Source organism: Mercenaria mercenaria, chromosome 14, assembly GCF_021730395.1.
Source record: "Mercenaria mercenaria strain notata chromosome 14, MADL_Memer_1, whole genome shotgun sequence".
NCBI classification, from domain to species: domain Eukaryota; kingdom Metazoa; phylum Mollusca; class Bivalvia; order Venerida; family Veneridae; genus Mercenaria; species Mercenaria mercenaria.
The window spans coordinates 19712111-19782056 of record NC_069374.1 but is presented as its reverse complement, the minus strand read 5'-3'; the positions used below and the strand labels follow the sequence as shown (position 1 = coordinate 19782056).

Here is a 69946-nt window from a genome sequence, read left to right as displayed (position 1 = left end):
TATAAAATATTTTCACTCGTGTGAAAAATCGATGGGTCTAATTTTCCCATAATTATGTCGGACGTAAATTTCTAGCGCTTTGTGTTAATTCTCTACTACAAGAAAGAGTGCTACAAAAAGATGTGCAAGAAAAAATATTAGTTATGTGTTTACGAATCGGATGGCAAGACTCATTACCGCCCAATGTGCAGGTGCCCTCGGGACGGATATTTCTATCCGATTCGTAAAAAACATGACAGATGTTATTAATCCAGTGTAATGTTTAAGTGAATTTATATAAATTTTTGACTATTTTGTTAACGAAATTACTATCCTTGACTTTGAAGTTGACGTTAGTATCGTAAACTTTTAAAAATCCCGTAAATAGCTAGACAGCTTCTTATAAAAAACTCATGTTTGTAAAAACAATAGTAAGACAATTACAAAACAATATTGTAATAACCGAGGAATTATTTTCAGAGTTATGAGAGAAGGGACTCTTAGTTTCAAACATTTTTTCTTTTTTTTTTCTTCATTTAAGAGTCTCATTGAGACTTTATGAATGAACATAATTATCTTTTTATTATTAGAAGAAAATTGGCATTCTTATATGCTGGCCTTTGTAATAATGGGATGTTAACGCTAAATACGGAGAAAACAAAAATGAAAATCGCATAATGGCAGGTTCAAGTAGTTCCTATGAGTTTTTCGTCTTTCCCCTTTGCTTGCTATTTAGTGAGGAAAATAATTTGAATTTCTGGAAACCCGGATTTAAAGGCTTTGCGATCGTTGTAAATCCGTTTCAGTATCGTTTGTGGGAAAGGGGTCGAATAAACCAAGTGCAAAACTGAAGTTTGGAATCCGGGACTTAACGGACAACATTTGTGAAGTGTTATTTTCCTTTCAACGTGGGTGGCAAAAAGTGTCTTTTGATAAATGAAAAATATAAGTAATACAGTCGTCCGTAGATCGAAACATTGATTAAAATTGCTCCTGTAAATAAATATAATAAAAAAAAAAGTGTCAGAGAGGACAGAGTACGTAGTATCGTTGTTCTACCATTGATTTCATTACTGCTAATATTTGTCTATGCAAGTATCACACATATTGCACGATAATGTTCTTATCGGATATAAAAATATATCAAAATGTACAGGAGTGCAAATCAGGAGAAACGCTCTTGACATCACATTTTTTATAATATTTTAACGAAATTACAGTCTTCCTGTGGTAAAGGTGTTCTTACACGGCACTACATTCTCCGAAGTTTGAAATAAGTTTCATCAATAAAATAAGACAGAATGTGAGCACTAACTGCTCATAAATTATAGACTCGTAAATATCTGAAAGACTGAAGGCGAGGAACAAACTTAGATTAGAATAAAGCAATATATTTTAAAGCGATTAGAGAAAGTAGGATTGTTTGGTTTTGAAAAACATACACTTCTCTAAATTATCCGTTACTTGCCCTGACATTTTAGATTTATAGGCTATGACTGACATTCAAGACACTACAGTAATTTAATATTCAGTTTTTATCCCCCACGTTTAAATGTTCTTTTTTTCTTTTTTTGGAATTTAACGTCGCACCGACACATGATAGGGTCATAATTATGGCGACTTTCCAGCTTTAATGGTGGAGGAAGACCCCAGGTGCCTCTCCATGCATTATTTCATCACGAGCGGACACCTGGGTAGAACCACTGACCTTCCGTAAGCCAGCTGAATGGCTTCCTCACATGAAGAATTCAACGCCCCGAGTGAGGCTCGAACCCACATCGATGAGGGGCAAGTGATTTGAAGTCAGCGACCTTAACCACTCGGCCGGGGAGGCCCCTACGTTTAAATATTCACAGTTTAAGCTGAAACTTTATGTAGATTATCATTTTTCTTCATAAACATTTAATATACCACAGGCGCACTTTTTGACATTTGTCACTCCTGAGAATACCATGCTTTCTGCCATACAAGCCAACAGGTTTGATTTCATGTTTTGACGTGCGATTATGTAGGAGTCTGGAGTAAAAAACTGATAGAGGAAATAAATGAAAACAAAACAAACACACAAACAAAAAAAAAATGCAAAAAAAAAAAACAACAAAACATAAATATGAAGAGAATAATGTTTATAATAATTACAACAAGAAAAACATGAAACGATCTTTAAAATAATAGTACCTGTTAAAGCTTTTGGCCTTTCTCCTGTATACCCGTTAGGAAGTTTTTGTTAAGTTAATATAATAGTACTGATTTTTGCCATTTCGTTGTTTCGTTCTTTCTAGGTCATACATCGACGAGTGTCGTTATGACGCCCCGCCAAATATCGCCCCACCGGACGTCGTTATGGCGCTCCGACAACCGTCGGCCCGCCGAATGTTGTTCTTGCGAACGTCGCCTGCCGAATGTCGCCCCGCCAAACGTCGCCCAGCCAGATGTCGCCCCGCAAACACAAGATCTCTATATGAAAGGTCAATGTCACAGTTGAATCAGAGTGTTGAGAGAAAAGCTTCTAACATAAATCAATCTCACTAAGACAAGCATTTAGTATTTTCCCAATGTATGACAACAACAATTTGACGGTAGATAAAAGCACGCACACATCTATCTTTATTTTATACCAAAATCTTGTACTTCAAAAGTTTCGCCTAGTAACATTTTGTTAGTATTAGAGACTAACAAATATCTCATTTCATCACTGTTAAATGTAACTAACTTTTATCTCCAATTTAATTACAGAAATAATGTCATCAGAATGCGAAAAGACGACGTTGGACGGGCGGACATTCGGTGAGGCGACTTTGGGCGATTGACGGTTCGATATTCGGCGGGACAACATCCGGCGGAACAACATTTGGCGGGGTGAGGTCTGTCGAGTGCCTTAACACCGTTCGACGGGGCGACATTCGGCAAGGCCAAGTTCGGCGGAGCGACTTTGGGAGGGGCCTCGTTTTTCGATGCGCCATAACGAAGTTTGTCGTTGTTTTGCTGCGACAAAATGAAATAACGAAATGGCAAAAATCAGCCACCATATATAGTCAAGTTCACGAAAAGTGAGACTACTACAGAACTATTATTTATTGAATCGATATATCATTGGTTTATTATGAGAAAATTATGTCGCGACGAGAAAGCCAATCCGCTTAGCTTAGTATGAAGAGCGCAGATTTATAGATCACGTGGTCATGAGTTCGATCCCTGACGATTTGATAAAAGACATTCTGTCTGAAATCATTCACCCTCCGTCTCTGACTTAATTGTGGAAGTAGGCAGTTACTTGCGGAGAACAGGTTTGTACTTGTTAAGAATCCAGAAACACTGATTATGTTAACTGCCCGCCGTTACATAACTTAAATACTGTTAAAAAACAAACAAACATGTCGCGACCAAGAGATAATTATTTCGTGTGAATTCTGCAATTTTTGACACTGCTTTCATGGAAGGCAACATCTCTGTTGAATATATCCCTTCTGTGCATGCTTAGGGATTAGATAAGAATTTTATATAGGACATGATTCATGTAAGTATGAACATCACATGACGCTATGATTAATAAATTTTCTATGTTTATCTTTCTATATAGAAAAGTTAAGTTTTTATCCTTCGGTAAATCTGTCATTTGTAAGCCTTTATAATTTACATGTCTTAAGGGATAACATTGCGCAAATAAAAAATTAATATTGAATTTGAGATAAGGTTATCTTCGCTCATATACTCTGCACAAAGGATTGCACACTTGCATATTTTGTTGTTTAAGAGTTATCCACAGAAAAAAAGCAATATAGATAAAACCTACGATTTATTGTGGCATTCATTAGGTGGCGAAGACCCTTCACGAGTTGTTATTTGCTAAACTCTTCATAAGTTTTGTGTCTACACAAATATTACAAAATGTTTATAATATATAATATGCGTTTCGAAGAATTACTATAGATGAAACAAACTTGTTATTACACTCTACGACTACAAAAGGAAGAGGTAACTGCTTTCCCATCATTAATTTTTCAACAAGGCTTACGCGGGCGTAAAAAGTCGCCCCGACTTCATCTCAGTGTTGTTACATTTTCTGGTCCTTCGGGATCATTGATTTCAACTCATTTAGATTTGAAGATTGAATACTGCTTAAGCCGGTGCTGGGGGGCGTGGGCAGTGTTGTATTTTCCATTACTGCTCATGAACAGACTTAATCAAACCGAGTCTGCAATTTTCACTGTTTGCCTTGTTCTCGGTGCTTCCGAGGAATCTACTATCCATATTTTATTTACAGTGTAACTCAATATTTTTAAAGATGTTTAACTCTGTCCCTTCTATTTCAGAGGTAATTCACTTTAAATAGCAAGTCATCACTTATCAAATGAATAATTTTCATTTCTGTACAATAAATCAATAGTACGAGGATCATCCAATAAGTTCTGATAATGGTCCCATATCTTTTTCATCTTATATCGCAAAGTAATAAAACATGGCACGCATGGCCATTAATTATTAGGCTATTAATTGACACCGAATACGTGCATGTGCGTCATATGACGTCATCACGTTGTGACGACATTGAGACGTCGCTTTGGCGTCATGGCCGCGTTTAGTCAAGCTGGACAGCGTGCGTACATAAAAATTGAGTTTTTGAGAGGGAAAAACAGGAAAGAAAATCCATGAAAATTTATCAGAAGCTTGTGATGGATCGGCGGAGTCATATAGTACAGTTGATAAGTGGATAAGGCGTTTTGCCGAAGGACATTTTGACATTTCTGATGACCCCCGCAAAGGACGACCGATCGAGGCTTCATATAAGATTCATGTTGAAAAAGTAAAAAAAAACAACATCTGGATGAAGATATACGTTATACATGTAGGAGTTAGCTAAGGGTGTTGGAATTGCTCATGTCTCAGTTCATACGATATTAACGAGGCATTTGAAAATGCGGCTGGTTTCCGCTTAGTGGGTCCCTCATCACTTGAATGGGGACCAAATAACTAACAGGGTAATAGTTGCAGAAAAACACTTAAAGCGGTATGAAGATGAAGGTGATAGGTTCCTAAACCGTATTGTTGCAATAGATGATACGTGGTTATTAAGCTATGAACCTGAATTGAAATCGCAATCTTCCGAATGGCACACTCCTGGGTCACCAAGGTCTGCAAAATTCCGACGAAAACAGGGAAATCTGAAACAGCTGGCAATAATGGCATATGATAATAGTGGTGTATTGGTCACAGACTATGTTCCCCTTGGACAAACAGGTGGACGTATTATGCAAAATTTTTGCAAAAGAAATTGAGGCCAGCTGTACGAAAAAAGCGACCCGCATCCTTAAATAAATAAGGCCAAGTGTAATTCTTTTAGTTTGTAAGTACAATACCTGTGACCTTTCTCGTGTTGGTTTTAACTAAGAAATAATGTTATTGTGCTTTATCACCCTGTCTTTTCACCAGATCCAGTTTTTGTCTGGGAGCAGATATACATCTAAAACTGCTCTTGGTTAAGCTATTTTAGTGCCTTAATAGAGTAACTCATGAAAGTTATAGATATGAGACGTTGGTAATTTGGTATATCTTATTGAATGCCATTCCTTTAAGTGTTTTTATTTTGATTGGCTACGTGATTGTTTACATGTTTCCTAATAAACTGATTAGTAGTTAAATGAAAAAGTGACCGAGTATTGCAGTGGCCTACCGGTGAATTTTCTTTTTGCATGTACATAAAACTTAGAATGTATTATTTTGGAAAAAAATAAACATTTGAAAGCAAACATTTGCTAATCTGTCTTTAGATGCAATTCGCTGCACCTGCAACATGTAACAATTTAACAATGACAGAATGGAAGCAAAAACAATAGCTTTGTGTGTGTATGTGTGTGTGTGTGTGTGTGTGTGTGTGTGTGTGTTCGGGTTTAACGTCTTTCTCAACAATTTTTCAGTCATATGAACGACGGTGTCTACTTGTAGCAGTGACCACAATGCCCAACTTTATAGTGCTGCCTCACTGGAATGTCACGCCGTAGACACATAACATGATACACCACCCAGTCACATTATACTGACACCGGGCTGACCAGTCCTAGTACTTTCCTTTAAATGCTGAGCGCCAAGCGAGGAAGCTACTAGTACCATTTTTTACGTCTTTGGTATGACACGGCCAGGGATCGAACCCACGACCTCCTGCACTCGAAGCGGACGCTCTACCACTAGGCTACCGAGGCGGTATAATAGCTTTTTGTAATCGACATGATTTGTGTATTTACACAAGACACAATGTCACATGTATGCACAAATCTATTTTCTAGATTTGATATCTGGCGCTTTCCACTTCCTGTCCCATAATTGAAGATTTGTACTTAGGAAAACTGGGAATTATTTGCGTTTGTTAATACTTATTAATACTCAACGAGTTCTTGTCAAATGAGAAGGTGCGGTCGTGACTTTAATAGACTCGATTTTAATTGCTTTGGGTTTTACGGCGCACCAACACAACACAGGAAATATTACGCCAAACAGGATTAAAGTTTCACATCTCATTTATATCGAAATATAAATATTAGGTATGGAATCAGAATCATATCTCTGCCCTGTTAAAATCACATAGATAAAACCAAACCAAGTGTTCAAACCGTATTAGTCACCTCTTACGATCATTCAATGGAAGTGTAAAGATGTAGCTCTAACTGTTTTATACAGAAGTTGACCCAGGACAAACAAGCTGGGCTCCGATCTACGACCTCGGGATTGAGGGTTTTTGATGTACTTTAAGTCAATGACTTCAAACATGGCCCGAAATACAGATGCGTATACTCATTTCTGCTCAACCCCGGGCCAGAGGGCGTGGACGGTAGCATGCATTTCCACTACCGTCCATGAACAGGCTCAATCAAACCGAGCCTGCAACATTTTCGTTTTTGTCGTGTTGGGCGACCTGTGAAGTTTCCACTTTTCTCTATTTTACATGCATATTACCTCAGGTAGTATTGTTAAATTAAATGTTATTACTTTGAGTGAGAAATATTTAGCAAAATTATCTCTGTCTAAGTGAAAATTTTATGCAAGGCCCCGACATTGTGAATTTCATTTACTCAAATAATAAATCAGCAGATCTACAGGAGAAGTTACACTTTGTATAGGTAAAATAGATATCTCGCTATAGGTGGCAGATAAAACTATGCTCTAGGTACGAGTGATTTATGACTTGAAAAAACAGATATCAAATTTTAGAGAACAGTTGTCATTTTTATAAATTTATTCTCATAGTCTGAAGTTATAGTGGTATGTTTAGGACACGTACATATTACTACTTTTTTTTTTAATGAATCTCTTACGCTCAAGCGCATGGCATCTTATCGTGATCACACGACATCTTATATCCAGAGAACGACGTCTTATTTCGAGCCAATGACATGTCGATCGCATGACATGTAACCTCGAGTGCACGACATGTGATGTAAAAGCTCGACCTCTTTTCTCGAGCACACGGCATCTACAATCTAAGTGAAAACTTTTTTTTTTTCAGTATCATAATTAAATAATGAAAAAAATGTCATGTCAGTGTAATTGGCTTTTTTATTTATATTAAAAACTTGCAAAAGAATGGTAAAACGTTTTTTATCATAAAAGTACAGTCATGCATAGCTATTGAAATATAACACAACAGGATAAAATCAGATTATTGAGTTTCACCTCTACAGAAAATGCCAAAACTGATGATAATAAATATGAATGAACAGGGAAGGTAAATCACATATATATCAAAGTACCTCTCTTAGATTAGATTTAAGTTGCTTTAAACTGCAATGCGAACAATCTACGCACTTTTAAAATTAAATCGGTGAATGTAACGTGACATTCCACTAGATACATGTATAAATACAATAATCAAATTTACAATGATTTTGCAAAAAGCAAACAAAATTATCACAAAATTTACATTTCACGATTAAATAATTATTATTAACGAAATTTTAAGGTAGTACATAAATATTACGAAATGAAATAATCTTTAAAAATTGAAAAGATAAAGAACGTTTTGAAATAAAGGGATGTAAAATACAAAAATGCCTAAAATTTTTTCCTTTTCATGTTATTGCAATAAAATAACAAGGTAACCCTTACATTTGGCGCATAATCTCTTTGTTTTTATATAGAAAAGTACTTGTTGAAATGATAAAAAAAAAATATAAGGAAACGAATTAAAAAATTGCACGAATATGCGCAAGAAAATCTGAAGTTTCTTTACGTGCCAGATACTCCTTTCAAAACATGTAAGCTACATGCAGGCGTTAAATGGTCCTTTTAGCCGAATATGGTTGATAGATTAATTCAGCAATAATATCATGATATTCAAGTAAGTGTAAATTCTGCAAGTTTGTCAGTGTACTGTTACATTTTATATGTATTAGGCCGGCTACGTGTTTTACCTTTCGCAGTGACGAGATATGTCAATGTTGTTTTAACGCGTGTCAATAGGTAAGGGGTTAGTTGACACATTTTACCGATATATGATCACGTTTAAGAAAAAAGATACATGTGGTATTAAATGAACAGTTTTCATTTTTCTTATGTTATATTTGTTAAACATTTGAAGTATGTTTTTTTTTTGTTTTTTTTTTTTAATTCATCATCAACAATAATGACTCACATGCTATATATATTAATAAACTGGATAATATTATGTATTACCAGTGTAAAGATATAATTTGTTTTCAAATTGAGCTTGATATTATAGTCTTTGTTTTCGTGATTAAAAGTAAAACTATTACTTTTAATATTATTGCATTTAAGTTATTAAAAGTGTATTTGATAAAAGTAAAATTCAATAAAGATACATTAATTAGTTTTTAAGACATTTGCGATAAACGCGGTTGCAGTCATTCGTTAAGTGTATAAATAGCAAACCTTACCTGGATTTCGCGATGATTTGCCGCGGTCCATCGAAATTCAGCGCGACCCGCTGAGATTTTTCATCGTGAGTCGCCGTGGACACTTTATCTATAACAGATCACTGGGTCGTATAAAATCATTGCGAATTATCACAGTCTGTAGTAGTGATTTAACGTAAAAAATCATCGCGATTTTCCACTCAGGGTAAATATTTGTGCCGTTGGTAACGCGGAAAAAGCAAAATCCGCGAGCCAGGGACTGTAACGCGGTTTACAGTATACCTGCATGCGCGCCTCGAGAGATATCCGGTATGGCAAAGTCCACTCCAGCCAAATACTGCATACCAGATCGGGCTACGGTTATATTAATCTCTTGTATGATAGCATGTCATTTTTGTTTTTCATATTTAAGTAAAGATGATTAAAAATCTTTCTGGATAAATTTCTTCATCATTTTAAGCACAATGTTTGGTTGCAAGTATTACTTTATTTTGATTAAGGGAAATATTACTTGTTCTGTGGCCTTGTGAATTTTGTGAAATGCAATTCTTGCCAACAAGTCGCTGCTTCAGAGTTCAAGGAATGGAATAACTATTCTTTAATCAAAGTTATTAAACCATGATAAGATGTAAGTAAAATTTAATTTTAAACGATCAGTTAAGGTTAAGTAATGTGCTCGAAATTCACTTCTTTTTATGACCTCCAGTAAGTTCATATTTAAATGGTATGAATGTAAATGAGGAAAGCATATCTAATTGATATTTTTATACGAAGGTGATATCTTAAAAAAATGAACATGATATAAGCTAGGTTAAAAACATTTCATGAAGCTATTTTTGTATGGTGGAATTAATGGTATGAAAGCTATCTTTCTCAATCTGTCATAGAGGCCAGTCTTTATATCATACTTAACTTTTAAATAAAGAAATTAAGCCAACGCAGCTTTATTTCTGAACTGTTATACATGTTTCAAAAAGATATTTTATGTATTTAAGAAGTATGGTATCACTTTAAAAACATTGTTGATTGCAATCTGTTGAAATATATACTTTAAGGATGTACGATGGTCTTTTATCAGGATATCCGCCATTTTGAAAATTGTTATTCCTTTCTAAGACATTTATGTCGAAAGGAAATGCAAATTCATCAAAATAACGTAGGCAAATAATGTACCATTTAACCAACTTCTTGCAAATTCTTTTTCACCCTTACTTTTTGCCGGTATTTGATTTAATCTGATGAAAAATGCACAATGGAAAGGGGTTGTAAATTTCAAATATCTATTTAAGCAGATCAGGTTTTGTTCTGATATTTCCCACGTCTGATAAATAAATATATATGTAATAAGCTACATTTTGAAATAAAACTTTTCAACATAGCACATTATATTTTTGAGATGGTATTTATTAAAACAAAAAGAACTTAACATATAAAAAGCATCATATTTTTAAAGTTATTTTTCTAAATATATCTTTTAATTGCACGGTTACCCCGTTTCTTCTTTCCCATTTAAAGCATTGCCATGTATCACTAAAGCATATTAAAACATTTTTCCATTGAAAAAGTGGGTGCGATGACAGGGTATAATAAATCTTAACTATAGGAAACATTTGATAATGCATGCTTATATGGTCCGTAAGAAAATAATAGTATTATTTTTTTTGCAAATTGAATGCCTTCGGCGATGGGATAAATGAACGGGTGGGAGTTATTTATGCCCAATCACAGAGTATTGCTGAGAAGAAGGCTGCAGTATTGGTGATGCTTTTGAGACACGGCTTAGATGGTAAAACATTTTTTTTTGTCTGAATGTCGTCTCCGAAGACCAGATACCTTCATATAATGACTATATTTTTTTTTTTACTAATTATCCAAGTTCTTAGAATTTGTCAGAATGAATTGTATGTTTGATATATTGATAATGTTACACATAAGCACAGATAGTGCTTGACTCCTTTTTCATTGTGTCATTGCTATAGTTATTGTTGAATTGCTGTTAATGATAGGATTTCGGTCATGTGTGGCCGATTTGGTTTCATTATGTTGATAGCTTGATCACTTATTATGTCATACACAATAATTAAAGGGAACCAGATATTTGTTAGAGCAAGTACCCGTTGTGAAATACTATGTACAGATTTGGACCAATCAGAAACAAGTTCTATAAATGGCACCAATCTAAGCTCACTTCTACGGTGGTGTAAATAAGTAGATGGATGACAGAGAGATCATTCGGTATCAAGCGATCGAAGATGACATATCGATTCAACTAATAATCTATCCCAGTACCTTGATAAGGAAGTTATTGCAACTACACTGTCAGGGCAGATAAATTATTAAAAAGAAAACGTTTGGAGTTCATAGACTAAAGAAGAGTCTCAGAATTTCAACAAGATTTCGAGCTATAGGGCCAGCGCATAGGAATTTTACCTTAAGGGTACTTGAATGCTACAGACGGTAGCAAATATAGGCTGAGCATCGGAAAGCTGAGGCAGAGACATAGGTTTTGGTGATCTACTGAGAAAGTAGGAGAGTTCCAGCTTATAGAGAAGGTTCAGCGTTATTGGCGAAATACAACCCAGGCATCAGGGTTATACTATATGGTAGTTAAATGTTATAAGTGATAGCATATAGGCGCTGAGCATCCAGGACTCGGGGCAATCCTATTGAGTTGCAGCTTTAACTAAGAGAACATAGAATGATCATCTATGCAACAGGACTCGTACGTTGATGTTCAAAGACATTGTCTGAATGGAACTTCGACACAAAGACCAGTCAAGTATAGTATCTCCAGCCTAAAGGAGTTTAAGCTGCTGATTTTGTTTAAGTGAAGGTTGATAGTTGAAACATTGAGTGATTTTTGCCTGATCCTCAAAATTAACTAGCTCTTAATTAGAATCATTTACTAATCATTAGTACATGAATCATTTAGGCAAGGCAGCCAGAGGAAAATCTTATGTATGAGATATATGGTCTCACCAGCTATACGTTTTTACAAAGGACATTCTATTTCGTTTGTCAGCTAGTCTTAGACATAGTCACCTTAGCGACTTGACCCATTTCATTGTTCAAGATACTAAAGTCGTATGCACTTCCCTGGGTCATATAACTTGTATACTGACAGAATTAACTTTTTCATCCGAGTAACAAACGAATTTTAATGGTTTTTCCCAGTGAGGTTTGCTGTAAAGAGATTGCACTGTTTATATTTGAATAATGTGTTTCAAACATCTATCTAATTGTTTGATGTGTTTAGTCAAAACGACACAGTTCAGTGCACACTTTGGCCTTCCATCGTTAATGATGGAGGAACAACCACTCAATACATTAATTAAAGACCCACCACGACCTAGTGACCTACTTTTTTCACCCACAAAATCTTCATGAAAACCATTCTTAAAATACAGGTAATATACAGCTATACTACAAGTCTTTAGGTGGACAATTTAGGCCTTTCCTGAATAAATGTGTTTTGACAATTTCATTTGCAAACATATTCAGTCAATCTCTTTTCAGCAAAGTTTCAAAAATATAGATGAATAACTATCTTACACTGTAAAAACAAAATGTGATTGAAATTTAACTAAATACACTGATTTCTGTACATATTGCTACAGTAATTCAATAAAATGTTAAGACATTACACACATTGTCTTTGCCTTATATATGTCACTGTCAATTTGTAACTAGATACTTGTTATTTCTCATTTTCTTCTTGCAAAGCATGTATAATTACTATCATGGAAATGCAAAAGAATACAGTGATTTTGTGGCTCCTCTTTAACACACGGGAACCATCGTTTGAGTTCCTCATATGCCTCTAGAGACGACAAAACACATAGAAGTGAGTTGCAAGTTAGTTAAATGCAGCGATCATAACTACTCAAACACGAAAGACTATTCGTCTTAGATGGTAGCAAAGTAAGTTTTTATGGACCCCTCTGCGACTTATAAGTCCAAAGTGACCAAAACCAACACTTACATCAACTATGTACAGCAAAACAATACGAAACATGACGAATTGCAACCACATTGCATTTAAAACGAAACGATCATCTCCACACAGCTTAACTGTTCAATTTATTACTATATTTCAATTATACCTTCAGGATAGCTGGGTTCTTTCTGGTAGCTCTGTTGATAGTCGTCGTCACGTACGGCCTACACTGTATAAATGAAGTGCGCAAACGTGTTTGCGGAAACACAGGACCGCGAGAGGTATTGATGAAAAGTGCACAGCGTCCACGACCTGCTTCTGGTGAAGAGGGAGTTGTCAATTACAATTCATCTACCAAATATCAAGATGCTGAACACTAATCATATGTTATTGACTAGGAAAATACATTGTTACAATGAAGGAAAATGCCCATTCATGAAATGTTTTATTTTGAGAACAGTTTTAATTAAATACTTGTGCTGACCTTCAGTGATATGTTTATGTGTTGTTTTTATCATTTAATCATATATGTTGGATATTTGTACGATCAGAAAATATTGCATGTTGTGCAGATATTCTTTTGTAACATTTTACTAACTGCTTTTACTAACAGGAGGTGGACAATTAAGATGAATTAAGCTATAATCTTGACTGTATGTTTAAATTATATGTGTTTTCATAAAAAATATATTCAGGCAAACTTGAATAACTTATTTCAAACAGTATGTTGCCTTACTTCTCAATTATTTAATTGCAAGAAAGGAAAATCAACAACAACACTTTTGGTTTCTTTAAAGGCATTTATTTTCCCATGTTATAGGTAAAAATAAATATGGGGTGTCACTGAATTATTGAACAATATTTAGCAGTTATGTTCTCATATTTACATATAGACAGAAAGTAATCCAAAATAAATTTTCAAAACGAAACAAAGTCTTCTAGTTTACATTAAAACTATGAATTTAGGCATTATTGAACTTTATTACATATATGACAAAATAAATGAAAGTGTCTTAGTTTGACAATTTCAAAGTCAGTTTGGCTAGAAAACAATAAAAAAGATGGTGGTATATACATGTAGTATAAGGGACATATAAACAATAGTTTGATTACGGATTTATTCGCTTGTGGTAGGTTTACTATGCTGCATAACACTATGTACTTGCGCGCTTCATGCAATACAGGCCTGGTAGAAACCACATAGAGTAAGGCTGAATACCATATTATGAGTTTTATTACTTTATAGACATTGAAACTTTTGATACTGTAATACATAACAAAAAACTCTAAAACAATTACATTTCAAAGGTCCTAAAATGTTTTAAGTCAATATCTTTATATGTAAAGTAATTGATAGGCGTTCATATTATAGTTCATTGTCGAGGTCAGCGACTTGTTTATGCTTTAAACAATAGAAAGGTATGTTATTAAGGTTATGTTCCAAAATCAGTATTGTTCAGTAATGTTATATTGGATAAAGATTAATATTAGAAACGCAAAACTGTATCGCCCTCAAAGCCGTGTTTGTACAAGTTAGCATAAACATATAACGTGGATGTGGGTTTGATATCCCTTACAGACAAAAATGGTCTGTGGTGAATGTATGCGGTGAATGGTCGGTGAATGATTGGTTAATAGAAAGTAAAAGAGGTTTGGATCATTAACTTTTCATTAAATTTCATTAACTTTTCACATGCAAATGAGGTCTGTGGTGAATGAGCTGCGAACAGTCTGTTGTGAATGAGCTGCGAACATTCTGCGATGAAATTGATCTGCGAACTGTCTGCGGTGAATAAGCTGCGAGCTGCATGTCAACAGAAAGTGTTCGTCTTGTAGTTTCAGAAGAGCATTGTTATTTTAAGAAAATATATATGTATTTTATGTGCCATAAAATTATTTATGTGCCGGACGACGAATATTAACTCGGCCCGCAGACTCTTACTGTCCGGCCGCAATTTAACTATGTACATATAATTAGCTTGGGATACTTGTAGCAACCAATCAGCGTTTAGTTTAACATTAATTCGGACGAGAAAGGATCTACAATATTTTCCTTTTAATTTTCACTAATTAGTGTACTTTCTCGAAACATAACTTGGAGATATTTTGTGGAAATAGAATTTAAAGGTGATTATCGTTGATATGTCAACGTATTTATTGATAGACGCTGTCTACATTTCATAAACAAAGACAGTTTTACTTGTAAATAAAGGAAGTAGGTCAACAAGGGAAGCGGTCAGAATTCCTTTGTCTTTACGGTTAATCAAAACATGGTGAAAAAGATTCTATTATACGGACATTCTTTCGTTTCACATCTCAAGTCATTTATACAAAACGAACAAGAAATGTCGTACTCGTTTAATTTAGAGCCAGCACATTTTATGGTGCAGTTTTCTGCATTCCCAGGATGTACCGCTAATAAACGAGTTTAGAATGTGTTCAGGATTTTCAACCGGATATCATTATTCTTATAATCGGTACATGTGACATTTATGACAATAACACAACCCCAGAAAGTGTCTCTGAACAAATATGTAGCCTGGTGGAACACATCCTATCTATTTACAATGTGAAAAAGGTGATAGTATTTCAAACTCTTCATAGGATAGAGGCTACAGTTCCGATCAAATATCCAGTGGACTGTTTTTGGTTCAACAATCGTGTAGATGCTACCTACCGCCTACTGAACGAGGATCTTCCGAAACAGTACGCAAAACTTTGGAGACTGAAGGGCTTTTGGTCAGACGAAAGCAAACTGACAGCATACGCAGCTGACGGCATCCATTTATCTACCATGGGAAACAGGAAACTGAACAATAATGTTCGAGCAGCTATCATCACTGGGGCAAAAGACCTGTACTATTTCAGATACGTATACTTATTGACTTTTCTTAATAACATAAGATTCCTTTCATTGGTCACAATTGTAAGAAAGGCCACACTTTCATATTCGTTAAACAAACATAGTAATGATATCAGATCAAATGTTTACATCATTGATACACTTAATACTAATTCTCGTTAAATAAATTAAATTTAAGCTCATATAAAGTTTTTCTTGCGTCTTAATACAAAGCATCGGAAATTATCAACATATTTAGTTACATGGACTAGCACCAGTATGCACTACACTCTACCAAACATGGATTATAATACGATGATCCAGGTGTCTACTGATGTTCCGTATTTAATCTAAAATTTGAACTTTTTCTCAAAGGCATATAAATCAGATTGTTATATATATGTATTATACATTATATGATCGTTGGAATGATGACCCAGATATTTGTCTGATGTCCCATTCAATTTGTTATGCTTGATGATCCAGATTTATGCTACAAATCCGATGTTCCAAGCTTTGTACTAAACAGTGTCATTATAACGGTTTTCATAATCTGCAGATTCAGACACAGCATGATGACCAAGCTAGTATCTGATGTACCATATGCCAAGTCTGATATACCAGATTTTTCATATAAACAACTTACAACTGTTATAGCCATAACAGGCGTTTATAGCTTAAACGCTATACTAATGTATTTTGTTATATATAAGTTTGCTTTATTTGGCGGCACAGCCATAGAGAAGGTATTTATGAAAACTGAGATCCAGTCACTAGACTAACGTACCACACAATGGAAGTCAGACGACCCAGTTATATATTATTAAAGTTGTGTACCGGTATGGGTGTTATAAATCCTATACACAGTGGTATTAAACCATTTGTTACTGATATCATAGCATACAAATCTTCAAGGTACTTAGCATATATATATATACATGTATATATAAAAGTAAATGTAAACATACAGAATTACGTACACATAAACGTGTAACAATGGTTTAGTTATGTAACGTTCCGTCTTAGACATTTGGATTATATGATTGTATATAAAGTATAAAATTGTACAAGTAGCAAACTTACATTCGTCGGCTCAATAGTTTATATCTAGTTAATCAATGCGTGCTTACATACCACCATTTATAACTTTTTCCACGTATTTGTAGATGGCCCCCAGAAAGCAGCAAGGCAAATCACCTGTGAAACCAAACACTAGCACGGTAGAGGCATGTGACAAAGTCGGGAAAGTAAAAAATGGTCGCGTCAGCAAACAATGTACTAGTAAACAAACGTCAGCAAAACTTAAAGACACTTACAAACAATCACTTCCGAAATTAAACCGTACTGCATCTAAGAACAATAATCGTAGGCGTTTACCGCCAACAAGACGGAGGCATAAAACGAACACTATACAAGAATCCTCTGAGGATGAAGATACTTTCGACCCGGAGATGATTATTGAAGATGCAATCCCAACAGACAGTGAAAACTCTTCAGACTCAGATGAAGAAACTCTGGGAGACATTGTATCTGAGCACCCACAAGTTCTTACAAATAAGGGTGGGTATGGTGGCACTCCCTTTGGAACACCCATTTCAAATCCAATTTCTATTCAAATTGACAAAAAGTTAAGGAAGAAAATATGGAACCACTCATTTATCGAAATGGCTGAACTTCTACCATCAAATCAAACCAACAATCAGCCTTTGAACCAATTTACATTTCAAGTGGCTAATAAAAATATAAATATTGCCCCTACAGCTAGGTCAAAAAAGGTCAACTCCATTGAGGCATGGACTTCAGCCTTTCTCAGGTTCGTTGCCTTGTATTCAGAAAAATATACACAGGAAACAGCATCTCTGATGAAATATGCCGAGATAGTTCGTGACATAGCATCACGCCGCCCTGACCTTGCATGGCAATCTTATGACAATCAATTTTGCATGTTAAAATCACAGTCTAACATGCCATGGGACTTCATGCACTATGAACTGTGGTTACGTGCTTGTACAGACCCTATCCAACCCCAAACACAGTCTTCACAACGGCCCTTTCGGTCAGAGTCATTTCCAGCCCAATAGCGCTGGAACAAATCCCCCAAAACAGCGCAGTCACCAAAATTGTGGCCAAATACATGCTGGCCCTATAACAGGCATGGGGAATGCCGAATTCCAAACTGCACATTGCCCCACATCTGTGGTTTCTGCAAAGGGTCTCACTACTCCGGCCTTTGCTCCTTCCGAAACAGAGAGCATGCAGCTCAGCCCCTCCTCGGTCAATCACACAGAAAGCAGCCCAACGCCCCCAACAGGCAAACCTTTGCAAAAATCTTCCAACGCCAATTAAAATAAACTCCCTTCAAAATTTCCTCCATGGTTATTTTGACCAAACATATATTATAAAAGGATTCAAACACGGTTTCCAAGGTGTTCGGTCTGAATTTGAATCTAGAAACTTGAAATCTTGTTACATTCTACCAGATGTAGTAACTAAAAAAATTCAAAAGGAACTTTCCCACAATAGAATAGCAGGCCCATTTAAAGAACGACCAATCCCCAATTTAATAGTCAGTCCCATAGGAATTGTCAACAAGAAAACCCCTGGTCAATACCGTCTCATCCACCATTTAAGTTTTCCAGAAGGCTCCTCAGTCAATGACTCAATAGACCCAAAAATGGCTACAGTTTCCTACACATCTTTTGATGATGCAGGCAACCTCTATCTAAAAATTGGTCCTGGAGCGCTTTTCAGCAAGACAGATATTGCAGACGCTTAAAGGCTTGTTCCAGTCCATCCTGATGATTATAATCTTTAAGGTTTCAAATTGAACGGGCAATACTATTATGACAGATGTCTCCCAATGGGAGCATCAAGCAGTTGTTCTATTTTTGAACGATTTAGTACAGGTCTCGAATGGATAGCCAGGGAAAAGTTATATATCACTTTCATATTACACATTCTGGATGATTTCTTAATAATGGGACCTCCACATTCCAACCAATGTAAGCTACATTTGGATAACTTCCTTTCAATGTGTGATCTGTAGGTGTACCTATCAGAAGAAAAATCTCAGCAGCCATGCACGGTTATCACTTTTATGGGAATTGAACTCGATTCGGTCAATATGGTAGCAGCAAGGTTACCTAAGGATAATCTAGGCTACAGGTTTTGTTGTCAGCACAAGTAAAACGTAGAAAAACACATTAAAAGAATTGAAAAGCTTGCTGGGCCTTTTGAATTTTTGCTGCAATGTAGTAACTCCAGGCAGGTGTTTCCTACGCAGGTTAACAGATCTGACTAAAAAGGTAGCTAGCCCGAACCATCGTATCACTCTAAATTCTGAGAGTAGAAAAGACATCAAATCTTGGCTTATATTCATTGAGCACTTTAATGGAAAAATCTCCTTCTTGATGGCAAGTGGGTTACCGATCAACAATTGCATATCTTTACGGATGCATCGGGTTCATTAGGTTTCGGGTGTATTTTTGGGAAAAGTTGGTTTTACGGCACCTGGCCGGAACCTATTAAAGAGATGCCTATAACCTTTAAAGAATTGTTCCCCATTATTGTAGCCCTTGAAAAATGGGGTTTGTTTTAAAAAAACAAGTGTCTGGTTTTACATTCTGATAATGAGGCTGTAGTACATATCTTAAACAAACAATCTTCAAAAAACCAAGCTTTAATGCATCTTGTTAGACGTTTTGTTCTACTTTGCATGCGTTTTAACATTTTGATTAAAGCTAAACATATCCTTGGTAAATTAAATCATTTACCCGATCTATCGTCACGTTTACAGATCGTACAGTTCAAAGCTGCAGCACCACATATGGACAAAGATCCCACAGACGTGGAGTCAATAGTTTTAGATCTGTGTTAGATCATACAGTACTAGACCTGTTAAACAGTTCCTTATCATTGGCCACATAACAATCATACCAGAATGCTTTTCAACATTTCTGTGAGTTTTCTACCCAAACTTATCCAGGCAAACGCATCCTCCCAATAACAGAACATAAATTACCCCAGTACATAGCCTTCTGTCATAAACAAGGTTACCGCACCTCAACCATTCGTTCAAAATTGTCCGGTCTAGCGTATCTGCATAAGATAAACAACGCTCAAAACCCTGTCGATACCTTCCTAATTTCAAAATTAATGTACGCCCTGAGAACAAAAACTTCTTCGACAAACTGCCGACGTCCGATTACTTTGCAAATCCTTCTCTCCCTTGTAAGATCGTTAAAAGAAGTTGTAAAGTCATCTTATGATAGACAAATGTTTAAGACTATTTTCGTAGTGTCGTTTTTTTTTTTTTGGTCTACTCAGAATTTGGGAGATAACTCTTACTAGGACAGGTTCTCATAACGTCATACAGATAGAAAATCTGGTCCTGCACCAGAAAAACAAAATGTTTCACAAGGCCACATGCCAAAATATAAACATTTCAATGGTAAACCTTCCAATATCACCCTTCAGTCAAACAAAAACTACCGACTTTGTCCGGTTATTGCTCTTGATAGATTCCTTCGCAAAAGATCCTCAAAACAAGGCCAACTGTTTTATCGAAAACATGGCCGTCCCCTGTACAGTGTAACGCTACGCACTGTTTTGAGGGATTGTGTGGAAAAAATAGGCTTAGACCCCTTACAATATACATCACACTCATTCAGGATAGGCGGAGCAACCCACGCCTTTAAATGCCAGTACTCCCCCTTACAACTGCAACAGTTAGACCGTTGGAATTCAAACGCTTATAAACTTTATATCAGGCCAGAAGATTCACAGAAATGTTGAGCGTCATTATTGCCAATAACGGTATATGAAGGGATGTGTCACCATACACCTATTTCTATTTTATTTGAAATTTTGACTGGCTAAGGCAGCAAAATATCATTCATGTACCATGTATGAACTGGAAACATATATGTATACATACAGAACAATGGACATGGTTGTACATAGCTTTGTTTGCAATCCTGATTGACTGAGGCAACAGGATACCATGATCTTGTCTTGTTGAATAACATTGTTTGATTATTCAGGGAAATTTTATTTTATGTTTTACTTAACTGAAATCCTGATTGTAGCGACAGATCTCGGTACATGATGTAAATTTATTGAATCAATGTTTTACTATTTTGTGCAATTTAATTTTAAGCCTGACGGGCTACAGCAACAAGACAAAATAACAGTGATGAGTTCTGTTGATAGGACAGTTTACATTTATAGGTGCTCAAGTTTTACACATATGTTGTGTTGTACCTCACTTAAAACACTGGAACTGAAATATAATCACAAGGTGTACGAACACCTATATGTAGCTTTTTTGTTAATTCTGATTGGTTGAGGCAACAGGAACTATAACACATACTTGACAATCCTGTTTATAGATGACTTTAATTCCTGATTGGCTTAGGCAACAGGAACTTTAACACACACTGTACAATCCTGTTTACAGAGGACTTTATATCCTGATTGGCTTAGGCAACAGGACATGATTTTATTGTTTTATTTCGCTAGTCAATGTATATACACTAGTCATTTATTACTATTTTTACTTTGTGTTGTTAAGACGAAATTTAAATAACTAGTCGCATTACCTTAACAGATGTACATACCTCTAAATACATTTCAAATACTTTTCCCAGAATGGTACATCATATTATTTCTGAGTATGTTTTATTAAGTATATCCTCGCCTCTCACTAAATGCTCATTCTTGTCTGGCCGTCTGTGGGTTGTTTCCCTACTATGAAACCACCCACGCTGTGGCGTATTTTCATGGCCAGATATGTCTAAAATTCTATTTGTATAACTCGATTTTTATTTCACTCTGTTTCATTACATCTCTTACGGCTTAATAAAGCCCAAATATCAATCTATACCTAGTCTTGTGTTGAATTTTACCCATACTAGCTTCTAATGAGCATTTGGTTGTTGTCACGGATAATATGAATGTATTTTATGTGCCATAAAATTATTTATGTGCCGGACGACGAATATTAACTCGGCCCGCAGACTCTTACTGTCCGGCCGCAAGTTAACTATGTACATATAATTAGCTTGGGATACTTATAGCAACCAGTCAGCGTTTAGTTTAACATTAATTCGGACGAGAAAGGATCTGCAATATTTTTCTTTTACCCACCCAACCTCACCATATTTTTTAATTAAAATCAGAAATGTTTGTAACTTTTTATTTGTCTTGACATTTTATTTTGTTTGTCACTTACTGGCGTATTGTCTAAAATTCTATTTGTATAACTCGATTTTTATTTCACTCTGTTTCATTACATCTCTTACGGCTTAATAAAGCCCAAATATCAATCTATACCTAGTCTTGTGTTGAATTTTACCCATACTAGCTTCTAATGAGCATTTGGTGGTTGTCACGGATAACATAAATAGCTAATAATATTTAGCGCAGCGATATTGTTATACTGTGATGCATCCCTGCATAATGAGCGTCAATCATTAAAAAAGCAACATTTAAAGTTATGGTAGCCAGAACTAGAAAATATATAGTTGATGGATGAATAGATGGACAAACAATGAACAATCACAAAAGCTCATCCTGGCACTTTGTGGCAGATGATTTGATAAGCTAGTGGATTAGCTTGACATCTCTATATATTTACATGTACAAGAATTCAAAGTCATGAAAACTGATGACAAAAGTAAGTCTGCATCTGTTTAGAATTACATAATTCAAATAAAATGAAAATAAATCATAAGTTTCTTTTGACATTCCTTGTGTATATCATAGGCAATTAAAAGACACTTACTGTTGCTGATACCATGCTATTAACATAAATCTGCTGTGCTCAGCATGGTCCAGAATATCAAACTATACCAACCATTTTGCCGCCAAAACTGGTGCAGTTATTTTATTCAGAATCATGAATTTCAAGTTTCTCCGGTGAATTGAACGTGAATTAATGATACAATATAATTTTTTTATAAAGTCCTGCGGTGTATAAGAAGCGAACACTATAGTCTGCGGTGAACAGAATGTTAAAAAGGAAGTGGTCCGGATGCGTGAACTGCTGCTGTGAATAGCGCTATTAACTTACTATTAGCTTTCCATTCACCGGAGAAGGCTTGTTCTGTAAGGGATCTGACAGAATTGTTCTATTTTTGTCCTATTGTATTCTATAAACTTTAACATAACGTTATATAAATTCATACAACATTAAAAAGAAATAGATAACATAAAATCATCTGTCGGGTATCGTAACATTATTTTACAAATGTAAGTATACAATATTTTATTGAATACACAACCAATGGGTTGTTTGCACGTGCAAGTTATCTAAGAAATAATTGTATGTAATGCTCGGCTCGGAAAATTTGTGCTTGCAATTGTCACTAAAGACTGACTCCAGGAATCCACCGACACAGCTAGTGATACTACATATAACACAATAGCATTGCTGGAGTATTAAACCCAAGCCACCTGGTTGATACATGTAAGCCAGCGTGCTCTATAATGCCATTCTAAATAGCTATAAGAGGTAGTTGTTCTATTCTAGATAAGGTTAAGCAAGCCGTGTGATTTTCCTTAATCAACACCTTAAACAAAAGATGAGTCTATCAATTGAAAGCTCAAGCGTCTCAATCAAAATACACAAGGATCAATTCCTTTTTATCATTTTTGTATCCATGCCTTAATAAAGCAATCTTCTTTAGGTTTTTTTTTTTATTCCTAAATTGCGTTTTATGGTCATGCTTGTATATCTGCTTAGGTTTTATCTGTACTAAATAACTTGATTTCTATGTGGATGTCTAAGTATTTACTTGTTTGTGTTATATTTCACCAAGATTGTATTTTATTGTCTGCGTTTGTAATAGACCACATGTATATATAATACAACCGATTTGTACAAATAGTGGAGCAGCTTAGTGAGAAAATCTTAGAAAATACTTCACTTGATGATACAAGCATGAAATTTACACTAAAGGTTAATCACATTGCCTTGATTCAAAAATGATCGAGGGCCACCTACAAATTTTCCATTTTTACAAGATGGCCGCCAAATGTTAAAATGGCTGCCAGAATTGAGGCATTTTTTTCGTATAATTAGGATCTGTAAGTTTCTAAAGTATCATATTTGTTTGGATTTAACATGTTTTTCCCTGTAAATTTGTCTTCGTATGCTTTTAGTTTTATTTTTAATGCTGCTTTTTATAAATACCGACCTATTTAAGATGGTCACCAGCTTTAGAATGGCCGCCAGACTTTTAAATAATGTTCTTATCACGACCAAGTTTGAGTTTTCTACTTTCCATGCTATAACCATCAACAATTGGATATTGGTGCCAGATAAACCTGAAAGCATATGTTATGATTTTGTCCTGAAAGACACTAAATTACGGTTTTTATGGACTTCTCTTTTTTCAGTCTTTTCTCTGCTCTATCCTCCATTTCTTGCTTTGTTTCACTGAGAAATAGTCTCAAAACCATAGTAAAACTGAACCATTGCTAATCAGCTGAAACAAAATATTTAATAACTCATAATTAAATGATATGTGTAATGATTCTATAAAATGAATAACAAGCACTACCAGGGAAAACTTGTTTAGTTTATTGTCATGCAACTCGGCATGGGGTTCAGTGACAACTTAAAACACTTGTATGAAGTCTCCAAAATACTCCTTGGTTTGCCACTATAATAGTTAAAGTGTCGTATCTGAAAAGACATAATGTGCCATCTCATGAAAGACGAGCCAAGGAGAATGGTGCTTCAGTCCTCAGGATGATGTATGGATTGCAAGGGAGTTATAAATGAACGACCTAATTGTAGGAATAACATCAACAAACCAAGTCGTATCCCATACAGCAAAATGCTAAAATATATATTGAAGGTGGAAAAAGGGTAGTCCCTCGACGGCCTTCAAATTATTATAGTACGAGGGGCGTTCAATATGTAATGTTAATGTAGTTCCGTAACCGCTTGTTATTTTTAGATGCGGTTTTCGGCACATTATAGAGCGATGTTTTGGGAACACAATGCTCTATCAATTATAAAAATCGGTAGATTCAAAGTAAAAATATAGTCATTTTAGTGAGGTGTACTCGGGTATACTGGACAATTTTATGTTCAAAATATTTAGATTGTAATATGCGATTCCTTGATTCTACTATTCAACAACTAGAACTATAGTTCAATTTTCAGTTTAAACAGATAAAACAAATCATAATCTTCATAAAAACATATCAAAACTAAAATAAAAAAGTTTATAACAGTATTAAATTGAGTGGGTATACTTTTACTCGAAAAATGATAAGCTGAGCACAATAAGCCTCTGCAATTTAGTCAGGGACGATAATAATCATTACAAAAATTCTTGTATTTTAAGTCGATACTAGTATCTTTATTCTCGATTGCGAAACTAGTTCTTAAAACTTTGATTAATTACTCTCAACACCCATTCCAAATGGAATCAACCTCGAGTTTAGATATTTTTAGTTGTGTTGTAAAATTAAAAATGCAATAAATAGTTTAAAACAAACGCAAACACATCACAATTTGCTGTACCTCGTAGAAAAAATGATAGAATTCTGTGATTTTACAAGTTATTCTATTTTTCTGAGACTCTAGATGCCCAGGACAAATCTAAATTATAATTATGGTCCAGTGTACCTGAGTACACCTCACTCAAATGATTATATTTTTACTTTGAACCTGCCGATTTTTATCATTTAATAGCATTATGTTCCCAATAAATTGCTTTATAATGTGTCGAAAGCCGCATCTAAAAATAACCAACGGTAATGGAACTACATACGGAGTAACATTACATATTGAACGCCAGTCGTATATACTTTGTACTAACATACCATTTGTAAGTTTGAGTAACTGTGCTTTTGTTTGTGTTCTATATTAAACATTTGGTAATGTCGAAAAGAGTTTAAAAGTAGACCTTCTAAATAATGGAATAGCTTTCTTAGATGCGATGAAAATAAAGCTGAACTATTTAGTTTTCTTGCGGATAAAACAAGACCTATCCGTAATGGTGATGAATATCCCCATACAGCAGCTTATTTTTAGACGAACAGAAGTATAGAAAATATGATGCATAGCATTTGTATATTGTAAAATGAGAAGTGTCATAGATGCACAAAAATATTGTGCAAAACTGTATTAGATCTTCAAATTTCATTGCTATGCCTTGAAAAGAAGAATGTAGGTCAAAATCAAGGTCACTGAAACTGTACAAGTAGTGTAAATTTTATAGCAATATCGCAAAAAGAAAAAAGAAGAATGTTAGTAAGATTGGTCATGGTCACGTTCAAGGGATCATGTAACCTGCTTTTAAATCTTGTCCTTTTGCAATTTCTGTGAAAAGAAGCCCCCTCTCTAAAGTCAAGTTTGTTTAGTTCTGCTCATTGTTTTCTTGTTTAGGGCACAGCTATTATTTATCTGGGGACCATGTGCCGCTTTCCATGGAATTGCACTTTTTGCATCATTGAAGGTTCCGTGTGCCGTATGAATACGTCTGCGGATGTATCGAAATTACATTCTGGTACTTATAACATCTTGAGTTCTGCTCATACCGGGGCTAGAGGGCGTGTACGGTAGCTTGCACTTCCACTACCGTCCATAAACAGGCCCAATCAGACCAAGCCTGCAACATTTTCGTTTATGTTATGTTGGGCGACCTGTGGTTTTTCACTATTTTTTTACTAAGGGTCTTCAACTTGTTATACTTAACAGCATATGAAATATGCTAGAAAATTATTGATGTTTTTCCTTTTCATATGTAACTTCATATTTGAAACTAGTAAAGGACCATAACTTAGTGAAAAATCATTCAAATGGGACGTTCTTCGCAAATGCATAACTACACTTGGTACCGATGATAATAATAACAAGGTCAAAATCTGTCATACAATGACTGAGAAGAAGCGCAGACAAATTTGTTTCCATATACGGTGTAAAGGTAATTCAAATGGAACATGTTTGGCGCATGCACAACTTCACTTGGTACCAATGATAATTACAAGGTTTGATATAAGTCTCGCTTATAATGACCATATAATAGCACGGACATTTTGTTTCCCATGTAGGCCTACATACAAAGAAATAATTGAAAAGGGTCATTATAAGCGAAAAATCATTTAAATGGAGCCCGCTTCGCACATGTACAACTAGGCTTGGTACTGATAATAATCACAAGGTTTGATTGAAATCTTGCAAATCATTCCTAAGAAATAGCACAGATGCTCTGAAGAAAAAACACACATGAAACGACCAATTTTTTAGGAAGGTCAGGTCTGAGACCAACAACTGTAACCATGCAGCAACTGCCACCTCCATCAAACTGGGGATGGCTGAAGCAGACCAATGTATGGATCCCTAATTGGGCGGAATAGCTGAATGCTTCCAGGAGATTCAAAATTGTAGCTGCAAAAGGACTTCCTGTACTAGACATTACAAGTGCCACCGCTCAGGTCTGTTATGCACAGCAATTTGTTCTTGCAACTGTCAAGAAAATGACTAAATGCAGCATATGCTTCGGTTAAAACACGATTTCCGATGTGTATAGTTTCATGGGTACATATAGTAAATCAATTGTGGTAGTTTCTTAAGGTGTGCATTATAAGTAAATATTGCTCTTGATTGTGCATGTGCTCATGCTGCCCTATTTATTTGTACCCCTTGTCACCTCATGGTTTATAAGACGCATTTTCTTACTATGTTGATTAAATATTTTATTGCATTGGATGTAATCTAAATGTAACGTATATAAAACTTGTATTGTTTGTTGAGCTTCAGATTTAACCATTGTTCGAAATAAAAATAAGTTATAGAAACTAAGTGTTGAGATGTCTACACCCATGTGCGTAGTCATACAAAATTGATTACAAATTACAAGACTATGCATTCTACAGATCTATTCTTAAGTGAAACGAAAGTGTATAAATACAAAAAGCGATCGTTTTAATGTATTACATTCTTACCTCAATAAAGTATTGAAGGGTACATGAAATGGCGGCCATTTTGTTTTTGTGGCGGCCATCTTGTAAATGTCATCATTTTAAGTGGCCCTTGATCTTATGTTAAAGTGTATGTCAGTAGTTACTATCCTGTAATGATGCTTGTATCATCAACTGAAGTATATTTGCAATATCCCGCTCCACCAGAAAGTAAAAGATAATAGAAAGAAAGATTTCGAAATCATGAATGTTCAAGCCTTAAAATAAATAAATAATAAAAAACATGACATAATACATTTTAGAAAAAAGACTTAATTGACTTTGGTAATAGGATACGGAATATTATATATTTTGACATAATCTGTCACGATTTGTAAAAAAAATGCGGGTTTCGTCACTTTAAAGGCATACCTTTCATTGAAGGAAAATACAGAAAAGTGTATTGTCACGCTATAGGAGTACGACTCGCAAAAAAACTTCATTTAAGAGTAAACAAGTTGGTAATTTATCATATTTTTTTAATAAAAGGACACACACACTACAATTTTTGTACATTTCAATCTTTAATGCAGACTTATCCAAAAGATAAAATGGTCTCTAAACATTTAAAATGTAATTGTTAAAATAGAAGACTTATTGACGTATCCGTCTTTCTCGAGCAATCTGTTTTAGTATAAATGATGATTCATTATAATTGTGAAAATACACATACATATTCCTAAGAAACATTTGTTTTTATACATTTTGCAATTTCTTTATCTAGGCTAATACTTTTTCTTCTTAGGTAATATGATATGCAAAACTCTGAGTTTGAAAGAATATTAAAAAGTTCCTTGCCTTCTTGATAAACAGTTTAGACCTCATCATTTTTTCACTGATTAATTCTATGATAGTTTTACCAAGTTAGGCGAGAAACGCCTAAGATAAAGTTTTAGAGGTATTTTTGATTCAGAATTATGTTTTGCTGATTTTGTCATTCGCGTCTCTTTTCACCAACGCACGAATTAGTTTGTCTTCTTAAAAATGAGAAAATTCAAATATTTTAAGGACAATGTCATTTTCTCGTTTCATGAATTTTCCTGAATTTTCGATAAATTTGTATATCTCAGCTTACTTATCCAAAATAACATATAAAATGCAGTTCATAGGGTTCCTCCTAAATTAACTGTATTTTATTATTTTTTAAAAATACCAAAGATACCAAATATTTAAAAATACCAAAGATACCAAATATTATAAAAATCTTTTTATAGTATTTTCAAATTTATTTTGTATTTATTGCAGCTGCTAACAAAAAAAGAAAAAAAAAAAAAAAAAAACTGAACAGTTTTACCAAATTTGTTTTTGTAGTAAAAGACGAGATCAAAATTACATCGTTACATTTTATGTGTAAATTTTTAACACTTTACATGCCCAAAGAGCACAAAATATTGTATCTGGTTCAACACGTGCATATATACTCAAAAACCTACCTTCCCTTCCTACCTATCAACCGACCGACCGGCCTACATACCTATCCTCCCACACACCTAGGTTATTGAAATTTACATGTTTACACGTAATTTTAGTTTACTGGTTTTCAGTATAGACTTATGATTATACTTTTGTTGGGTTCATAGCACATTTTTTAGACTTTAAGATAGGTTTGTTCTTGGACATATACATCGTTCATCTTGCAATTGCCTGAAAAGGTATTTTACTGATAGACCCGCCCTCCTGAGTTAATGGAAAAGTACTACCTACAAGAATACACAACAACACAAAGAAAATCAGTTGGCACAATATAGAGCTACCAAGCAATTTAAAGCAGACTGGAATTCAGTTGAGTCATTTGGATGGTATTCGTGTTTACATTAAAAACAGCCGGGTTATCAAATATCAGGATGTAGATGAATCGAGGAAGGCTCCTTCTTTAAGATGGATTTAAACACCTCAACCAATGTGAAAACAATATGCATCTGTGTATTGCTGTATCTGTTCATTTTCAAAATGCAGATTCTGACTTAAACCGTCATGGTCTGTGGACCAAGGCCAAAACATTTGAAAGCCGTCACCCAGAAATTAGGCAAAAGGTTGAGCTATACCATGACGTTATACTATTATTCAGGAAACTTTTAAGGGCGGATGTCGGTCTAAGCAACATGTCAGTAAAATTCAATGACAATTTTAAAAACGTTGGTGTCTAAGAAATACAATAATTAGCATTGCATAGGGATAACGCTGATTTGAATGGTGAAAAAGAAATTGATGTGACATTTCTTATCATACATTTTATCTTTTAATGCCTGAAATAATCAATAATTTAATTTTGGTTGTCAAATAATGCTACGCTATGTCTTATATACCGAATAAAATGTAAAAAGTAGGTGTTGATGTACCCAATCCACCACATTCGTACATATACTTACGCGGGAAAGAACTAAAGAACTTCTAACCCTTTATAAATGAACAGAACCATCATGTTTACAATAAAGAAAACAAAATGAATGAATAATTACCTAAAAAATCTGATACCTTTGCACCTTAATGTCAGTTTGCCAAACCTATGTATCGTGTTTCATTTCTGGGCGATTTGCATACTGACAGACCTATTCTTTGCCAGTGGAGTAGAAATGATCAAAATATTGCAAAAAATAAAGCTGAAATGACCGCAACATTTACAAAGAAGTTCCCTATGGAAGCAGATCCAGCAATATCAGTCTTTATTCAAGATGACAGCTATTTCAAATTAATCCGAAATTATTATACATATGAGTTAATGCCACCAATGTTTTCATATTTTGATGACTTTAATTGTTTTCTATGCTAGCTTAGGGGTCTTTTTATTAGTCATTATGTACGTAGTAATTTTAAAAAATCACCCAAAATTTAAGTTTGTTAAACTACCAACAAAATAGGTTATTTAGTTACACAGACTATTCAAATTAAAACTGCCACCATTTTCCAAATATCTGCCTTAAATTCGATCAAACATATACATATGAAAGAGGTATAGCTCATTTAAAAATCAAGCTATAACAGAAATCACTTTTTATTGATTTAAACACGTTACAGAGGATTTTACCGCTAAATCGGTTACACCTACACATATTGATGAGCTACTACTGTTCAAATATTTGGTATTATAAAACAAATCAAATAAGTTTTCAAGGGATTGAAGTTTGATTATTCATATAAAACTTATAAAGATACTGTCATGTCATTTTCAAACTGGCCGCCAGAAATAAGTTTTCAAACATACATATGGATAAGATCTAAGTAATTATTTCTGTAATATAAATCATCTGATTTTGTTGAAGTAATTTCATTTGAAAACTACGTTACCAATATGAGCTACTTCTCCTGTTTTAATCACGATGGTGACATTTTCAAAATGCACACCGTAAATGGCATTACAATAATATTTTTTAATGCTGTTAAATTCTTTTAAAACTAAACATGTTACTCTAAATTTTCATTCAAAGAATTTTGAATGTAGCTACAAAATAATATTAATTTGTATCAGAATGGCTGTCAGAAAGATGTTACATAATATACAGTGTATCCTAGTAAAATAACAAGGAATGGAGAATCGAACATATTTCTTTTAAAAGTCCTATCAGATCACACAAACGGAAATGAGAATAGTTCTGAAGTTACAAAGCAATTTATGATACAAATACATTTATGTATTGAACGTTTTATCTGTTTTGTTTGAAATAGAAATTTTCAGATATATCACAATGCCACGTCGCTTCTACCTCTTGATATTAATTATTTTCAGCTATTCTTGTGGTGTTGAATTTGAAATTAGATTATTTTCAAAAGTTACAAGAAATATAACATACAATAAGGGAATATATATTACCAATATCTGCTTTTAATAAGTACCTAGAAGGAAAGAAATGTTGACGAAAATGCAGTAGAAATCAATGTCGGCGCATGTAGTTGTCTATTCTCTTATAATAAGATTATGTGCATATTACAGGCATTGTTTGCAATTTCAATTTGGTTAGATTTAAGCATGATCAAGACGATTATGCAAGTAGAAGTTTAACAGGTTAGTTTTTAAATTAATACAAGTGTTAAATTCATGATAGTCTTCTTAATTATTCAGAATTACTGGTTAATTATATTCATCCAAACCTGACATCAACACTGAAAGTGCTTTACTTAAGGTATTGGACCCGTAAAAAAAAATCTCCTTTTTGAAGTGTATTCAATTCCTACCATAAACATACTTTTACTGCAATTATCGGGGGGGGGGGGGGGGGGGGGGGGGGGGGGCGTAGGTTCAAGCCCCACTGGGACCAAATTTTTTTTCATATTTTCCTTTTTTTTCTAGTAAGTTTTTACTTCTTTCAAGACTTATTATGGATGTTTTGTACAGAAGTGGAAAATTTTCATTTTATAAGTGATTTCTTGCTGTTCAAAGTGAATTTACCTCTGAATCAGGAAGGGTACAGTTAGACATCTTTAAAAATACTGAGTAACATGAGGTAAAAGGTCTCAATTTTGCCTTCATTCTTTAGATTACATATTGTGAAAGAAATGCAGGTAGGTTTTACTTCTGCCCCAACTTTATTTTTGAATGAAGTGAGCAAAATTCAAAACAGATCCACAGGATTCGACCTTAATGTTTGAATGTTGGAATTAGAATTCTGTCTCATTAAATCTGTTTACTTGAGGCATCCTAGAAAAAAATGATATTTACAGTTTTATCTTGTGTTTTATAATTGTTTAATTATAGTTTGATGTTTCTTTTATCAAAATTAATGCTGTAATGAATTCTCTGCAAATGTTTGAGATAGTGACCCTCACATCGAAATTTGTCTCTACTTGAGCTTGAGGAAATACCATATATTATACAAAATCTACAAAAAAAAAGGCACGGTAAAAGTTGTTTAAAATTTGCAACACAGTGCGAAACATGGTCAACTCTAAGAATATGCCAAACAAATGCCATTTTTTAAACACTGCTATTAGGGGCCCAATACCTTAATTCGTATTCAGCCCCGCGATAACAAAGGTTTCTACAAGTAGTATTATTTATTACTCCTGCATTTAAAACGTTCTAATTTTCTGGGTGTGTTTTTCCAGAGTTTGCATATACTTTGTCGCAAAATCTTTTCACGTGGGGTAAAATATCAGTTCGACATGAAGTTATACGATCAAATAAATTAGAAGTGGTACATGTATAAGAGGTTTAAGTATCTATGAAACGAGCTTAATGTGATTATATGTGCAATTAAGGAATCCAACATAACCTTGCTGATCATATATGCGAACTTTGAAAATACAAACTTCAGGGATGTGATTAGTGACCAAATCCTGTTCACTGGAAGGACATAAGGTGTAGGTTTAAGTATTATAAATTTCCTTATGTAAACTGTTAATATACTGTAGGCATTAAATGACGATGACCTCATAGACCACCTAGTTTACTGGACTAAAACATTCATAGAGAAATTTTCTGATGATCCTTTCGTAGATGTCTTTAACTCAGGTTTACCGAGAAGTATGTCTTAATTGACTGGATTTTTCAATTTTAATAGGAAAAATCTGCACAATAAATAGTTTACATTTTGAAGCTGTTAGTGCATTAGAAACAACATTTTTAAAATTGCACCATGTAACAGACTTTTTTTCTATTGATTTTGAGTTCTGACCACAGTGTCGGGGCATTAAGCTGATCTGACACACTCATACAGATAACAAGAATATATAAATACATATAAGTTTGCTATCTGACTATTGAACTGATAGATTATCAGACTATTTCTAATTTTAATCGAACATACTGCGCCATTAAACAGGAATTTGCTCACTTAATATTGTTATTTAGTCATTTTCGTCATTTTCTGATATTTATGGATATTTTTTTCATTTTAAGCATAATGAATTCCATCTTTTTTCATAAAAGTGTTTAACTGCTAGAATAAACATTACCTTCACTAAATATATCATTTTTACAATCATAACATAGTTTTCAAAGACGTTGTCACCTGTAATTAATCAGCAGCCATAGTTTCTTATTTTCTTTTGAGCCGCCATATTTATGACGTCATAACATTTTCCAGTCGCGTGTTTGGAAAGAGATACATGGGACATTACGATAACTTACTTCAATGTACAATGTGGTATAGGTCTTCTCAATATTTTTCTCACGGCGGCCCATATTCTCACATATTGACATGTACTAATAAGTGATATTTGAATATTTGAAAGAGAATCACTATGGTCAAAGAAACTTAATTATTTAAAGAAACCTGTTTTACCAAACGTGACAATTGTTTCACTACCCATGTTGTACTGTATACTTATGATGGGGCCAACGTGGTCGAGTGATTAAGGCCGCTGACTTCAAATCACTTGCCCCTCACCGATGTGGGTTCGAGCCTCAATCGGGGCGTTGAAATCTTCATGTGAGGAAGTAGTCCAGCTGGCTTACGGAAGGTCGGTGGTTCTACGAAATATTGCACGGAGGGGCACATGGGGTCTTCCTCCACAATCAAAGCTGAAAAGTCGCAATATAATGACCTATAATTGTTTCGGTGCGACGTTAAACCCAACGAATGTACTGTATATGTATGATGTTCTATAATTTCAAAATGTGCCGTGTTTATTTACATCAGGAATTACATCAGCAACTTTGAACACATAAAGCATATAAACCGATAATATCAGTAATGAATACATTCTTACCTTCCATAAATATCAAAACAACGCATTGAAAATATAAACACCTATGTCTTGAAACCACCACAGTCCATCGAAACCAAACAACTATCCTAGCTTTAATGTTACTTAATGTTCTGTGTAATCTTGGTAGCGTGTGTTTCATAAGGTATGTTTTATTTCGTCTTTGTAATGCTGAAAAAACAGACTGAGTAGGTGATTTGCAATGCCAATAAGCATAATTTATACATTAGCCTGGGATAATAATATACGAAATATGAAATTGAATAGGTGACCTTTTAAACCTAGGTATCGTATATTTGATTCTTAGATACCCTCATGTTCTGTATTTCTTTTGAATGAAAGTCAAAAATATTCAGACTGCGCACACACTGTATGTAACCAAGTCTACTGTTAATTATCAATATGTTATCTATGTTTGAAGCAGAAGCCATAAAATTGCTAATCTATGCTATCTTTACAGTGATGCTGTTTTACTGTAGTTTGTCGACATCCTATTATTGAGAATAGTAACAGAGTTGAGTCAAACAAAATTATAACGGCCATGTGTTCATGATCTTTAAACATGGTTCATTCAATTAAAAGCATACACATGCAATTGTTTGGGGTGTTTTTCAAGGTGGATAATTTGAGTGGCGACTGTTACGTATGTTACATATTACACAAATAGGCACGATGTTTGATGTTTTGTATTACATTTGTATGCACGTTGTCTGATTGCATATTATATTATATTTTCTCATGAAAATATATGAAATTGTGAATCTTAACACAATTATTTGATGATGTCTCATTTAAAAATACAGTAATTTTGATAATTTTATGATTTATTAAAAATGGCTAATACGTATATCGGTGGGTGGGGTATTTTAACCCCTTTTTTGTAGAAATCGTCAAAAATTTGGATTGAATTGTTACAGTGAGCCTTTAATTGATTTAGAACAGTTACATGAGCAAAATGCTAATATCTGAAAGTCAGTATTGATACAATCTACTAAAAATTCCTGTGTGCATTTTTCATACAAGAGGTTTACTCAAATGAGTAATATCATTGTTAGAAAGCGGTAGAAAGCGACATCCGGTCTTAAACAATCCCAGAATGAATGTATTAATGGCTGAAATGATGAACCTTTGCCTAATTTCTGGTTTACGAAATCGAAAAACTAGAGGACTTAAAGAAACTGGCCCACAGACCACCACCTTATGTGATTGATTAAGTGCGTAGAATAATGTCTAAAAATACAAAACTGGTTTACCAAAAATCAAAGATAAGAAGTAATAAATAATAAAATATTGTCGATATAGGGTAACGAGAAAAATCGTTCTTTAAACACATAACATACAGTTGATTAAACCTAGGGTGTTGTAAGACAATGGATTCTGGAGGTATACTGTTTTCAGAACATGTTTTCTTTCATCCGTAAATATTTGGTAAAGCTATTTATGAATTAAACACATCAATTGACTAACATTACTAGAACACCTCTTGGGTTCGTCAACAACGGAGACAATTATGTGTTACTTGATGTAAATCAAGCGCTCTTTTATCATAACAGAAAGTATATAATAAAAAGCAGTTTTAATAAGTAAGTTTATTATTGTGTCAAACTCTTGACACTATGTTAATTGTCGATACTGTGAAACCAAAATTATTTACTTATTGATTTGAAGCTTTGTCAGGAGCATAGAACTAACTAAACAAATAATGGCAGAATCGTATGACTATATCTTGAAATAAGGAAGTGATATGTTCCACATTATCTCTTACACCCGATAGCACGTCGTCATATCAGATCATGCCGTTTTTGTTTATATTTTGCAACTTTCCAGAAGTTAAAACTGAACGAAGTTGTAAAATATAGAGATTGTACCTATCCAAGAAAACCTAAGGGGAACAACTCTGAATTGATCAATGAACTGAAGCCAACATGAAACATTTGTCAAAAGTGATAGAAAAAATCAAATAGGTCCTTTTCACAACAACTGATCAGGCAGACAAAATATGACCTACATTTGTTTAAATCTCTTTGCATTCAATATACAACATGCACAAAATAATTTTGAAAGTTATTTTGTGCATGTTGTATATTGACTAAACGATCAAAACTTAATAACGTTTCTTAATGTCGTACAATTTCTTTAAAGGAATTTATGCATTATTTTACTTTATTTTCATGCACTTCTAAACTTTCTATCAGGGCCTCACTACAGTATTGCATGTTTTATGACCCCCCGTTTTTGAGATCAGCTTAGAGATCAGTCTTCATCAACCTTTGAAGCAATAAGTAATAGCTATAGAATCTCAGTCAAAGTCGGACCAGATACAGTCATTAGAAGAAAGTCAGGAATACCAATAAAATGTATTCTGTTGCAATGTTTGTTTACAAAATCGTAGCAGTACTAGAACACAGGCAAATATGAAGTATTAAACTGAAAAACTCAAAATATATTCATTTTGCTGATTGAGGAAGGGGACGTACAATTAATGACGCAAATAAAAAATTGCCGTAGAGATAAATAGAGATATATTTTCCAGGCGGCGCACTCCTAATGTCATGAATTACGCTTTAAGGATACGGATATTACTCACATTGGCGAAAAAATCATTCTTGTAGACATGATAGTATTAAAGTCGCCGGATATGCATCCGTGATCAACTCTAGTGTAGTCTATAATCATTTGTAGTGCAATTTGCCAGCCCAGTGAAGGCAAATTCGAGAATTTTTTATGGAAGGGAATATCCGCCAAAACTTTATTCTTGTTTTAAATAGTCCAGATTGGTTTCGGGTTTATTAAACGTTCATTGAACATGTAATATAACAAAATACGCAACTTGTTACGCACCTGTAAATATTTGCCGGCATTTATACTGCACATATGGTAAACATTGAAATGATTAAAGAAAAAAAATGATAAAAGAAATAATTTCATAATATCAGTTCGTCAGGATTTGATGTGGATGGTGATATACGAGGATTGTTCAAATATGAATGCATCTTGAACGTTATCTCGCTCAATAATGCGAAAATCACGAGGAAATTAAGATTATTGGGTAGATGTTAGCTTTACATTGATACCACACCCATTTAAATCCGTTCACTTGAGCTGTGTCTATCGCTAGCTAAACATTGCCTATTCTTGTATATTAATACAAAAATGGTTGGAAGAAGGTCAGCGTACGCCGTTGAAATACGGTCCGATATTAAGAATCGTTGTATTCTTGGCATAGGGTGTAAAGACTTTTTTGATGAAATGTGTTCTGTTTATGGGCGTAATGAAATGTCTTTTTCGACAGTTATTCGTTGGTTTAAGAAATTCAAATGTGGGTTAGTTTCAACAGAAGATGCACCACATGGCCGTCGGCCATTAAACAGCAACGTCTGCCAAGATGGTTGCTAGAGTGAAAGAAATAGTTGCTACTGATGCAAGATACACCGCTAGGCAAATAGCTAGTATGGTTGGCATCTCATTAGGAGCAGTTCATACAATTCTGAAACGTAATTTGAAAATGAGAAAGATCTGTGCTAGATGGATTCCCCATCTGTTGGCAGATGATCAGAAAAAAGCACGCGTGCAATGTGCAGAATTGTTGCTTAAACAGTTTCTAAATTACAATGCACGGTCTTTCGCAAATGTCGTCACTAGTGACGAGACATGGGTTCATTTTTTTGAGCCCAAACGAAAGATTCAGAACAAAAGATGGGCAACAAAGTCTGGCAAAAGACCATGCATTGCAAAGCGGACCATGAGTGTCAAGAAGGTAATGTATGCCATATTCTTCACAACTCAGGGTCCTGTCATTCAGGTTGCTGTACCTAAAGGCAAATCCGTAAATTCGAAGTTTTACAGGACTAAAGTTCTTCGAAAACTGAAGAAATATTTCAAAAATCGAAGACCCGCAACTGGTTTTGCCAATGTCAGATTGCTACATGACAATGCGTCATCGCACAAGGCGTCTATTGTACAAGACTTTCTCACCCTCACCCTCCTTATTCGCCTGACCTTGCCCCGCGTGACTTCTTTTTGTTCCCAAGGCTCAAACAATACCTTTCTGGTCGACAATTTATGCAGCGCAAACACCTCGGTTCTACAATATTCCAGTGTCTTCATAGTATACCTAGAAAAGACTATGAAAATGCCTTTAAGGATTGGATTAGAAGACTGAAACTTTGCATTTCTGTTGGAGGTGAATACTTCGAGGGGACCAAATAAAATTTTCATTGAAATCTATCAAGGATACATTTTTATGTGCTTAGATGCATTCATATTTGAACAATCCTAGTATAACAGTTTATATCTGCTAAGAAAAAGTAAGTTTATTCATATTCTTACTTCCTTAAGGTAAACTGTTTCCTATACAAGCATTGAACGTCGCCAGTTGTCTTTTTTAGTTTTATAAAATATTCTTTGTGGCCACTTATTTTATTATTTTACTATTTAATTGCTTATTTAGTAATAATCCTGCCGAAAAGCTTTTGAATAGGATATTTTGCCGAGATTTATAAAATTGCAGACATATTTCTTCTCTCATAAGGATTATTACGTTATTTTTAGTTTTCATAGATATATCTTACAATTACAAGATTGTACAAAATAAAATCCGATAGAAATCAAATTATAACGCGAAACTAAACCTAGAAGTAATTCCCGGATATGACCCCGGTACAAAGTCTTACGAGAAACGAGTATTTGAGATAAATATGTTCTTTTTATATGATTGGTGATTACATATTGTTTCAATGGTATAATAGGTAACTAAATTGCATGTAATATATTTAAGAAAACTAAAATATTACCAGATCAAGATTTAAGTGCTATATACTTGGTATGCAATATCAACAATCACACTATGTTTTTAATATTTGTTTTATGATTCAAAATTGTTGGTACACTGTATACCATGTGCTTATTTTAAAGCTTTGTATATAACGTCTGAAAATGATTTGTTTGGGCTTCTCTGCAGCCTATGTCTTTTTCAATGTATTTTTGTCACTTTGAGACATCGAATGGTGTTCTTTTTACCCGATAATTCGCTATAACTTTACAGATAAAGGTTTTTGTTTAGTATGGGTGGAACAACATTTTTCCAGCCAAGCCCATGGCAGGTGTCATATTTACCTCCCCAGCATCCAGTCTACACCGATACTGCTTGAAACAGTACCAATTTAAGACAATCTCCTAGCACTGAACACCAGTAGGGATATCAGCGGCAACCGAAAATAGAACCTTGATCGCTGACGTTATAGTCCAACGTGCTAACAAATGTGCCACTGACTCTGTTTGTTTGCAGAGAAGATCTTTTTAAATACTCCTTAAAACCGCGAAATTCGTTATAACCGTGTTCGTTACAGGGGAGATTTACTGTATATATGTTCTGTTCTGTTCTATTATGTGCATATCTATGCTAAGAATAGTTCGCCATGTACCTCTGATTCACGTGGAGAAGTTGTCAGTTTTACTTTTCGAAATAAAGTCAATAATAGATCCTATTTTAAGAGGCCCGGTATTGTGTTTTTAATTTTTATAATAAGACTATAATAGTAACGTGTTGCTTAGGGATATTTACAACTCAATATTGGAAAAACCACACCATGCCAAGAACGTATTACAACTAGGACGTCCGTTCAGTCATATAATACTCCTGTATTATAAGCAAATGCTTTGGCTTTCTTTGAAATACAGAGTACAGTGTAAAATTCATACTCTTACATCGATGATCTGCGCCAATCTGAAGAAGACGCTAGAAGTGTACAGGTTGGTTAGAAACCTATGATGAAAAGACATCCTAATTCTGGCAAACATTGAGCTTTAAAAACACTTCCCCGGGACTATGGAACGCACTCTCAGTCTCACTTCTTTTGATTTAATCTTATCTGTAAACAGCAATTGCATATAATGTACAGATGCACATTATGTAAAATTATATTGCGCTTTACAGTTGAACCGAAACTGAGTGACGACAGTACATCGAGTGAATCGTCTAATGGTGCAGGCCCTGATCTCGGTAAGAAAATATTTGATAAAGATTAAAGCTAGTATTTAGAATTTATTTTTCCATTCATATTGTTTTTCTGTTTCCCATATGCGAAATAAAATTCAGTGCCTGAAATGGATATAGTTGCCAGTAAAGCCATAAGCGAAATAAAATTCAATGCCTGAAATGGATATAGTTGCCAGTAAAGCCATAAGCGAAATAAAATTCAATGCCTGAAATGGATATAGTTGCCAGTAATGATGAAATACAGTGTAGCAAAGGGATCGGTAGTATGTCACGTTAAACCCATGCGAAAAATATGCAAGAGTCATGGACTGCTTCATCGTTTTTATGACAACGACTTTCGGTTGTACTTTTACTGAAGCCAATAAAAACAAAGAGTTGGAAGGCCGATTGCCGAAATTTTATCATGGATGCATCATAACATATTGAAACTAAATGCTAGTCAAACAGAAATAAAGCTGCAGAGGCGTTAATACCGTTCCTCTTAAGAGTATTGAGTGTGCGATAGCGTAATCAAGGAATGTAAACATTCTCGACTATGATATTGTTATAAACAGTAGGTCAACCCTGTTTGCAGAGCAAGATATGCACAACTGAGGAGAATAGGTCACATAAGACGGTGCTCTACAAATAATGTCAGGAGATCCCTTGACATAGCTCGTTACCTCACGAAGAGACTACTGTAGTACATTTCTGGGAAATTTTACCATCATTATTTTAGATAAACTAAATCATGTCCAGAACACTGCAGCTCGCATTAAAACTTTGACGTCCCGTTACAGTCACAATTTTGAAACTGAATCTATTCTATTAGTTTTCTTTGCGATACAAAGTACAGTACAAAATTCTAACTCCTACCTCCAGTATTCTCAAGTCTCTATAAAAGATACGCTTGAACTGCACGAACCAGTTAGGAAAAGATGATCAAAAGACACTTTACTAGTGCCAAAGTAACCAAATGACCGTTATTTATAGCAACCTGAGCTTTGCAAACACTTCTGGACTATGGGATCTCTGCAATTTTATGTCCAACAATGAATACTGACCAGTAGTTTTTGTAAGCTATTGTTTATACATCACGTATTATTTCAGTTCTGCTCTGACTTGAATACTATACAGGTATAGTACTTTTGAATTAAAAGAGTTCTATTTAAAAATGATAATTATAATAGTCGATCGATGATTAAGTTTATTATCTTCACAATTGTAGACTTTATTTTTTAGCTGTCGTATTTTTATACAAATAAAAACAAGGATAAATATCGAACAGGTAATGCCACGTTCCAAAAATGATCCCCCCCCCCCCCCCCCCCGCCTCGCTCCCAAAAAAAAAACAAAAAAAAAAACCCAACGCACACACACTCACATACAAAGCAAACACACGAGGACAAAACGAACATATAAATGCCAGATTCAGGGATATCTTTAAACATGAGGACTTTTTACTTTCACATTCACTAAATTATACAGCTTATTATTGACAGTCATACTGTATTTGAATTTTCAATAGGCGAAATAAAATCCAATGTCTGAAATGAATATTGTCTGACGATATGCACATATAAACAACGACAATATAATTCCCCCTTATTCCGTTTGTGTTATTTGTGGGATAGGAGCATTCTTAAACAATTTTGTGAAGTTTACATGGTTAACTGAATCATGTCTTAATCAAAGGTTGTCTGTAGTTCCATAGAGTTTTAATGGCTTGTTCAGATTTTTTTTCAATAATTATCCTGAAAACCATACAAGGGTAGTCTATGAAAAGCTTAGATGTATATTATGCTTGAAATACATTATTTAAATCTATAATACTATTGCATTTCATGAGTAACGGTAAAGTTCAAAATATTCTTTTCAATGATCATGAACTATCTTTTAACAGTCAATCAAATTTTGTTGGATTCACAGTCCTATTATTATCAAAGGAAACAAGGATGCTGAATCTACGAGGATCAGTCTAAAATTGACAATCGTGCTCGAATATGGTATACATTCTGTGTAAAGACTTCAAATTTAGTTTATCCCTTTAATGTATTCTCAACTGACTTCCAATCATTTCTACGGTCAAGAAATCCAAGAAGTGAACGCCATTGAGTAGTCTATCCTTGGTATGGTAAATGGAAAATACCACTCCTAAATGCTTTATTTGATAAACACTCAAGAAAATTCCTAAATGGTCACTTCAATCATTTGTTCAAAATCAATAGATACAAATTCATTTACAAATTTATTGAAAGCATAAGAAGATGGAATTAATTACAAATCAACAAACGCAATTTCATTTAAAATAAATAAAGAGGTGACATATTCTGCTGGTATAAAGAAGGCGTACCGATAATTCAAAAGTCACAAAGGCATATTAGTTTACGACTGTTACATGTCAGTAACGTGTGTGCCCTCCATCAGCAGCAATCACGGCTTGACAACGACTCCTCATTGAAACAATATATCTGTGAAGATATTGCTGATGGATATTTGTCCAAACTCAGTTGACGTCACGCTCCAATGCCAGTAGATTCAGCTGCTGAGGACGGGCCCGTATCCTTCGTTTCAATAAGTCCAATACATGTTCTATTGGGTTAAGGTCTGGACTTTTAAAGGGAAACGGGATGACTTGTATGTTAGTGACTTGTTACGTAGCTAATGTTGCTCTGGCGTTGTCTTGGACTAGTAGCATGCCACGGTTTGCAGCAATATGCGGTATAAGCACAGGTTGAATGATATCCGTCAGATATAGTCGCGCTCTTCATGTTGCCTTGTATGAACACTATCGGTGTTTTAGTGTGCATCGAAAAGCCCGCCCATATCATAATGAATCTTCCCTCGAACTGGTCCGCCTGAGGAACACAATCGGCGATGTTACTCCCAACACGTCGGCGCGTGCAGCCGTCGGCAAAACGCAATGTTATCCTTGTCTCGTCGACGAAAAGAACATTTGCCCAGTCGGCTCTGGTGAACCGTAAATGTTGCTTAGCCCAAGCAAAGCGACCTTTGCAGTGTTTTCTCGTTAAGAGGATCTTTCTAGGGTCGACGGCATTGAAGTCCGACTTCACGTAACCGGTTTTGTACGGATTGTGTAAATACACGAAGCCCATGTGTCCCCCTGGTATGCCTAGATGTCGTTGTAGCTGGTAGATATCGATCACGGAGATGTGATTTGATCATGTATCTGTCCTGCTGTGGTGTTGTGACCCTCGGTTTGAATCGTCGGGCTCTATCAGCCACACTTCCGGTTTGGTTAAATTTCGCCCAAAGAGCTATATAGTGGATTATCGCCGATTGAAGGTTATTGCCACCTGAAATAAGTTGAAAACGGAAATAACCACCAATATAATAGCTACAAACAAATCGTGCAAATAGGTGCCCATGCCCCGCATATGCAAAACGTGCTATAATGGTCAACATGCCTAACACGATTACTTTCACCGCGAGCTGGCTAAAAATATAAATTATTCGCTGCATTACCTGTTCAAATATCGGTATATGAAATTTTGTGTAAATACATGCATTATTAGAAAAATAATAATACAATATACACTGACCGATTAGGAATTTCGTTATGTGTATTTGCTCCTAGCCAGCATCTTTTTCAACCTCGGAGAGTGAAAAACGTCACAAGCACTAAGATCTGGTGCTCGTAAGCAGGATGATTGATTTGTATCAAATTATACTTTCTCAGAAGCTGTTGAAAGATGACTTTTTGTGAGCCGATGTATTGTCATGGAGACCGCGGAGACAACTCCTTGGACGCATCTTTTTGTAACTCTGTTTAAACAGTTTTCAGTACGTTTTCATTATAAAGGCTTTCTGTGAAGGTTTCCTGTTGGTGTTCGGATTTGTACAACAGTACCCTTTGAGTTAAAGAAGATTGAATACAAAACGTTTTGACACTTTTAGTTGTTGTTCTTTTTCTGGCAGTTACTGGTGTACGGTCACTATTTCGCCGCCACTTTCTGTTGTCAACGCGACGATGTTACACATAAAACTATGCCCAGGTCTCATCTCCTGTTAGAAGCCGTGATATTGCGCGATCAACTAACTTTCAGAAATTTCGCAGCGCTTTTAGCACATATGAACCTATTGGCCTTTTGCTCCCTGGTAAACATGTGAGTTACCCATCGGGAAAAATACATTTTTAAACCCAATTTCTCCCCGTTAAAACGCTAAGAAAAGACTACTTTATCAATCAGATGTCTTACAGCAGCAATTTTCTTTGACGTCACTGCCGTTTTGGGCCTGCCAGGAGGAACCTGTATTTAAGGACTGTCTGGCTATTTTAGACTTTACGTATCCACCTTTAACCATCTGAGTATCTGCATTATAAGCTTTTTTATAAGGAACAAAGTATTTTAATGTACGCTCTTAATTCAAATGTTTGTTCTCTTTTCATAGCTACATGTGTTTTTGCTTAGTGTGTATGACTTCAAATGATACAAAACATAATAGGTAAGGGTAGATTTCTCGGAAGCACAGAGCACCAGAAATACAGCCCTAGGGCCACGCATTTACATAGTAGGTCCACAACAAAAAGAAGCTTTAATGGAAAAATATTTCAGACGGGTTGCTTCAAACATCCAACAAGTACATATTAATATAAGCTAAATATTTATTAAAGGGGAAGGAAATGACAAGGGGCGAAACGGGGCCGGGGGTGGGGGAGGAACCCGAAGCGGAAAGCCAAACAAGGACGAACACACAAGGGAATGCCATGCTCCTCAAAAACAGCCGTACCACAATGCAAACCAGAAAAAAAACTTAAATATCTCTCCAAAACGGTACGATAGATTTCAATTAAATTTTGCAGAGTTATTTATAAATGAGTAATTCCTGTATTATCGTATAAAACAAGATTTTCTTTCTTACGGAATCGCGCCATTGTCATTATTTTTTAGAATGACCATAGTACGGCAAAAAATGAAATCCCTGTCTTTGTCACAATCAAATTTTAAACAACCATGCTCTGATTTAAAACCGAATGTTAATTCATGCCTATTTTCTAAAAGACTATCGTCATGGAACAATGTCAATGAAATATTGCCATGCAATGCAAAGTCTCCTACTGGAATATTTTTCTTTACTGCAGTATAATATAATTATCTGATATCTGTCAATAATGTATAGATAATAGTGTACTATATATGCAATTGATTATAACATTAATGAATAGTAAAAAAGCATTTATATTCAATTTTGAAATTGATGTGAAAATATGAAAAAAATGTAAGGAATCATCTTTTCAAAGGGAAGCAATTCTGACGGAAATATTTTTAATTGCGCAAATATGGCACACGAGCTTATAATGAAATATTTTAGAGACTGGGCAGGAAAAAATTAATATTGACTTTCAACCTTCAAATGAGACCTTGACCTTTGAGCTAGGGGTCTGGGTATTGCACATTTGTCTCATTATAGGGAAAATTTTGTCAAGAAATATAAAAATCCCTTAATGTACGACAGAATTATGGACCAGGAAGCAAATAAAGCTAATTGACCTTTGACCTACGACTGTGACTTCGACCTTTTGAGATAGGGATAAATGCACTGCGTGTGACACGTTGTCTCATTATGGAAAACATTTATGCCAAGCAATATTAAAATCCCTTAATGAATGACAGAGTTGTTGACCATGCAGAAAACACACCTATTGGGCTTTGACCTGTAAGTGTGAACTTGATCATTGAGCTTGGGTCTGGGTGCTGCGCATGACATGTCGTCTTATAATGGGTTGTATTTGTGCCAAGTAGTCCTATGAGCTCCAAGTGTGTCCTTGAACTTTAAGCTAAGGACCTGGGGATTGCGCATGGCACGTCCTCTTATCAAGAACTACTTTTTAAATCCTATTTTGCATGACAAAGTTATGGACTAGACAGAACAAAACCTTATTGACATTTGATCGCCAAGTGTGAACTTTACCTTTGAGCTAAAGTTCTTGTTGATGCGCAAGACACTTCGTCTGGTTATAGGAAACATTTACGCCAATTAATATTGTTGTCCCTTGATGAATTACAGAGTTCTGGACCAGTCACGAAATAGATCCTGTTCATGCCATGTTAACCTTTGATTGCCAAGTGTGTCCTTGACCTTTAAGCTAGGGCTCTGGAAGTTATGCATGAAACATTGTCTTGTTACAGGTTACATATTTACTTAGTTACTAGTATAATGAAATCCTGTTATAGATTGCTGAATTGCAAAACGTACAGGGAAAATCCTTGTTTACATTTGACCTCATTGTGTCTTGACCTTTGAGCTAGGGGCTGGGGTTTTGCGCGTGACACGTCGACTAATCATCGAAAACATTTTACCAAGCTATTGTAAAATCTCTTGATGAATGGCAGTTCTTTCCCGGACACAAAACTGAGGACGGACGGAAGAAATAAAAGAATGGCGGACGGACGGAAAAGCGTAATTCTTTAGTCCACAAATCTTGTTAACAACCAGTAAGAGACTAATAATGTTAAACCCTCTTTAGATGAATTGCACCAGTGTAACAGATCTGTTTTCAGGAAGAGGTTGTTCATTTACGTTTCACACATGATTGTCTTCTGATGAAAAAAGACATCATGTCAAGCACCACTATCAGTTAAACATATTTCAACTAAATGTGTGGCCTTTGTTAATTATTTTACTGGTATTATTGTTATTGCTTATATACTGCTATGTTTACAAATGATATTTGTAACACTCTATATATTTCTACACATTAAATGATTTTTAGCGAAGTTTTGCAATTTACGTTTCCACTTAAACCTGGATGAAAAATGACCCTTAAGAATTACATTAAATTATTTTGATTGCCTTAAAGTAGGGATAGGAATAGATTTTATATTACAACCAGGAAAAAAATAGGTAAGGCTTTTTGCACAAAATAAAATATTTGTTAAGATTGAAAGCAAAGTTCGTGATTGTGATAAAAGTGTAATATATTGACTAGATATTGCCTATATTGATAAATTTCTTGTCATGAAAGGTAAATTTGCCTTTTTTTTATTGTCTTGTTAATTGATTATCTGAAAACAAATTTCAATAATGACCAACAATACATGTTCACCGCATTTGTGAAACCGCTGTCTAAATATCCACTCACTGGCAGGTAACATTTCCCAGTCCGTTGAACGTTTGACATCAGTAGAATGACCCATGAAATGATACAAAATTACATTACTGGAAAAACAAATACAGTGTACAGACAGCTATTGATGTATAAGTTTTTTTTCCATAAGTTAAAGTAGTTATCTCATTTTCCCTTTTGGTAAAGAGATAGATTTCTGTTCGGGAGGACCAGACTTTGAATCCTAAAGAAGGTAAATGTTTGTTTACATCTGCGAATGTTCTTATACCTAGTACACTAGCTGTGTTGGCATTTTTTGAATGCTATCTGTATTGTTAGAGATGCCGAAAGCTTTTCAAAATGTTCAAATAGAGGATATTATATGAATGTCTTTTCATATTGAATTTATTTAAGTGAGGCATTTTATCAATTTTATTCAACGAGTTTAATAAATTCAAAGTGGAAAGTCAAAAAGGTAATATTCTTGGTATCACAAAAGGTCTACTTTCTTTAACTATTAAAACAAGTCAAATTGCTTTATTACACTAAGTATTATCACTTATGTAATGGCTTTATTTCACTCCTGCGACGTCAATGCACATTCCAATTTTGTTAAAATATTCCTTACAATAAATCAAATGTGGCGATTCATGATATTTATAATTACTGCCCTTGATTAGATCTGTCTGATCATAACTGTGATGTGTAATGCTATACTGACGAGAAAAATAAACGCCACATTCAAACCCATTGTACAATATGTTTTTAAAAAGTGATTCAAAATTGGAAGTAAAAAATTATTCCTTTCGCACATCTGATAATTTAGAAGAATTGATGCTTAATTAGACAGATTTCATGGTCGCATTATGCTTCAGATCTTGAATTGCAATAGTTTGGTCAGAGAATTTTCACTAACACAATCAGTAGTGCGTGTAGCCACCTCTACTGGCAACCATAGAAGCACAAGACGTCACCCCATGGACCCGCACAAGCTACGTAGCAGATACCGTAGGTTCGGACCCACTCATGGTAGAGCGCTGCTATCCGTTCCTGGGTGTTGGCAGGCTGCAGTTGAAGTTGACGAAACCGCCGTCAAAGGTAATCCCAGGCGTGTTCAATCGGATTGCAGTCCAGTGAGCAGGCCAATGCAAAACGTCAATGTTGCTCGACTGTAAAAGTACCTGGTGGCAAGTGCAACGTGAGGTCGCCCATTCATGCTGAAAGATCAAGGCTTGACGTTGACGGAATATAAGTACAAACAAAGGGCGTAATATCTGGTCGATTTAACGCCTGGCTGTGAGATTACCTTAGAACACGACGGGTTGGAACTTAAACTTATCATAATGGTTACCACAACTCCGCTCCACCATAAGAATTGTGATTCAGAACGCGGTTTTAGCGTAGCGTTTATGGCATGGTATTTAGACACGGATACATCCGTTGGCGTTCCACAAGTTGAAAGTGACTCATCACCAATCACAACGTTCTGCCAACGTTGACCGCGACGGTTGCGAGCCTAAATTAGGCGTTGGTGACGATGACGTAGCGTAAGAACTAGACCGCGGTACGGTATGTGGTAGATAATTTCCCGTTCCTTAAGCCGATTACTCACTGTATGTCGACTTATAGGCCGTCTACGGTTACCTACTACTAAACGTGACGTGGATTCAGCCGCCACGAATCTATCACGCAAATGTCGTTGACATATGTAATTGTTTTGCCGTACTGACGTTACACGCTGTTTCCCCGAACGAGGCCTATCGACAAGCGTTCCCATGTCTCTGACACGTCGAATGAGACGCAGTATTGTCCAACGAGAGACGTTAAAACGTCTAGCGACTTGTTCTTGCGTTCGCCCACATTCAAGCATGGCCAAAATCCTCTCTTCTAAATTTATCATCGTCATTATCAAAAACTGATTGACTGTCAGAATATCTCTGCAACTATGGTCGTATGTCGACTTCAAAATGTACCTATGTGTAAATTTCTCCATATAAAACCACATGATTGACACACATGGGCTGCACGAGGAAATCATCAGCAGGAAGTGAATTAAACAGTTGGCTGAATAAAATCGTACGAGTTCAGGTTGACTGTGCTTGTCTGTCCGAGTACATGTACATTTCTGACATTGCCAAATAACACTTACTTTCGATGAGGTGTTTCTTTATCGCGTCAGTATATATTGTACAGATACAAATACACTGTTTAAAAATATATAGTGTTTTTTTCAGACGACAGAACACTGTGTGTATCGTCTACTAGCTCAAACCCTGAGTCAGGTAAGAATTTGCTAGGAAAACAATTAAACGTTATCACTTCTATAAAGCTAATTCTTGTCAGTCATTGTTTTATTTTATTTGCGGGACACATTTTAGACGTTTTGTGAATTTTACATACGTATAGGTAAAATAAATGCATCTTTAATGAACGGATCTGTTTACTTTTGAAATGGTTGTGTAGAAGTTTGTGCATATCCTTCATTAAAACCATACTTGAGTATTCTACAAATCTTCACTTTTGCAACGACATTACTATTGTTAGAGATACCGGCTGGTTCGTAATGCGGAGCAAATAAACACTAGGTGCATATTGGAAATTATCCCTAGTTTTTGTTATTATAAGATGAAACATAATACCACAGTATATGCTAATTACAAATATGTTTACTTGTTTTGCTTTAATTTTATCTGTAAACAGCAACTGCATTAATTGTACAGATGCACATTTTGTTAAATTGTATTGCATTTTACAGACTTACAGAAACTTAGTGACGACAGTATAAATGAATCGTCTGCAGACCCTGGTCTTGGTAAGAAAATATTTGGTAAAGATTAAAGCTAGTAATTTAGAATTTATTTTTTCATTCCTACTGTATTTCAGTTTCCCATATGCGAAATAAAATTCAGTGCCTGAAATGGATACAGGCGCCTGCACTGATAAAATAATGTGTAGCACAGGGATCGGTAGTATGTCTTGAGTTAATAACACACACCTAACCCATGAGAGAAGTATGCAGGCGCCGTGCACTGCTTCATTTTTATGCCATCGACTGTCGGTTCCACGTTAACTGAGGCCTACAGAAGCTGTAACAAGGTGGGAGAAATGAAAGCATGAAAGGCTGTATTGCTGATATCGTCTCGTAAAGTCAATTTTAATCAAATAGAAATAAAGAAATAAAGCTTTTCACATCAAAGGATTTACGAGAGACGTTATTGACGTACCTGTTAAGGTTGTCGATTTTGTGATAACATGAACAAGGACGTATAGAATCTTGACTATGAAATGGATATGAACAGCAGGTCAACTCTGTGTGAGATCTATAATAGGTCACATAAGACTGTACTCTACAAATAATGTCAGTATATATCTTGTGAATAGGATAGTTACCTCACTAAGAGTCTAATATTTTGCATTCCTGTGAGATATTACCAGTATCATGTTGCACCAACCAAAACGTCAAGAAAACTGGAGCCCGCATTATAACTAGGACGTCCCACTACAATCATAATACCCCTGTAACAGAAGCAACTTCATTGGTTATCCATGAGATACAGAGAACAGTACACAGATCTTTCTTATACCTCTAGCATTCTCCAACCTCTATTAAGGACACGTTAGAAGAGCTCAGAAAAGTTAAGAAACTATGATCAAGAGACACCTTAGTTTGTAGCCAAAGTATACAACCGACCGTTATATTTAGCAGCCAGAGCCTTACAAACGCTGCTACAGGACTATGGAAAGTCTCCCAATTTATGTACAACACAGCATAGTGACCTGTAATCTTGTACTTTATGGTTTACATATCACGTTTTATTTTTGTTTTGATTTATGTTTGATCTTGAATATTGTGAAGCATTTTTGAATGGGTTGTATAACATAAAAAGAGTGCTATGTAATAATAATAATAATAATGATGATGATGATGATAATAATAATTATAATAATAATAAAAATAATAATATTAGATCGTTAATGAAATTTATCTTCCTTTCGTTGGGGTAGTTTGATACTGAACAATTTTGTATTGTTAGATATACCGGGTGATTTTCAAGATCTTCGACTAAATTAAACGTGCACATATCCGTTCTAGCTGATGGTGTAAGAAAATAAATACCACTGTATATGCTCATTACAAATCCGATAATTTGATTTGATATGATGTTATCTGTAGACAACAACAGTATTATGTTGTTCAGATATGAATACATGATATATAATTATATTGTGTTTTACAGACGAACCGCAACTGAATGACGACAAACGTTATAGTGAATCGACCACTGGAGCAAACCCTAATTTAGGTAAAAATATAAAGCTTATTTTTGTCTATCATATTGTTTTCTATGTGCGAAATCAGATCCAGTGTCTGAAATGAATATTATCGGACGACATGCACACTTAAATAAACCCAATTTAAGTTTCCCATATTCCGTTTGTGTTATTTGCGGGATAAGAGCATTTTCAGACGATTTTGTGAGTCTTACATGAGTAAGATGAATCACGTCTTAATCAAGGGGTGTGTTTAGCTACATATTGTTTTATTTGTTTGTAGAATTTTGTGATAATTATCCTGAAAACCATACAATGGCAGTCTATAAAAAACTTAGACATATATTCTGTTTGAAAGAAATTTGAAAATTAAAGGCACTTGTCTCTAGATCGTATGACAACAAGAAAAGGAATAAACATAGGTATTAGGAAATTATTGCTATATTTCTCAAAATTGCTTTGAAACTTACTGACAGACTAAATTTTATTGAAGCACAGGGAAATAAATTGTTTTTACAAACTTATAAATTTTACAATGAAAAAAGAAAAGCGTTTGTAACGCTTTACTCGAGGTATACTGTATTAATAATAGATATCTATCATCTTTGACGCGTTAAAACACATAATCCTGCGTGACGGTATAAGAACAGTGGATGTGTTCTTATTGCCGTGGCGGTCTGGGTTTGATTCCCGACGCAGGCATCATTTTTTCTTGATTTGGCATTTTTAAGATAGTTTCGAAACAAAACCTTATATTCTAATGTTCCAAATCTGATCAAACTCCAATCTTAAAGAAAGATCATTTTTGCCAATATCTAGCGGTCAGTGCCTTCTAATTGGGGTATATGTGTTTTTAGTTTAGCATGTTGTATACCTGTCTTCCATTTCTTGTATTTTAATATAAAATAATACTATTGCATTTCATGAGTGACGGTAGAGCTCAAAACACACTTCTCAGTGATCATGAACTATCTTTTAAAACATCAATAATATTTTGTTGGGCTGCAAGTCATAGTGTTATTCAAGAAAACGAGGATACTGACATTACAGCAAAGAAATCCTTTCCGTTATCACAATATAATTTGATATATATTACCATAAACGGATTTCAAACCGAATGTCAATACATCTGTTTTGTCAAATTGGCAATTGCCACGGAACAATGTTTCGTTTAATAAACTTCATGATGTTATAACCACTTTATGTGAATGGTACCAAAGTAACAGCTTATACTTTTTAGGCAGGCATCTATCATAAAATCTGAACATCATCTATTTCACTAGTATTTACTGTTATTGCTATATACTGCTATGTTTACAACCGATATTTTCAACACTATATATAGGCCGTTTCATGACAAAACCTTTATTAGTTACAAAAAATCAAAATTGAGATAACAGGATAAAAATGTAGAACAGTCTTTTACCGTAGCTATTTCGAGACGTAATGAAAGCAGTATGACGTCTTTGTACATGGCGTGTAGTTTTCATGTCATTTATTTGGCAAATTAAGCTTATCACTACCTAATGCATTTCAATATTAAGAAACAGTTTAAAATGAATTTGGTGACAAAACACTTTATCATACATTTTTATTTCATTACGGGCCTTTGATATATGCACCTCTATATTCTCTTGTTTGCACGGGTGCTTTGGAATTTCTGTTGCCATGATAACACAAAATAACTTTATTTTTTAAAACATGGTAGAATTTGATTTGTCTATTAGATAACTGCATTACAAGGCACTAGTTTCTAGTTTCTGCATGAACAAAAGAAAAACGATGATTTGTCAGTACTTAAAACTATCAATTGTGCAATAATTATATCATATCTAATGCAGGTGATCTCATGAAACGGCCCAATTATATATTTACATATTAAATGATTTTTAGCAAAGTTTTAAAGTTTACGTTTCCATTGTAACCTCTTCTCGGCGATATATGACCCTTAGGATTTACATTAAATTAAATTGATTGCTTTCAGATAGGGACAGGAATAGCTCTTAAATTACCCGCTTAACAAAAATAGGTTATCACACCGAGTGAAATACATGTGAACCAGTTGGTACAATTGCAAGTTTGAAAACAAATCCGTGATTGAAATGAAACTGTTAAATATATATATGAGAGTCTTGACCAGATATATTGCCTGAAGTGATAAATTTCTTGTCTTGAAATGTAAACGTACATTTCCCTCTTCCTTTTTTCTTAATTTATTATTTTAAGAAAATGTCAATAAAAACCAACAAATTATGTTCTCCGCACTCGTAAAACCACTGTCTAAACTTTCAGGTAGTTTTCCGTATGAGCTCGTTGAATCTTTGACATTTTACATCAATCTTTTATTTCAGTGAAATAATAGAAAACTATTGGGAAAACAAATAAATGATATATTAAGTGATTTCCTTTGTCTATCTGGTAAAGTGATAGAATATATTATATTTATATATCTTCGAGATCCAGTTAGCTTTCAGAGAGAGAAAATGAGAAAATATAGCTTCTCTGGTCCCAGTCAGTTAAAAAAGACTAAAATGTCACTGCTGATTTGTGAGACATGAAAACAGAGATTTAATTATAACCAGTACGATAGGTTTTCGCTATTACTTATTCAGAAATGACAATTAAAAAACTTAAAACCATTTACTTATAACAGACTCACTAATTAGATAATTGAAACAACAGAACATAGAAATTATACCCATCAATGCATATTGTTTTCTGGTATTAATAAGTTTGATTAAGGCACGAACACATATTAATTTGACTCAAGAAGTCGGTCTTGTTCATCAAGAAAATTGTAAACAGTGCCACAATCGTCTTGCAATTTCCTTTATTACGTTTCTGTTTACAATTTGGACTATATCTTCAGGTAAGGAAGTGTCAATTCTAACATTCTTGCAAGAAACTTTGTCCGATTTTCTAAATATGACGTACTTGTAGAAATCGTTCACAGTTTCAGGTGGTTTACGTGTATTTGTCCAGACGTTAAGTCAAATATCTTTCACGCAACAGTGTTTAAGCGTTATAATAATTCGATCTTTAACATAATGAACTGTATACGTAAAACCTTCTGCGTGCGCATATTTGGAAGCTTTACCTTCTAAATTTTTATCTGTGTTCTGATTTCATCTTTTACTTCTTGTGTATTTCCTATAGTGTTGGTGATACCTTGCCTCTCTTGCAATTAAATCATGGTCCTGAATGATCTTCTGCACACTATAAAAACTTCTTATAGCACTTTTAACATAAACACTTCAAATGAAATATAAATTCACATAGATTTCACATTTTGATTTAACGATTTCTTGTAACGTACATTTGATAACGTAAAGCACATACCTTTTAGAGGGACTTTTAGCTACAAAATATGAATCTGTATATTCTGTTTTTATATATTAACATAAAACATTTATGTGTAACTGGAGTGCCAGTCAGTATTTTCTAAAAAATATCAGTGGTAACGTATAAAGTAGGCTGTAATGTAAAAGGAACCATACTGCAAGACGGCAGAATTTCTGGAATGATAGCTCATATTATAAAGTTTAAGAAAATCATAGCGTAGAACTCTCCCGAGAGGGGAAGGAGAACAGTTATTGTCAGCTCAAGGCCTATTGATAAATATGTTTTGACAACGGGGGTCCGGTTGTCAACATTCTGCAGGTGAAAATTTATGAACAGCCCCTAAAGTATAGGAGATTAGTTGCCTTACCCGTTTCAGATACCTTGCTTACAACCATTCTCAAATAAACAAAATCGATTGGCTATATTCGATAGCTAAAAATCGATGTTTGCAATAGCAAAAGTGAGAAATTGTAATTCATTACTTGTGTATTTGACTAGCGTCCATAAGCGAGTTCGTCACTTGATGGGTCGGGAATGGTCGGAAAGGTCAAATGCGCCGCCGTCACAAACTGTTCAAACTCTTAGTGAAATTGAACTAGACGAACTTAAACAACTCCCTACAGACGGAAAACTAAATGGTAGGAAGGAATTCTAGTATGGGACTATTGAAATACAGAATTGATAATATTGAGTCACACGTTTATGCACAAAGTGCTACACACGAGGTCACACAACAACGCCTACGCGTACTAGAGTACAAAAGTACTGAGACAGAGGCGCATAGCAGGGAGAGTGATATTATAATAACTGGTGTAACTAATTCCGCAGTCGCAGCTTTTCCTAGTTATACGTCTGGTTTAAACCATTTTAGTTTTATAAATAACGCATCGAAAAGTAATAAAACATATTTCAGGCCTCAGTGCAAGAAAGCGAGAACGCTTTATCATAAGGCACGTAGTAAATACAGTAGAAATAAGAATGGCTACAACAAATCAGAACTAACCCATGCCAGTAAACACTATAAACAGACGATGAAGACTTATATACATATACATAAAACAAATAAAGACCGGAAAATTCGTGATATGCACTCTGATCGTCCTAAAGACTTTTGGAAATTAATAATTAGTTTTAAAAAATCTGAACAAAACAAAACGCCGACGACAAACGAGTTTTTCGAACACAATACTTTAAGATTGAGAATTCAAATATGCATTCCTCGAAAAGTGAAATTGAAAGCTTAACATGTGACTTAAGGATGTACGAGCTATTTTTTTCTAACGTTAAGAATTCTTTCATTTTCTGTGAGCTTGAAGACATTTAGTTTCCAGGACAAACAAGTGGAGCAAAAACACAGGTCACTGTACTCGTTTTAATTTATAGGGCATTTTCTTCACCAACTGTTTCTGAAATTTTGTAAAATAAATAGATGGTGGTAATTTATAAAACATATAATATGCCACTTAATATTAAAGGGATTTTATGTCTTACAGGTTGATATGAATACAAGGTGATGTCAGCATTATATAAGCATAAATGTCACTAACAAATCCCTTCAATTTTTACATGTTGACATAATTACTCCCCATCCACTTTATTTTCAATGGAAACCCGTAAGTTGGGGTCACCGAACATCTTAGAGAATTATTAAGAAAAAAGATGTTAAAAACTGGTGAGTTTTGATACTTTTTGTTCTTTTTGTTTTAACTTATGTTTTCTAGATATTAATATATAGTGCTATCTAGAAAACTTTCATTTCAGTCATAGCTTATTATAATATGTATCAGTCAGGAAGATATATCAAAGCTTAACCAAATCTGATCTACTTTACAGATATTTGAAATTACCTACCCCAAACTTATGTCAAATCTTGCGTCAATTTTATGGCATATGCCAGCCAAAAATAAGTTTGAAATATTTTAATTATCTAGCATAAATTTTTGGGAAATCTATTGTTAAAAAGCAATATTTGGAAAAAAAATCAAAACGACGGATATCGTGAAAAAAAAACGCTCGTACATCGTTCACTGATTCCAATGAGATTCTTAATTCCCCATTTACCTTCCAAGAAATTAATCAAATGATTTCAAAGTGAGTGCAATAATTGTAAAGCTGCATCACTAAATCATTTTAACAAAAGATATTGTAGTTTAAATACTTGACACTCTTTACCCTTAGCTTAGATTTCAGTCTTAGACGAATACTAAACATGATTATACTTTAGCTTTAAGCCTTATCTAAGCATAAAGTGCTCAAGGTGAGCAATTGCGATCGCTCCTTTGTCCGTCCTCTTCCACTCTAGAGGTTAGAATTGTATTCCAATCTTAATGAACATTCATCTGAATGATTGTGTTCTTATAAAGTCTTCTACGTGTTTGTAACTGAGTCGCCTGAGATCAAAATTTTATCGCAAGGTCAAATTATTTAAAAACGTTTTTTGTTTTTGCTTTAAAGTCCATATTTTCTACTTGATCATCAGAAAATTTGTCTATGAAACCGAATGAAACTCGAAGGCTTAAAACTATGTCAATATGTAAATTCTTATGACTTGTGATGTATATTTCTCGATTCATGAAACGTTATTCTATTCAAAATTCATAACGTTACGCTGCAACTGATAAAATAAATCCGGAACTGAAGATTGTTATTTGTCTTTAAAACGTCATGACGTATTTCTGTTTTACTGACTTTGGTTTCCCGAGCTTTGTTTAAATATGCTACTATAAGAAATAGCTCTAAGAAAAAAGCCGTTCGATTGATTTTATTTTTATTATTATTTCTTGTATGTAGTATGCAAGAAAATGATTCTATCACTGGCTGTCGGTGCAGATGGGAATTTCCAGCTCTCGTGTAACTGTTCAGACGGTAACAAACTATGCTTGAGACCAAATGCATCTGCAATCAGTGAAAGAATCGTATAACCTGATCTGATTTTATTCAATCTGAGATTCAATAAATTTTGTCGTATAAAATCTGAATTTCTAAACTCGGTCAGATAGGTCATAAGTTCAGATTATTAAAACGATCTGATTTATGTTATAACTGATTACATTAATCATGGTCTGAATAGTTGTTGTGATGAAATCTGGATCATACTGTCTGTCGTCTGTCAACATTTAGCTTGAGTATATGATAGAGGCTGTATTTTTCAACTGATCATCATGAAATTTGGTCAGAATGATGACCTTGATAAAATCTAGGCCAAGTTTGAAAATGGATTATCTGGGGTCAAAAACTAGGTAACTAGGTCAAATCAAGGAAAAACATTGTGTATGCGATAGAGCTGTATTTTTCAGTTGGTCTTCATAAAATTCAGTCAGAATGATAACCTAGATGAAATCTAGGCCAAGTTTAAAATGGGTCATCTGGGATCAAAATCTAGGTCACTAGGTCAAATCAAAGAAAAAACTTGTGTACATGCGATAGAGGCTGTATTTTTCAATTGATCTTCATGAAATGTTGGTGAGAATGATTGCCTTGATAAAGTCTAGGTAGGATTCGAATATATGTTATCTGGGGTCAAAAACAATGTCACTAGGTCATATCAAAGAAAATACCTATTTAAACTCAAGAGACCACATTTTTGGTCAATCCCCAATCCTAATGACAATTGGCCAGAATATTTGTTTCCATGAAATCACTAGGTAAAACATGTTTAAACTGTTATGTTGTGTTTCTCAGGTGAGCGACATAGGGACATCTTGGCCCTCTTGTTTTGTTGTTTTTTTTTTTGTTTTTTTTTACTAGATGGATACTATCGAGTTTGAGTTAAGTCGGAAAAGTTCGAATGTAAAATAATTTATATATAATTAAATGCATATTGATTGCCATCTGTTTGTTCCAAATACTACAATTTTATTATCCAGTTATCCTGACAACATCCGAATGCAAACACATAATGTAAAAATTGCCCGGCGGTGTAAAATTCAATGGTGTCAGTGTTAGTTAGCCGTTTTGAGGATGCCAAATTGTTTGATTGGGAATTTGGAAATTATGTGGTGCTGATTATTTTCGTAATAATAAAAAGTACTTTAGATAGTTCTGTTTCAGATAGGGTAGGATTTGTTCCTGAATAAAGATGGAAACTTGTTATTTTATCAATTCGTTCCATATTCAATGTTTTGAATATTCATGAGATGACTAAACAGGTTGCTGTAAGAGCCAATGTGGATTCTGTAACAGCCTGGTTTTGTTTACGTTTTATTGTGTGTTAGTGAGGGCGTTTGACAGAAAAGAAAGAGACAGAAAAGTGTTTGTTTCCCGTATAGGAAGTAATACCGGACGACAGTAATGTAAAATGGTGGTTATTCTTCAGAATAAATATACCTGTGAAATATCTCTAAAAAGATATATGATCCCTTTTTTTAGGTTCATTTTATATTAGTTTCACATTAGTCTTCAAATAAAGCTCTAAAATGTGACTAGCATTGTATGATATCATTATATACCCATCATATTACAGCCGACAAAAATGCATGGCGGCATTGTATTGAAACAAAAGACGAACAACTAGCAAAGGAACTCGTAAAGGGAGACAACCTACCACAAGATGTCGAATTAGAAGAAGCTTGCACAATATTTGGCGTTATCTCGTCAATCATGCAGCAGATCTTTCGATCCATTGAAGACAAGATTACAGCTTTATCCAGCTCAATAGTTTACACACAAGCTTGTCACCTTGCTAAACCATCGGGCAATATCGTATTTGTTGCCTTTACAGAAGGGGTATATCCAGACATTTATTACATGCCTTATAGAGTACTTGTTCGAAAAATGACTGACTGTAGCGGTGAAGCAAACACTATTATTGAGAAGGAGGTGGCTGACAATAAGCCTTTCTGTCAGCACGACATAGAAAAGATAGCCTGCTGCTTACGGCATCACTCACCCAGACTAATGGAAGAGCACAGCAACCTCACAATGACAAGTGCAAGTCGTTATAAGTGCAAGTATTATGACAGCCATACATTGGAAACGAAATTAGAACCGGAGCCATGCATTGTGTTTTATGTTCAAGCTAAGGGATTGATTCCTGTTGGTGAAAAACTTCTACCTGATACACTAACTATTGGGGATACTACATTCAAAACAGATGTGAGAGAAGGGGGGCGTGTTTCATTCGCTGTAGGTGGAAGGCCCACAGAAAAGCACCAAAATCTAAAAGTAGGATGCCGAATCACAAGTAAAGATGGAGCAGGAACTATAGGGGGCTTTGTGAATCACCCAAAGTATGGTTTTTGCGCTGTGACATGCGCACATGTGCTGCTAAGTGGAGAAGAGATGATTGATTACAAAAAGGGGAAAAAAGTGAAAGTTAAACGAAATTGTTATCAACCATCAGAACCTGACAAGTGTGGACAACTTCTGGAGATAATGTTGCGTGGAGGGGATGCTAATACCACAGGTTTGGATGTTGCTTTTGTGAAAGTTGATGACGACAGACAACCTATAAGTGGTGATTTTCCCGATTATAGCTTTAAGGACTGGGCGGGAACATGCGGTTATTGCAAGGGTAAATAAAAATATATTCTTCATGCTAACGGTCATAAAAGGTTTGCCATGACGTTCAAGCTACAATTTTGAGTCCTTTACGTTTAGTCTTTGTTCTTGAGCTTCATTGAACAAATCAAAGATGTTTCGGTTTTATTGCATATTGACAACTCAAAAAAAATAGTATGAACCAAAGGTCGTTGCTTAAACTATTTTATAGAATGGCAATAATTGAAATATACTTTTAATCGGACTAAGTGTTCTAATATTAACTTATTACTCAATGTACGAATGGATTTATGAAATCAGAAGTTTAATAAATTTTGTTTGAGCAGATGTTTCTTACAACAATGAATTGGGTGATTTAGTTACAAATCATTTGTTTAAATTTTTGTCATTTAAAATGAAATGCAATTAATGTCATAACACTAAATGCAAATTTTGTTGCATAATAACATAAAAATATTTTTATCAATCTGTCAATCTCAAACATTACTTTCAGACGGTTTGTTCAAGGCACAGCTAGCCTACAATTCTGGTGCAGTGTTATCGAAACATGTACTTTCTTCCGACACAAAAGTCGTGAAATATGGTCAAAAGACAATGTTAACGGAAGGCAAGCTTCAGATATGTGGTGGATCCTCAGCTCCGGAAATAATTATAAACACAGAAGGAAAAACAAAGAGAAAGACCTTTGTTTTTCATGACCAATTTCACATTTTTGACATATATCACGCATTTTGTACAAACGGTGATTCTGGGTCATTAATTTTTAGTCGTGGTTCGGACAACAATCTGAGCGCGATAGGTATTCTTATCGGTAAAAGTAACAGTATAAAAGTTTCGTATGCGACTCCTCTAAGCAGTATCCTTAGAGAAATTGGTCAACAAGACCCATTCAGTCTGGTTAGCTTTGACCCAAATCAGCGTCTAGAAAATAAAATAAACAAAACGTACTCGGAAGTGAAAAACATATTAGAGACGCATTCTACACGTATTTCGGACGTTCATAATGCTGTGCAAGAACTGAAAGACGAAATGAAAACTACATCAGAAAATCAGATCAAAGAAATCAAATCAATGTTTGAAGAGCTGAAGCCAAAGGTTGACTAGCAGAAGACAGCAGTATCAACAAAATAATACAAATACCAACGGAAATTCGGCAATATATCATTAGTACTTACATTCTTTGAAGAACATAACAGCATAGCAGAAAGAATGGTAATTTTCTTATCATAGAACTTATTTATAAAATTGATATGAATGAAACAAGCTCTAACTGCATGTTGTAAAACGTGTCACCATTAACACTGCTATGCTGATGCAAAATGTATGATTTTTTTCGCTAGGATATCATAGGATATCAACGATCAGTTGGATGTGTGGGTTTTTGCATCATACTGCTGTGATGTATTCAAAGTTCAAACAGACGCTCGGTAGATCTATTGCCTACTGTTTAGGTAGTTAGCAGGAAATTTCTCATGTTCAGTAAAAGCGTGGACATAAAACAGTATCATACTATGAAACTTATAATTGGACATCGCTTAAATTACATTCATTGCCAAAATATAAAAGATATGAATGAAATCTATTTGATTTTACCTACGATAAAAACTGTTTCATGATAACATTTTGGGTCAAAGAGCGAGAAAATGTTGGTTTTAGAATTCGGGAAAGTGAAATGATTCTTTTATTATAAATAAGCTGTTTTTTATATTGTTAAGGTTGAGAATTAGACCTTGAGAAACAAAACTCAAACAACACCAAATAATAGAAAGAAAGAGTTGTTTGACATGAAAATTAAACAGCATGTACAACATGTATATTACTTTACGAAACAACTGTCAGTATACTGATATAAACATTGAATTCCGGAAAAGTACTGCCAAGAGGGGCTCCAATTCCGGACAGTTAAACGCCTTAAAAAACTCACCATTATTAAAGAACAGTTACACATGTTCGTTTTGATGCATTTGCTATAGCGTGCGAGTGGTGAAATTTCGCATAACAAGGTGGAACTCAGTTTTTAGCAATTGTTTATCTTTATTTCTTTACAAATGGTATTCATTTTCAAAGGGAAACAATTTTTTCGGAATACTTTAAGTGCAAATGTCATTCATTTTCAAAGGGAGACAACTTTTTCCGATTATTTTAAGTATAAATGGCATTCATTTTCAAAGAGAGACAACTTTTTCCGATTATTTTAAGTAATCGTCGAGAAAAAGTTGTTTCCCTTTGAAAATGAATGCCATTTGTAAAGAAATAAAGATAAACAATTGCTGAAAACTGTGTTCCACCTTGTTATGTGAAATTTCACCACTCGCAGCTATTGCAAATGCATCAAAACGAACATGTGTAACAGTTCTTTGAAAATGGTGAGTCTTTAAAGGCGTTCGACTGTCCGGAAGTGGGCCCCCTATAGGCAGTCATTTTCTGGAATTCAATGTTTATATCAGTATACTGACACTTCTTTCGTTAAGTAATATACATGTTTTACATGCTGTTCAATTTTCATGTCAAACAAATCTTTCTTTCTATGATTTGGTGTTGTTTGATATTTGTTTCTCAAGGCCTACTTCGTAACCTTAACACAGTTCTCCATATCCATTCTAGTATTTTAAATTACTATGAAAGAGTATGCGGTTTAAATTATCTTTTAATTTTAACTTAACACGTGGTGTGTATTGATAAATGTCAAAGGTACATAAAACAATAAGACATCCGTTGATCGGCGGTAAATGTCAAACAACCTTGCCCATTGAGCCGCTCGGTGAGGATGCCTCACAGCTGCAAAGACGGAGACTGAAATGTCTAAATGGGGCAAGCTCTTGCCTCGAAATGTTAGCGGTGATTTTCTAAATCATTTCATCATTCAGAAGTTTTTTTTTTTTTTGTTTTTTTTTTTTGTTGTTGTTTTTTTAAGTTACACCCTGAAAATATTCGGCTTTCAATTAATTACTAAATCACTTTTTGATTGAGGCCTGGTTTTGTGTCCCTCTTAACGTCGCCCAGACACTAATAAATTAAAATACTAGTATGGTTATGGAGCGCATTTAATATATTAATCCCCTGAGTTTGAATTCAGATGCAATTGTACTCTAAGCTTGATTTTGTGTCATATAAAATGCTTATATTCATTTAGAGAAAATTTATTACAAATATATCTATTTAACTGGGTGTTACTAGAATTTAGAAAACTCAACTATTTTGATAAAATGTCGTCTGTATGAATTATTGCTTTTAATATTAACACAACTTTTATTATATTTGCATGGTATCTGCAGTATTTAATTGCAATGCTATATTTAATATAAAAGTCCCGTACATGTACTAAAGTTAGTATTTCGCAGTAATTTAGTATCATAAATTATCTTAAACTACTTATAATTATTACTAAAATCATTTAGTGTTAGATTTATCTGTCACACCAGTAGCTGTTTTTGAATTCTTGTGCCCCCCCCCCCCCCCACCCCTCCTCCAACCCCTTAAGTGGTTGGGGCCTATAGATTTGGTTTTGTCGTTGCGTGCATGCGTCCGGCTGGCCGAAAAAGTTTGCGATGCGCTTGGCTTAAAAAGTGTTTGATTTAATTTGATAAAACCTTGCACGAGTCTTTATCGTAATATGTACTTGCGCACCTCCTTTTCAATATTATACATCTCCATTGTTTTACTTTATCGATTCCATCTAGCATGTATTTATTGCGTTATGCTGTATAATCCTGAAAACTTTACTTCTTTAAATGCAAAGATACGTTTGTCAAATCTTTTCAAAAGTCAAATTATCTCAATACTTAAAGTATTCGTAACTGATCGTGAAATAACGACTGTGTGCATTTTTCTTTGTTTCCTTTTTGTTGGATTAAACAGCTATACTAGTTTGCCACGGGAGCCTGTCAAAAACGAAGGCAGATATACATGTATGATGTTTTGTATTTTATTTTGAAGTGTCGATTTTTTTCTTACCTATGTTTAGAGTTTTATGATGTCCATATTATTCATCTCTATTGTGTTTCTTTGTCGATTCCTTCGAGCGTGTAGATATTTATTACATTATGCTGTTTATTCCCGAAATCTTCATCTCTTTAAATGCAAAGATACTTTTGTCAATAGTCAAATTATCTCAATTTGTATCTGATCTTGAAATATTGACCGTGTTCAAGTTTCTTTGTTGTTTTTGTTTTTGGGAAAAGAATTCGGTAGTATGTTATACATAATTTATTTTAGGTCGATTATGAAGGAAGTACTACGACTTATATTAATCACTCTCGACACCTCATTCCGGATAGAATCTATCGCAATGAGGGTATGAGAGAAGAGGCCAGTTTCCCTTTAAATGCTGGGAGCCATGCAAGAGAGTTACAGGTACCATTTTTTACGACTTTGGTATGACGCGGCCGGGGATCGAACCCACGACCTCCCGCACTCGAAGCAGACGCTCTACCACTAGGCTATCGAGGTCGTTCAGTAATATATACAGAACATCATATATATGCATACGGGTCTGCGGCCAACTACTTTAGGTTGAAACGATTAACATGCTGTAATCAAAACAATGACATACGAACTTTTAGGTATGAAATTTTTAAGTTACAGCGTTTTGCTCACTGAAACTGCTTTATTTTGTTTTTTATTTTTTTGCTCACGTAACGTTACTGCCAAAAACACTCAAAATTGTATATTTCAACGGCTTTGTTTATTTACTTACCGGATTCTTTTCTAAAGATAAACACTATCTAATCTTAGTTATCAAATAAGACTTTGGAGAACTTTTCCTGGACCCTTTTACTTCTCACCTATGTATTGTGAGTTTTAAGAATAGGACAGGACAAGACTTTCAGCAAGTAAGAATTTCAAGAAATAGTTATCAATTCATTTTCCGCAATGTTGAATAATTGAATACATGTATTTTGGGCAAATTATACCCCCTTTGGGACTAAGAAAATTTGGAGTAAAGTTTTACATGCAAGGTATTATCTCTAAAACTAATGCCGATATTAAATTGAAACTTCACATATGTCTTCGGGGTCATAAAACTAGACGATAGCATAAAGAGCCATAACTCTAACATGCATTTTGGCCAAATTTTGCCCCCTTTTCGGACTTAGAAAATCTTAGTTAAAGTTTGGCATTCAAGTACATATAGCTATCACTTAAAGGCATATAGCTCTGTAACTTACTTTCAGGTCAATTACCAATCTCACTAGGTCAAGTCCCATTACTCTGACATGCATTTGTGGCAAATTATGCCTCCTACTGGACTAAGAAAATCCTTGTTAAAATTTTGCATGTAAGTTACTGTCTCCAAATCAAATGCAGATATTGAATTGAAATTTTACTTATTTTCAGGGTTATAGAACTAGGTCATAACATCAAGTCCCATAACTCTGATATGCATTATGGACAAAGTTTGTCCCCTGTGAACTTAATACTTTTGGTTGAAGTTTGCATGCAATCTCCAAATCTAATGCAGATACTGGATTGAAATTGTATAGATACTCTAACATTAAGGGTAATATTCCTACTTCTTGGACAATAATTCAAATAGTCGAGCGTTTGCTGTCTTATACGGAAGGGCATTTAGGTAAAAAGTCCATCAATGTTAATGACTTATTTTTGCTTGTAAATTACATTGATAAAATGGTAAATTAATATTCTAATATTTTTTGTCTCAATTTCTAATTTCTATGTCCCATTTTCTAATTTGTTTGTATGTAAAATATAATCAATAGTAAAATACATAACATTTTGTCACAAAAGATATTGCATGCAAAATGGAATTTACATATTTTGTTATGTTTAAATTGTTAATGCTGAAGTTTTTATTAAATTACGCCGTATTTCTTTCTCTATGTCCTAATTTGATAATCACTAACTGTAAATTTCATAATACACTTTACAAGTGTTTCATCAAGTCTCATTGTTCACATCTTTTCATTCAGAATGTATTATTACGTTTGTATGTTTTTATCATCAACTTTAAATATATATAACATCATTTAGAAGTTATAATAGAAAATTAAAAAGTAACATTCTAAAAAAATGAGTTTAGAAGGGTACCAGTGATATTGACATCAAGCTACATAGAAATTATTACAAAGAAGAAACCAGAAATACCGGTTATCTTTTAAGACAGAGGGCGCTTCAGTTGGACTAATCAAGAAAATGTCCGTACCCCCTCACCCCAGGAAGGCATTTCAGCCCCCAAATTCCCCCCGTAGACACACCCCTAAAACACCCCCTTGGACAAGCTTAAGTAGGGGAAACATCCCTTGAACAAAGTAGTTTGACACAGTGTACACCCTAGACAACCTATGGAAAGCATTTTTCCAGAAAAATACCCCCATTAGAATAAGCCGTCGTAAATGATCCCTCCCTGCACGAGCACCCTCTGGACAACCTGTGGGAGGCATTTTTTCTGAAAAACAGCCCCTTGGACAAGCCGTCTCAAAAGACACCCCCTGGACAACCTACGGAAGGCATTTTTCCGACCCCCATCCAATGTACAAGCTGTCTGAAAAAGTGCCTTCCATAGGTTCACCAGGGGTGTCCGTCAGGGGTGGTGGGGCGCACGGGGGGGGGGGAGTGGTTGAGACGGCTTGTCCAGGGGGTGTTTTTCGAAAACAAATGCCTTTCATAGGTTCTCCAGGGGAGGCCCGTCCAGGATGTCTTTCACGATGGCTTATCCGGGGGGATTTTTCTGAAAAATATCTTGCATACGTTGTCCAGGGGGTTCTTCTTTTGAGACGGCTTGTCCATAGGGTGTTTTTCAGAAAACAAATGCCTTCCATGGGGTGCTCGTCCAAGGGGATCTTTCACGATGGCTTGTCCATTGTGGGGGTGTAGTTTTCCAGAAAAATTCTTTCCATAGGTTGTCTAGTGTGTTCACTGTGTCAAATGACTTTGTCAATGGTGGGGGCGGGGTGTTACCCCTACATATATGCTTGTCCAATGGGCTTGTTTTATGGGTTGTCCGAGGGGGTATTTGTGGATTGAAATGCCTTCCATGGGGGATGCGGATATTTTCTGGAATGGCCCATTGAAGCACCCTCTGTCTTTAAATGGAATCGGTATTTCTGGTTTCATCTTTGTTATAATGTCCATGTGGCTGGATACCAATATCACTGATGCCCGTCTAAATTTTATTTTTCAGATTGAAACGTCTCAGTTTCATATTATAGCTTCTAAATGATATTATATGTGTTTGAAATTGATGAAGCAAACGTAATAATCGTTCTGAAACAATAAGGCTTGATGAAACACTTGTAAAGTGTGTTTTGAAATTTACATTTAGTGATTAGCAAATTATAGGACCTAGAAAAAGAAATACGGTGTAGAAAAAAATTAAAGCCTCTGCATTAACAATTTTACAAAATATGTAAAATTCATTTCGCATACAAGAATTTTTGTGACAAAATGTCATATTTTACACTATTGATTATATTTTCCATACAAACAAATTAGGAAATTGGACATAGAAATTAGAAATTAGTATTAGAATATTAATTTATCATTTTATTAATGTAATTTACATGCAAGCATAAGACATTTACATGGATGAATTTTTAACTTAAATGCCATTCCATAGTCTTACGGACAGCTCTTGTATATAATAAAAAATAACCAGTTACGTATAAAGGTCTAGTTTATGTGTTGTAAATATTATATTCCGTTATTCGATTTTGTATACAAAACTGATTTATATGAATCGTATTTATTATTTATTCTGATATATAATTTTGCTAAATGTGTTGTGTGGTGTGTGAAGCATACGCAAAAGCGTTTATGTATACGATACGCGCTTGTTTTAACGATAGATCATCAGGTGAATTAATGAGCAGAAGACAATTAGAACAAACGAATTTTCACTTCCTTTGGTCAAGACTGTAGCACAGAATGATTTGGGTTCTTTTTGTGTATTGATATGTAAGGCGTAAATGTTTTTGTTTTTGTAAGGAATAATTTATCATTATTTCTCCATTGAAGGACTTTTTGCATAAGATATTCCGACTACAGGTTTTATTTTTATATAATCCACTTTTTAGTTTAAATATATTTCATTGCAAACGGTACATGTTTATAATACAAATAAACACATGCGTTATTTTAACATAGATTATAAAAATTAGAAAAACATGTATTAATTCACATTTTGAGGAATCAAGTAAAATTCCATATAAATGTCATCAAATTTGATTGGGATTAACAATGACATATTAATCTGTATATGTCTGTAAAGTTGCATTTTGTCTTTGCTTGGTTGAATTTTAACTTTATAACTATATATTTATTAACTGCAAACTGATAAAAATGTGCCTTCTGATTATGAACTAAATTTGTTCAATAGTGTCAGTGTTTCGCCAGGAGTGACTGAAATGCCTATCGGAAAAATGATGGAGAGCGCAATTATAGTATCTGCATCAAAGTTAATTAATGAAACAGGAAGTGATGTGTGGTTTTATTTTTATTGATACTTTCTAGGTGAATTCATTTCATTGTGTCAAAATTATGTATATGTTATATTCATGTGCTATAATGTCATATCCTTCTAGAAGAAACGTGATATTTTTTATAGATGTCATTCCAGGATTTACTGAGAAGGTCTGATTTTTCTCAAACAATAAGAACAACTAAGCATGACGGCTCTTCGTGTTAAGTATTACCTTCAATATACCGATACCATTAAGTACATACTATGTTGTATTTCCCATGAAAAATAACAACATTATAAAGTACGTATTTGATATCCTTCCATTTGCTACTGTAAATAAAAGCAGTAAATCATGAACAGAAGCTCGGATGGTCCGGTGTTTCTCAAGCAAAAAAAGAAACAACTATATTTTTCCTTTTATTATATATGAGAACAATAACAACAATATTTAATACCTATTCCATGCTTCTGCTTTGCACCATGTCTTATTGATGAACACTTGATGGTACTTAAGTTCCTATCGGGGGTACATTATTTTTCATGATATGGCTGCTTTCTTTTAATAATAGAGTTTTTCTTTTATATGCACTTTTATATTTTTGTTTGCACTGCATACTTTGTTAATCATATGTGTTTTCTTTATTATGGTTATGATATGAATTTGACTTTGGAAATACATTATAATTCAATATGTATGAGCTATACAGCTTGTGTAGCTGTCCTAGAGTCAAAGAAAATAGAAGGAAAATGTTTATGCATACTTAATTTTTATCTATGGTAATAATAAGAATTAATGTGGTCAGTTACGTTACACGGCTTCATGATGTGTTTCGTAACTGGCAGGTAGTTTATAGTTTGAAATTGGAAATGTTTTAAGTTAATGTTACTCTACTTCTTGCAGCAGATTTTATGTTTGGGCATACAGTCAAACCTGTGTTAAAGACACCTCTGAACAGAGACCACCTGGTTCTAAAGACCACATGTTTTGTTTCCCATTTTAACATTTACAGTGTATTTTAACCTGCGAATTAAGACCACCTCCCAGTAAAGACCACATTTTGTCTCTTCCGAGGGTGGTCTTTATTGACAGGTTTGACTGTATTATAATTACTTCATTCTAAAGCA

The 69946-nt window shown here is 34.6% G+C and overlaps 1 protein-coding gene across 1 annotated transcript; it reads left to right on the top strand.

Moving 5' to 3' along the window:
* The first annotated feature begins 15574 nt into the window (after positions 1-15574).
* LOC123526657 (uncharacterized) lies at positions 15575-62129 on the top strand. Its single transcript, XM_053522533.1, has 11 exons — positions 15575-15636; positions 16182-16368; positions 16789-17182; positions 19363-19494; positions 31530-31601; positions 40179-40244; positions 49524-49571; positions 50045-50101; positions 51528-51593; positions 59366-60415; positions 60896-62129. Exons 1-11 carry the CDS (start codon positions 15575-15577, stop codon positions 61504-61506), a joined length of 2745 nt encoding a protein of 914 aa, XP_053378508.1. The 3' UTR covers positions 61507-62129.
* Positions 62130-69946: the final 7817 nt, after the last annotated feature.

Bases quoted from the DNA above. Each gene is read 5' to 3' on its own strand.
- LOC123526657 (XM_053522533.1), top strand. From the start codon at position 15,575: ATGGGAAACAGGAAACTGAACAATAATGTTCGAGCAGCTATCATCACT. The intron at 19,495-31,529 runs GTTAGATCATAC...TGCATATTACAG, and splicing joins GTCAATAGTTTTAGATCTGT to GCATTGTTTGCAATTTCAAT. The intron at 31,602-40,178 runs GTTAGTTTTTAA...TGCGCTTTACAG, and splicing joins TGCAAGTAGAAGTTTAACAG to TTGAACCGAAACTGAGTGAC.